Source organism: Somniosus microcephalus, unplaced genomic scaffold (assembly GCF_052327205.1).
Source record: "Somniosus microcephalus isolate GS21.2 unplaced genomic scaffold, FLI_Smic_1.0 unresolved_chr8, whole genome shotgun sequence".
Classification (NCBI taxonomy): domain Eukaryota; kingdom Metazoa; phylum Chordata; class Chondrichthyes; order Squaliformes; family Somniosidae; genus Somniosus; species Somniosus microcephalus.
The window spans coordinates 31,449,504-31,521,592 of record NW_028225186.1 but is presented as its reverse complement, the minus strand read 5'-3'; the positions used below and the strand labels follow the sequence as shown (position 1 = coordinate 31,521,592).

The 72,089-nt window shown below is 46.0% G+C and overlaps 11 non-coding genes across 11 annotated transcripts; all 11 read right to left on the bottom strand.

Moving 5' to 3' along the window:
• Window positions 1–24,697: 24,697 nt before the first annotated feature.
• Window positions 24,698–24,768, bottom strand: trnag-ccc (transfer RNA glycine (anticodon CCC)). The gene has a single exon. It is a non-coding gene; the product is annotated as a tRNA-Gly (tRNA).
• A 2,145-nt stretch (window positions 24,769–26,913) lies between these two features.
• Window positions 26,914–26,984, bottom strand: trnag-ucc (transfer RNA glycine (anticodon UCC)). The gene has a single exon. It is a non-coding gene; the product is annotated as a tRNA-Gly (tRNA).
• A 2,144-nt stretch (window positions 26,985–29,128) lies between these two features.
• trnag-ccc (transfer RNA glycine (anticodon CCC)) lies at window positions 29,129–29,199 on the bottom strand. The gene has a single exon. It is a non-coding gene; the product is annotated as a tRNA-Gly (tRNA).
• A 2,144-nt stretch (window positions 29,200–31,343) lies between these two features.
• On the bottom strand, window positions 31,344–31,414 carry trnag-ccc (transfer RNA glycine (anticodon CCC)). Its single transcript has one exon. It is a non-coding gene; the product is annotated as a tRNA-Gly (tRNA).
• A 2,141-nt stretch (window positions 31,415–33,555) lies between these two features.
• Window positions 33,556–33,626, bottom strand: trnag-ccc (transfer RNA glycine (anticodon CCC)). The gene has a single exon. It is a non-coding gene; the product is annotated as a tRNA-Gly (tRNA).
• A 2,143-nt stretch (window positions 33,627–35,769) lies between these two features.
• On the bottom strand, window positions 35,770–35,840 carry trnag-ccc (transfer RNA glycine (anticodon CCC)). Its single transcript has one exon. It is a non-coding gene; the product is annotated as a tRNA-Gly (tRNA).
• Window positions 35,841–36,956: 1,116 nt separating this feature from the next.
• On the bottom strand, window positions 36,957–37,028 carry trnae-uuc (transfer RNA glutamic acid (anticodon UUC)). Its single transcript has one exon. It is a non-coding gene; the product is annotated as a tRNA-Glu (tRNA).
• Window positions 37,029–37,983: 955 nt separating this feature from the next.
• On the bottom strand, window positions 37,984–38,054 carry trnag-ccc (transfer RNA glycine (anticodon CCC)). The gene has a single exon. It is a non-coding gene; the product is annotated as a tRNA-Gly (tRNA).
• Window positions 38,055–40,197: 2,143 nt separating this feature from the next.
• trnag-ucc (transfer RNA glycine (anticodon UCC)) lies at window positions 40,198–40,268 on the bottom strand. The gene has a single exon. It is a non-coding gene; the product is annotated as a tRNA-Gly (tRNA).
• A 4,343-nt stretch (window positions 40,269–44,611) lies between these two features.
• Window positions 44,612–44,682, bottom strand: trnag-ccc (transfer RNA glycine (anticodon CCC)). Its single transcript has one exon. It is a non-coding gene; the product is annotated as a tRNA-Gly (tRNA).
• A 1,116-nt stretch (window positions 44,683–45,798) lies between these two features.
• On the bottom strand, window positions 45,799–45,870 carry trnae-uuc (transfer RNA glutamic acid (anticodon UUC)). The gene has a single exon. It is a non-coding gene; the product is annotated as a tRNA-Glu (tRNA).
• Window positions 45,871–72,089: the final 26,219 nt, after the last annotated feature.

Genomic DNA, 72,089 nt, shown 5'->3' with positions numbered 1-72,089 from the left:
ATTGTGCACGCCCAGCTGCGATGGCCGAGTGGTTAAGGCGTTCAACTTGAAGTTCAATGTGATTTCTCCATGCAGGCTCGAGCTCTGCTCACTGTGAATCTGTCGCAAAATTTTAATTGTATTTCTTCGGCTCCCTGTGGAGATCACTGGCCACGAAACTAGCCCGAATTCCCTCCACTGCACTTTATTACACTGAGTAATCCAAAGCTGCTGTCCAATTGGAAACACTAATAATTTACCGGCATCAATTAGATATTGTGGATATTTTTGAAACTATTTGCAAAGATCAGTGAGAAATTTACGCATAAGAAAACACGTAAAAATTCCATTTAATGAAGAGCCCTGCAATGTTTGGAAGGAAAAGAGTGGAAACGCGGTTTGGTTTTCTAAAGTTGAACACAAATTAGAAAGTGTGTAAAATGAGCACCATAGGACTCGAACCTGCAATCTTCTGACGGCACGCAAAACTTACACCAAAGCCAGATATCTTATCCATTAGACCACACGGCCACGAAAATGCTTTGTAAACTAATCGTAATAAAGGGTGATTTAACTCCGTCACTGTGTTCATTTCAATAATAACAACAGAGAATGCTGGAAGCATTTAGTAGGTCAGGCAGCATCGAGTGAGAGAGACACAAAGTTAACGTTTCAGATCGAAGCCTTCCTCAGAACAGGAAAAGGTTAGAGGAGGGATGTTTTTAATCAGGGGTGGGAGGAGGTGAGGTAAGAACAAAGGGAATGCCTGTGACAGAATGGAAGGCAGGAGAGATTGACAGACAAAACGGATGATGGTACAAGGCAAAACGAGAGGTAATGGGACAAGTTAACGAACAAAAGGTGGCTCAAGATGAGGTGTGAATGATGATGGCAGAAACATTAACAACTGCCATGTGAGGAAAGATGAGAACAAATAAAGAAAAAAGAAATAGAGGGGCCAATTAATAGTCTAAAATTGTTGAACTCGGTGTTAAGTCCAGAAGGCTGTATAATGCCTCATAGAAAGATGAGGTGCTGTTCCTCGAGCTTACGTAGAGCTTCATTGTAACAATGTAACTGGCCAAGTAAGGAGAGATCAGAGAAGGAGTGGAGTGGAGAATTATAGTGACAGGCGCCCGGAAGCTCGGGGTCACACTTGTGGAATGAATGGAGGTGTTCCGCAAAGCAATCACCCAATCTGCGTTTAGTCTCACAATGTAAAAGCAGCGAATACAGTTTACTAAATTGTAAGAAGTACAAGTAAATCGCTGATTCACCTGGAAGGTGCCCTGGGTGATGGGAAGGAAGGAGGTAAAAGGGCAGGTGATGCATCGCCAGCACTTGCACGGGAAGATGTCAGGCGAGTGGGGAAGGGGTGTTGGGGTGATAGAGGAGTGGACCAGGGTGTCGTGGAGAGAGCCGTCCCTTCAAAATACTGAAAGTGGGGAGGGCAGATGTGTTTGGTGGTGGGATCATGTTGTAGGTGGCTGGATTGGCGCAGGCTGATCCGTTGAATGTGGAGACGGGTGGGGTGAAAGGTGAGGACAAGGGTGGAACCCTATCATGTTCCTGCGAGTGAGGGGAAGGGGTGAGAGCAGCAGTGCGGGAAATGGAACGGACACAGTCGAGGGTCATGTCAACCACGGTAGAGGGGGATCCTCAGTTGAGAAAAATGGAAGACTTGCCGGAAGCACTGATATGGAAGGTGGCATCGTCAGAACAGGTGCAATGGAGACTTGTTAAACTGGGAGAATGGAATATAATCCTTACAGCAAGCGGGGTGGGAGGAAGTGTAGTCCAGGTAGCTGTGGGAGTCAGTGGGCTTATAGTGGATGTTGGTAGAAAGCCTAGCCCCAGAAATGGGGGCAGAGAAGTCGAGGAAGGGAAGGGAAGAGTTGGAGATGGACCATGTGAAGGTGAGGGAAGGGTGGAAATTGGAAGCAAAGTGAAGGAAAATATCTAGTTTAGGGTGAGAGCAGGAAACGGCACCAATACAGTCATCGATGCACCGGAAAAGAGGTGAGGAAGGGGATCTGAGTAGGACTGGAACAAAGAATGTTCCACATATCCCACGAAAAGGCAGGCATAGCTACGGCCCATGCAACACCTTTAATTTGGAGGAAGTGAGTGGAATCAAAGAAGAAGTTGTACAATGTGAGGGCAAGTTCAGCCAGGCGGTCGAGGGCGGTGGTGGATGAGGACTGGTGAGGCCTCTGTTCAAGGAAGAAGTGGAGCGGCTTAAGGCCGTCCTGGTGGTGCATGGAGGCGTGGAGGGATTGGACGTCCATAGTGGAAAGGAGACGTTTGGGAACCGGAAACTGTTAAAGTGACCAGTCGAGAAAAAATAATCTAGCTATGAAGAAATCAGTTCTGTGGGGAAAGAACAGGCCCCAACAATTGGTCGGATAGGGCAGTCCTGTTTGTGGATCTTGGGAAGGAGGTAGAAGTGGGCAGTGCGGTGTTGAGGAAGTGAGAGGTTGGCGGCCATGGGGCAAGATCTCCAGAGGAGGTGAGGTCAGTGACAGTCTTGGAAACGATTGCTTGATGTTCAGTAGTGGGGACATGGTCCAGGCTTAAGGTAGGAGGAGGTGTCAGTGAGTTGCTGTTCAGCATCCACATGGTAGAGAACGGTTCACCAAACAACAACAGCACCACCTTTGTCAGTAGGTTTAATGAAAATGTTAGGATTGCATCGGAGAGAACGGACTGCGGCAAGTTCAGAGGGAGGTAGGTTGGAGTGGGTGAGGGGAGCAGGGAACTGGAGATGGCCGATGTCATTTCAGTTCCATTCTTTGCACTCCAAACCAACAGAGAGAGTAGGCAATGGTAATGCAGCAGATGTAATGTTTCTTGATTTTCATAAGGCCTTCGATAATGTACCCGATACTAGACTGATGAACAAGGTCAGAGAATGCTGACTCAGGGGATAAGTAGTTGAATGGATTGCTAGCTGGCTTCAGGACAGAAGGCAGAGAGTTGGAGTAAAGGGTAGCTTATTCACAGTGGCAGAAGGTTGGCGGTGGTGTTCCACAAGTATCAGAGCTGGAGCCACTGCTGTTCGCAATTTATATTAATCATTTAGATTAGTAATCTGAAACACAATTTATAAATTTGCGGATGACACCAAGTTGGGGGGCTAGTCAATGCTGAGGAGGACTGCAACAAGTTACAGGAGGACATTAATAAACTTGCAGAATCGGCATAGAATTGGTAAATGAAGTTCAACACAGATAAATGTGACGTATTTCATTATGGTAGGAAGAATAGGGAGGTCACTTATCACTTGGAGGGCACGAGTCTAGGTGGGGTAGACGAACAAAGGGGTCTCGAAGTACAAATACACAATAACTGAAAGTTGTTACACAGAATAAAAAGGCCATAAAAAAAGCAAACCAAGCACTCGGGTTTATTTCTAGAGGGATAGAATTGAAAAGTATGGAAATTATGCTAAACCAGTAGCAAACCTTGGTTAAAGTAAACCAAGCACTAGGGTTTATTTCTAGAGTGATAGAATTGAAAAGTAGGGAAATTATGCTCACCCAGTAACAAACCTTGGTTAGACCAAGGGTACAGAGAAGATTTACAAGGATGGTACCAGAAATGCGAAGGTATACATATCAGGAAAAGATTAACAGGCTGGGTCTCTTTTCTCTTGAAAAAAGAAGGCTGAGAAGTGACCTAATAGAGATATTTAAAAATATGAAACGTTTTTACAGGGTGAATACAGAGAGAATGTTTCCACTTGTATGGAAGAGCAGAACTAGAGGCCATCAATATAAGATAGTCAGCAACAAATTCAATTGGGAATTCAGCAGAAACATCTTTACCCAAAGGGTGCTGAGCATGTGGAGCGCGCTACCACAGGGAGGGGTTGAATAGTATAGATGCATTTAACGGGAGGCTAGATAAGCACATGAGGGAGAAGAGAATAGAAGGTTATGCTGATAGATTCAGATGAGGAAAGACGGGAGGAGGCTCGGGTGAAGCATAAACGTCGGCATGGACTGGTTGGACTGAACGTTCTGTTTCTGGCGGTATGTTAATAATGAGTGATTAAATCCCGGGGATTGTATTTATTTCAGTTCTATTCTTTGCACTCCAAACTAATCAGCGGCTGTGAACCGTTGACTGATTGAAATACGAGAAGTCCCGATGGATCTGGAATTGTTCATTTAATGTTGGAAATGCTCCGCAGGTCATAACTCAGGATTTTCGGCTTTGCTTCAAATTATTGCAGGACCCGTGTGAGTTTCCATCCACACATTTCAACAAATAACAAAATCAAGACAAACCCCTGTCTACCAAGAATCAAACAGCTCGCATGGAGATTGAAGCAGCGAGCATGGCGGTATTGGTACCACGCTCTAACCAACTGAGCTAACCAGCCTTCAATCATTTGGTTATCAGTTCATTTATGGTTGATTTTCCTCTTTGTCGGCTCATTCACTTTTTTCTCAGCAGGCTCTAAAAGAAAGACTTGCACTTATAGAATCTTTCATAGAATCATAGAATGGTTACCACACAGAAGGAGGCCATACGGCCCGACGAGCCCGTGCCGTGTCTCTAAAAGATAACTTCTGCTTGTCCCACTCCTCCACCCTTTCCCTGCAGCCCTCCAATGTTTTCCCTGTTGAAAGCCACTCTTGAATCTGCCTCCACCACCCTTTCAGGCAGTGCACTCCAGATACTAACCACAACATTTGTATTTCTTAATAGAAGCGGGGATGCTGCAGTAAAATGAAAAGCCAATTGCAGCAGATGCTGGATCTGGAATTGTTTATTAAATGCTGGAAACATCTGTGGACAGAGAAACGCAGGGTTAATCTTTCAGGTCCATGAGCTCTGGGCAGAACTAAGTCGGTAGCTTTGCGTCAAAATATTGCAAGTCCCGTGTGCGTTTACTTCCAAACTTTTTAAGCTGCTCAAAAAGAACAAGAAGAAACTAACTCAATACAAAAATGTCAATGGCCCGTACGGGGATCGAACCGTGACCTTCATGCTCAAACAACTGAGCTAATCGGCCATCAGGTTTGGCTTATGTGTCCGAAGATTTTATTTTCGAGAAACACTCTCTGGCATTTTTCTGCATTAATCTTTCTGCATACAACCTGCAGTTGTCGATCATACACTATCCGATCGGTAAATGCAGTAGATATGGCACTTTGTGCCACACATGAACACAGCCAAGACAAGTGCCAGTAAATCAGCTCCAACAAGCGAAAGTCTATGCACCACCCCTTGACATTCAACAGCATGACCATCACCGAATCCCCAACCACCATCATCAACAATAACAACTTGCATTTATATAGCGCCTTTTATGTAGTAAAACGTCCCAAGGCTCTGCACAGGAGTATTTTCGGAAAAAAAATTGACACCAATCCACATAAGGAGAAATTAGGGAAGGTGACCAAAAGCTTGGTCAAAGAGATAGGTTTTTAGAAGTGTCTTAAAGGAGGAAAGAGAGGCAGACAGGTTTCGGCAGGGAATTCCAAAGCTTAGGGCAACAGAAGGCACGACCACCAAAGGGTGAGCGATTATAATCAGGGATGCTCAAGAGGGCAGAATTAGAGGAGCGCAGATATCTCAGGCGGTTTTGGGGCTGAACGAGATTACAGAGATAGGGAGGGGCGAGGACATGGAGTGATATGAAAATAAGCATGAGAATTTTGAAATCGAGACACTGCTTAACCGGGAGTCAATTTAGGTCAGGGAGCACAGGTGAGATGTGTGAATGGGACTTGCTGCGAGTTAGGGAAAGGGAGAGCAGAGTTTTGGATCACCTCAAGTCTATGTAGGGTGGAATGTCGGAGGCCAGCCAGGAGTGCATTGGAATAGTCAAGTCTAGAAGTAACAAAGGCATGGATGAGGCTTTCAGCAGCAGATGAGCTGAGGCAAGGGCGGAGACGGGTGATGTTACGTAGATGGAAGTAGATGGTCTTTGTAATGCTGTGGATATATGATGGAAAGCTCATTTCAGGGTGAAATATGACATCAAGGTTGTGAACAGTGTGGTTCAGCCTCAGACAAATGATCGTGAGATGGATGTGGTTAGTGGCTACGTAATGCAGTTTGTGGAGGGGTCTGAAAACAATGGCGGAATACAATCGAAAACATCAACATCCTGGGGGTTACCAGTCAGATTAAGAGTGTGGTTTCAAGAGCAGGTCACAGGCTGGGTATACTGTGCCGAGTTTCTCATCTTCTGACTCCCCAAATCATTTCCTCCTTCTACAAGGGACAAGATAGGAGTGTGGTGGAATAATCTCCACTTGCCTGGATGCGTGCAGCTCCAACAACACTCAACAAGCTCGACACCATCCAGGACAAAGCAGCCCGCTTGATTGGCACCCCATCCACCGCCATAAACATTCAGTCACTCCACCACCAACAGACCGTGTCTGGAGTCTGTACCTTCTACAAGATGCATTGCAGCAACTCACCAAGGCTCCTTCAACAGCACCTCCCAAACCCACGACCTCTACCACAGCCTTATCTGCTGATGATACAAAGATAGGTGGGAAAGCAAGTTGTGAGGAGGGCACAAAAAGTCTTCAAAGGGATATAGATAGATTAAGTGAGTGGGTATAAATTTGCAGATGGAGTATAATGTGGGAAAATGTGATGTTATCCACTTTGGTAGAAAGAACAGCTAGCAAAATATTATTAAAATGGAGGGAGACTACAGAATGCTTCGGTTAAGAGGGATCTGAGTGTCCTCGTACATGAAACACAAAAAGTTAGCATGCAGTAATTTAGAAGGCAAATGGAATGTTGGCCTTTATTGCAAAGGCATGGAGTATAAAAGTCGGGAAGTTTTGCTCCAAATGTACAGTTGCGAACACACCTAGAGTATTGCATACATTTTTGTTCTCCTTATTTAAGGAGGGATATACTTGCATTGGAGACAGTTCAGAGAAGGTTCTCTAGGTTGATTCCTGGGATGAAGGGATTGTCTTATGAGGAAAGGTTGAGCAGGTTGGGCCTATACTCATTGGAGGTTTGAAGAATGAGAAGTGATCTTATGGAAACATATAGGATTCTGAGGGGGCTTGACAGGGTAGATGCTGAGAGGGTGTTTTCCCTCATGGGTGTATCTAGAATCAGGTGGCACAGTTTTAGAATAAGGGTTTGTCCATTTAAGACCGAGATGAGGAGGAATTTCTTCTCTCAGAGGATCGAGAATCTTTGGCATTATCTAACCCAGAGAGCTGTGCAGCCTGAATCATTGATTATATTAAAGGCTGAGCTAGACAGATTGTTGAACTACAGGAGAGTCAAGGATATGGGGCAACAGGCAGAAAATTCATGTTGAGGCCTGATCAGATCAGCAATGATCCTACTGAATGGCGGTGCAGGCTTGAGGGGACGAATCGACTGCTCCTGCTCCTATTTCTTATGTTGTTATGTTTTTATAAGGGCAGCATGGGAACACCATCACCTCCAAATTGCCCTCCAAGTTACACACAATCCCGACGTGAAAATATATCACCATAACTTCATCATCGCTGGGTCAAAACCCTGGAAGTCACTCCCTAACAGTACTATTGGAGTACCTTCACCACATTGACTGCAGCAGGCCAAGAGGGCTTCTCACTAACACATTCTCAAAGGGAATTAGGGATGGGCAATTAATGCTGGCCTTGCCAGCGATGCACAAATCCTAGGAACGAATTAAATTAAATTAAAATAGTCACGACTGGATGTGGCAGGATTTCAGAGAATTGTTCTGATCCGTTGGTTGTTGGATCGCTTAGCTCTGTATACACATGCTGTTTCCATAGTTTAGCATGTGTGTAGTCCTGTGTTGTAGCTTCATGAGGTTGGCACCTCATTTTTAGGTATGCCTGGTGCTGCTCATCACATGCACTTCTACACACCTCATTGAACCAGGGTTGGTCCTGTGTCTTGATGCTAATAGTAAAGGGAGGGATATGCTGGTCCATAAGGTTATAGATTGTGGTGGAACAAAATTCCAAAACTGAGGCCCGCTGTGCCGGCTGTGGTGGACATAAATGATCCCATGGCACTATTGGAAGTACAGCAGGGTGGTGAGGTTCACCCCGGTGTCCTGCAGCAAATATTTATCCGTAAATCAGCATCACTAAAACAGATTATTCTCGATTATATCATTGCGAGTTGCGGGAGCTTGATGTGCACAAATTGGCTGCTGCTGTTTTTCCTATATTACAACAGTGACTACAACTTCACTGGTTGTAAAGCGTTTTGAGACGTCCTGTTGAAAAGCGCTGTAGAAATCCGAGTCTTTCTTTTACAGCCTTCGAAGTCAACTGACAAAGACCAGAAGTCAACATAAATTGAATGTAACAACAAAAGAAGTGGAACAAAGCCAGTTACCGCAGTTCGTTAGAGCGTGGTGCTAATACCGCCAAGGTTGTGGAATCGATGCCCGTACCGGACATTTATTTTTTGCTGGCCAGGGTAGTTTTTTAATGTTGTTATTTGCAGAAAAGTTTAGAACTGCAATACTTTGAAGCAAAGCTGCAAAACCTTAGTTCTGCCGAGAGCTCAAGGACCTGCAAGGTTGAACCTGTGTTTCTCTGTCTGCAGATATCACCTGACCTGCACACTACTTCTGGTGGCGCGTGGATCCGAAGCTGCTCCTGATGTTATCAGAAGATTGTAGGGTCGACTCCTGCTGCGGTCGTTTTACAAACTTTTTAAATTGTGTTCAACTTTAGAAAACCAAATTGCGTTTCCACTCATTAGCTGAAGGTAATTTCCTTCCAAACACTGCAGGGCTCTTTATTAATTAGCATTTTGACGCTGTTCTGTGTGTGTATTGCTCACTAGTTCCCAACAAATCCACAATATCTAATTCATGCCGATAAATTATCAGTGTTTCAATTAGAACAACAGCTTTGCGCTAATCAGTGTAATAAATTGCAGAGGAGGGAATTCTGATCAGTTTCGGGGCCAGTGTTCTCCACAGGGAGCCGATTAAATAAAATAAAGAATTTGTGGCAATTGTTGCTGAAAGCACGTTTCGAACCAAGGTTTTGAGCCAGTGAAAATGACGGATCAGCAATATACTTCTAAGGCAGGATGGTCTGCGACTTGCAGGGGAACTTGGAGGTGGGGGCGCTCCCATGCGCCTGCTGCCCTTCTCCTTCTAGGGAAAAAGTTTGCGTATTTGGCAGGTGCTGCCGAAGATGCCTTTGTGAGTTGCTGCAGTGAATCTTGTCGATGGTACGTACTGCAGCCAAGGTACACCGCTGGTGGAGGGAGTGATTGTTTAAGGTGGTTGATGGGGTACCAATCAAGCGGGCTGCTTTGTGCTGGATGGTGACCAGCTTCTTGCGTATTGTTGGTGCAACGCTCATCCAGGCAAGTGGAGAGTATTCCATCACACTCCTTATTTGTGCCTTGTAGATGGCAGAAAGTCTTTGGAGAATCAGGAGATGAGACACCCGCCGCAGAATATCTAGCCTCTCACCTTCTCTTGTTGTCACAGTATTTATGGGGTTGGTCCCGTTATGTTTCTGGTCACTGGTAACCCCCCAGGATGTTGATGGTCGGGGATTCGGCGATGGCAATGTCGTTGAATGTTAAGGGGAGGTGGTTAGACTCTCGTTTGTTCGAAATAGTCATTGCCGGGCACTTCTGTGGAACGAATGTTACCTGCCACTTATCAGCACAAGCCTGAATGTTGTCCAGGTTTTTTGTATACGGGCATGGATTGCTTCATTATCTGAGGAGTTCTTAATGGCACTGAACACTGCAATCATCAGCGAATATCCCCACGTTTGACCTTATGCTGGAGGGAAGGTCATTGATGAAGCAGCTGAAGATGGTTCGACCAAGGACACTGCCCTGAGTAAATCCTGCAGCGATGTCCTGGGGCTGTGATGACTGACCTTCAGTCACCACAACCATCTTCCTTTGTGCTAGGTAAGACTCCAACCAATGGAGAGTTTCCACCCCACCCCCCGATTCCCATTGACTTCAGATTTACTAGGGCTCCTTGATACCACACTCAGTCAAATGCTGCCTTGATGCCAAGGGCAGTCACTTGCACTTCTCCTCTGGAATTCAGCTCCTTATTTCATGTTTGGACCAAGGCTGTAATGAAGTCGGGAACCGAGAGGTTTTGGCAGAACCCAAGCTGGGCATCCATTAGCAGGTTATTGGTGAGTAAGTGCCACTTGATAGCACTATCGATGACAACTTCCATCACTTTGCTGATGATTGAGCGTAGATTGATGGGGCGGTATTTGGCTGGATTGGATTTGTCCTGCTTCTTGTGGACAGGAAATACCTGGGCACTCTTCCACATTGTTGGTTCGATGCCAGTGTTGTAGCCTCACTAGAACCGCTTGGCTAGATGCGCAACAAGTTCTGGATCACAAGTCTCCAGCATGATAGCCGGGATGTTGTCAGGGCCCATAGACTTTGCTGTCGACAGTGTGCTCAGCCGTTTTTGATATCACGTGGCGTGAATCGAATTGGCTGAAGTCTGGCTTCTGTGGTGTTGGGTACCTTAGAAGGAGGCTGATATGGATCAGGACAGGTGATCCTCCCAGATTCATTTTTATTATTTTGTTTTAAAGCGGTTTGTTACAACTGAGTGGCATGCTCGGCCAGTTCAGAGGGCAGTTCAGAGTCAACCACATTGCTGTGGGTCTGGAGTCACTCATCGGCCAGACCAGGTAAGGACGGCAGATTTCTTTCCCTGAAAGACATTAGTGAACCAGATGGGTTGTTACGACAATCCGATAGTTTCATGGTTACCATTACTGATCCTGGCTTTTTTTTGGTGAGTTGCAATACAGAAGGAGGAGCCTCGTGTGGAGACCAGTTCGTGCAAATGGACTGTTTCTGTGGTGCAGACTCTATAATAATATGTAACACCCGTTTTAAACAGACATAGAATGATCTGAGTCTGACAGAAGATCCCTTTAAACAGACACAGAATGATCAGGGACTGCCAACACACCCTTTTAAAAAGTCACAGAATGATCCGGGACTGACAGCACATCCCTTTTGAATAGACACAGAATGATCCGGGACTGAAAGCAGAACCATTTTACACAGGCATCTAAAGCTGCCTGACTTGCAGAGTGCTTCCAGCATTTTATCTGTTTATATTTCAGATTTCCAACATCAACAATATTTTGCTTTTGTAATACAAGCGCCTTTAGTTGGCTCTGTGGTGCAATGGCAGTGCATTGAACTTATAATTCTCATGTGACTAGATGAAGTCATTCAAAGGCTGTGGGTTCGAATCCCACCAGAGTTGAATTTTGGGTCAGGGTTCTGTGTTTCCTCCACTGACGGTGCATTTGGCAGTAAATCAGTAATTCAGTGAAGGGAAACTCCCCCCCCCCAACACTTCCTTTACACAAGTGGCGCCAGTCCCACCCCACTTTCCCTCTGAGTCCTCTCAACCCCTGGATCTGTTACACAGGAACAGGAGGATTCAATTGAACCCCTCGAGTCTGTTACACAGCAGCAGGAGGAGGCCATTCAGTCCAATGGCTCTTTTACATAGAAACAGGAGAAGGCCATTCAGTCCTATGGCCCTTTAACATAGGAACAGGAGGAGGCATTTCAGTCCCATGGCCCTCTTACATAGGAACAGGAGGAGGCCATTCTTTCGCATGATCCTTTGACATAGGATCAGGATGACGCCATTCAGGTCCATGACACATTAATAAAGGAGCAGAGGCATGCCATTCAGTCCCAAGGCCCTTTTACACAGGAACAGGCAGAGGCCATTTAATCCCATGACACTTTTACATAGGAACAGAATGCCATTCTGTCCCATGAGCCTTTCGCACAGGAACAGGAGGAGGCCATTCAGCCCCTGTAGCCTGTTATACAGGAACAGGAGGAGGCCATTCAGCCCCTCGAGCCTGTTACACAGGGACAAGAGGAGGCCTTTAACGCCTCGAGCCTGTTGCATTGGACAGGAGGAAGCCGTTCAGCGATACAAGATCTGTAAAAGAACAGTAGAACTCCATTCAGCCCCTTGAACCTGTTACAGAGGATGACAAGGAGATAATTCAGAGCCACGATCCAGTTATACAGGAACAGGAGAAGGCAATTCATTCCAACAAGTCTGTTATACAGGAACAGGAGGAGACAATTCAGACCCACGAGCCTGTTTCACATGAACAGGAGGAGGCCATTCAGCCCCTCAATCCTGTTATACATGAATAGGAGGAGGCCATTCAGCCCCTCGATCCTGTTATGCATGCACAAGAGGAGGCCATACAGCCACTCGAGCCAGTTACATAAGAACAGGAGGAGGCCATTCAACCCCTCAAGCCTGTTACAATGGAACTGGAGGAGGCTATTCAGTTCTTCGAGTCTGTTATTCAGGAAGAGGAGGAGGACATTCATCCCCTTGAGCCTTTTACACAGGAACAGGAGGTGACCATTCAGCCACTCGGGTCTGTTATACAGGAAAAGGGGAAGTCCATTCAGCCACTCAAGCCTGTTACACAGTAACAGGATGAGGCGATTCAGCCACTAATGCCTGTTACACAGTGTCAGGAGGAGACCATTCACCCACTCGAGTCTGTTATCCAGGAACAGGAGGAGGCCATTCAGCCCCTCAAGCATGTTACACAGGAACAGGAGGAGGCCATTGAGCCACTCGAGTCTGTTATATAGGAAGAGGAGGAGGCGGTGAAAAACCCTCTCCGTCACGGAATTAAACCCCGGTCTCCAGCGTGAGAGGCAAGGATACTCACCACTATACTAAGAAAGAAGTGAGCGATGCAATGTCCGTCAGTGCTAGAATTGACCGAGGGACAAAGAGGCAGAAGGGAGAGAAAGAAGAATAAGAACAGAAGAAATAGGAGCAGGAGTGGACCTTTCGGCCCCTCGAGCCTGCCAATTCAATGAATAAGATCATGGCTGATCAGATCATTCACTCTACGCCAGATTCCCGCCAACTCCCCTTAACCCTTGACTCCCCTGTAGCTCAAATATATGTCTATCTCTGCCAGACCTACAGAGCGAGAGCCTCAGTTTGACGTCTTACAGAGTGGCCCGAGGGATAAGGGACTTCAGTTATGTTGATAGTGTGAAGAACTGGGATTGCTTTCCTCAGAAGGTTAAGAGGAAACTTAATAGAGGCTTGCAAGATTACAAGGGGATTTGTTAGAGGAAATGAGGAGAAACGCTTTCCAGTGGCAGGAGGGTCGGTAACCAGAGAACACCGATTGGAGATAACCAGCAAAAGAACCAGCATGAGGAGAATTGTCTTACGCAGCAAGGGGTAAGGACTAATGAATATCTTAATGCTCAGGATAAGTTATCACGGCCCAGGTACACTCTCATTCCAGTCTTGCACACGTTGCTAATGTGGCATTTTTCACACTGGCAATGAGTTGATTGATAGCCGTGCTGTGATCAGCTAAGTTTGTTCGGGAGATGCAGTCGGCAACAAAATACATGGATGACGGATAACAACCGTGACGGTTCTGACACTGTGAGGTACAGTTAAATGTATGCAAGTAAACATTTAAAGTATCTTGTTCCCAATGTCATTTCCTGCAAACATTGAAACAACAGGCATTTCACAGAAGGCAATGAAGTGTATAACATAACATTACATAAGAACTCGGAGCAGGAGTAGACCATACAGCCCCTCGGGCCTGCTCCACCATTCAATAGGATAATGGCTGATCCGAACCTAGACTCACGTCCAATTCCCTGCCCGCTCCCCATAACCCCTAATTCCCTTATCAGATAGCAAATTGTTTATCTCCTTTTTAAATGTATTTAATGTCGCAGCATCCACAGCTCTCTGAGGTAGCAAACGCCGTAGGTTTACTACCCTCTGAGTGAAGAAGTGCCTCCTCATCTCAGTTTTGTAATGGCAGCCCCTTATTCTAAGACTAGCTGGAGTGCCCGGCGGTGCCGAGGCTTTTTCGAGGACATGTTGTTGGAAGAGAGAGAGAGAGAGCGACTGGGGGGGGGGAAAGAGAGCGAGTGACTGTGGGGGGGGGAAGAGAGCGAGCGACTGTGGGGGGGGAAGAGAGCGAGCGACTGTGGGGGGGGAAGAGAGCAAGGGAGAGAGGGGGGGAAGAGAGCGAGGGAGAGAGGGGGGAGCGAGGGAGAGAGGGGGGTGAGGGAGAGGGGGGCGCGGGAGTGGGGGGCAAGGGAGAGGGGGGTGAGGGAGAGTGGGGGAGCGGGAGAGGGGGGGCGAGGGAGAGGGTGAGGGCGTGGGAGAGGGGCGGGCGAGGGGGAGTGAGGGAGGGGGGGTGAGGGAGAGGGGCAGCGAGGGAGGGGGGGCGAGGGAGTGGGGGGCGAGGGAGGGTGGGCGAGGGAGAAGGGGGCCAGGGAGAGGGGGGGCCCGAGGGAGAGGGGGACGCCGGGGGGGGGAGAGAGAGAGAGAGAGAGAGAGAAGGGGGGGAGAGAGTGAGAAGGGGGGGAGAGAGTGAGAAGGGGGGAGGAGGTGGAGGACGGAGAGTGGGAGGAGGGGAGGAGTGTTTTGAGGGGGTCAGCGAAAGACCAAAAAAATTTATTTTTCAAAAACGGGTGTTAAGAAGATGGGAGGCCATCTTGAAAGGTTTTTAATGTTTTTAAAAAGCTGCCATGGAGAAGGAACACGCAGTCTGTGAAACCAACAGAAATTTTTTTATTTTTTTTAAGCTGCTACGGAGAAGGAAACCAACAGAATTTTTTTTTTTTTAAAGCTGCCACGGAGAAGGAACGCGCAGTCTAAAACGAACAGAATTTTTAAAGTTTTTTTTTAAAAAGCTGCCACGGAGAAGGAACGTGCAGTCTGTGAAACCAACAGAAATTTTTTTAAAAATTTTATAAACGGGTTTTAAGAAGATGGGAGGCCATCTTGAAAGTTTTTTAGTGTTTTTAAAAAGCTGCCATGGAGAAGGAACGTGCAGTCTGTGAAACCAACAGAAATTTTTAATTTTTTTTTTTAAAAAGCTGCCACGGAGAAGGAATGCGCATTCTTGCTGAAAACACCAAAAGTTATTTTTATTAAAACGACTGTTAAGAAGATGGGACACCATCTTCATTGTGTTTCAACGTTTTAGACATTGTGTTTTTACGTTTTACACATTTAAAAAAAAAAATCGCTCCTAACAAAACAACAGAAATTTCACTCACTTCTTAATCCTGCAAGTGACTCACGTGTACTCAGGCCAGTGTCCGTCTCTTTGTTGATGAAAGAAGGCTAAGCTAATGTATTTATAGTCTGTGAAGGATTAGGCCCCACCCAGACAATAAACACACAGAAGGTGAGAATAAAGATGGCGGCCACTCACCACAGTTCAGAACGATAAGGCCCGCCACAGTAGCACTGATTGGTCGATTGTCATGTCACCGAAGCATAGGATTGGTCAATCGCCCTGTCACTCGACTCTAGGAGGGCCCGGCTTCACATGCGACGAACCCGCCCCCGCCACGCATTGGTTGGTCGACCATCGGGTTGGTCACTCTATGGTAATAAGTGGATAATGAGCGGAATGTTGAAGGTTTTTCGGATACCGCGGGCACAATTTTTGTCCGGCCGAAACGTAAATATGCTTACCATCGTTTTGGAACGGTGAGCTTTCTTTTGACGTAACGCACGCATAGGTACGCTCTGTAACTTTCGAGCGCATAGCCGGACAGACGCACACCCGAGGACAGACAGATGGACAGACAGAAGGACAGACAGAAGTACAGACAGAAGGACAGACAGACAGAAAGAACGGTCCGTTTATATATATAGATGATGTACCCTAGTTCTATTCTCACCCATCAGCGGAAACATCCTCCCCACATCCACCCGATCAAGCTACCTTTCAATCTTATATGTTTCGATAAGATCGCCACTCATTCTTCTGCATTCCAATGAGTAGAGGCCCAACCTACTCAACCTTTCCTCATAAGTCAACCCACTCATCTCCGGAATCAACGAAGTGAACCTTCTCTGAACTGCCTTGAGAGCAAGTATATCTTTTCTTAAATATGGAAACCAAAACTGTACGCAATATTCCAGGTGTGGCCTCACCAGTACCCTATATAACTGAAGCAAGACTTCGCTGCTTTTATACTCCATCCCCCTTGCAATAAAAGCCAAGATTCCATTGGCCTTCCTGATCACCTGCTGTACCTGCATACCAACATTCTCTGTTTCCTGTGCCAGGACCCCCAGATCCCTTTGTACTGTAGCACTTTACAATTGCTCTCCATTTAGATAATAACCTCCTCTTTGATTTTTTTCTGCCAAAGTGCATAACCTCACAATTTCCAACATTATATTCCATCTGGCAAATGTCTGCCCACTCACTTAGCCTGTCTATGTCCTTTTTGCAGGATTTTTATGTCCTCCTCACTCACTGCTTGCCCTCGCATCTTTGTATCATCGGCAAACTTGGATATGTTGCAACTGGTCCACTCCTCCAAATCGTTAATATAGATTGTAAAGAGTTGTGGTCCCAGGACTGATCCCCGCGGAACACCATTAGTTACTGATTGCCAACCTGAGAATGAAACATTTTCCCAACTCTCTGTTTTCTGTTCGATAGCCAATATTCGACCCATGCAGGATATAACCCCAAATCCCGTGGTATTTTATCATGTGCAGTAACCTTTTGTGTGGCACCTTGTCAAATGCCTTTTGGAATTCCAAATACACCACAACCACTGGTTCCCCTTTATCCACACTGTTTGTTACACCTGAAAGAATTCAAGCAAATTTGTCAAACATGACTTCCCCTTCATGAAACCATGCTGACTCTGTCCGATTAAATTATGCTTATCCAAATGTCCTGTTACTGCTTCCTTAATAATGGACTCCAACATTTTACCAACCACAGATGTTAGGCTAACTGCTCTATACTTTCCAGCCTTATGTCTACCTCCCTTTTAAATAAGGGCTTTACATTAGCAGTTTGCCAATCTGCTGGGACCTTTCCTGAATCCAGGGAGTTTTGGATATTACCACCAATGCATCCGCAATCCCTACCGCTGCTTCCCTAAAGACCCGAGGATGTAAACCATCATGTCCAGGGGATTTGTCCGCCTTAAGTCCCATTATCTTACCGAGTACCATCTCCTTAGTGACTTTAATCGTGTTTAGCTCCTCCACCCCTATAGCCCCCTGTTTGTCCAGTGTTGGGATAGTTTTAGTTTCCTCCACTGTAAAGATTGATACAAAATATTTGATCAGCGTTTCTGGCATCTCCATGTTCCCCAGCAGTAATTTCCCGGTCTTGTCCTCTAAGGGACCAACATTCACTTTAGCCACACTTTTTCTTTTTATATAACTGTAGAAACACTTGTAATCTATTATTTGCTAGTTTACTTTCATAATTTATCTTCCCTTTCTTAATTAATCTTTTAGTTATTCTTTGCTGGCTTTTAAATGCTTCCCAATCTTCTCTCCTCCCAGTAGATTTGGCCACTTTATATGCCCTAGTTTACAGTCGGATACTATCCTTTATTCCTTTCCTTTGCCATGGATGGCTGTCTTTTCTTTCATGCCCCTTTTTCCTCAGTGGAATATATTTTTCTTGAAAGTTGTGTAATATCTCCTTGAATGTACACCACTGCTCACGTACCGTCTTACACCTTTATCTATCTTCCCAGTCCACTTTAGTCAACTCTGCTTTCATACCATCGTAATCTCCTTTACTTAAGGTTAGTACGCTGGTTTGAGCTCCAAATGTCTCACCCTCCAACTGAATTTGGAATTCAACCATGTTATGGTCAGTCATTCCAAGGGGATCCTTTACTAGGACATTTTTTATTAATCCTGTCTCATTACACAAGACCAGATCTAAGATTGCCTGCCCCCTGGTTGGTTCAGTAACATACTGCTCAAGGAACCCGTCCCTAATACACTCTATGAAATCTTCCTCAAGGGTGCGCTGCCCAATTTCATTTGTCCAGTCATTATGAAAGTTAAAATCTCCCATGATTATAGCTGTTCCCTTATTCCAAGCCCAAACTATTTCCTGATTTATACTCCAACCAATAGAGTTCCCACTATTAGGAGGCCTATAGACTACGCCCACTAGTGACTTTTTCCCCTTATTATTCCTTATCGCCACCCAAACCGTTCCACTATCCTGAACATTTGACCGAATATAATTTCTCACTATTGCAGTGATTCCATCTTTATTAACACAGCCACCCAACCTCCCTTACCTTCCTGTCTCTCCTTCCTAATAGTCAAGTGCCCCTGGATGTTTAGTTCCCAGTCCTGGTCACCCTGCAGCCATGTCTCCGTAATGGCCAGCAGAAAATACCCATGTGTAATTATTTGTACCGTCAACTCGTCTATTTTATTACGAATGCTGCATGCATTCAGATAAAGAACGTTTAAATATGCTTTGTGACAATTAATTCCTGCTTTTACCCCCTTTACTACTTTACCTTTATTTTTATATATTCTGTCCCTTCCTGACACGATCTGGTTTTTAATTCCCCCACTGCTACCTTGGTTTTTAATTCCCCCACTCCTACCTTTCTCTATTGCCTTCTCCGTTGACATTTTTATTTTTCACTCTCTTGAAACCTCCCTCCCCCCACTAATTATTTTAAAGCCCTCTCTACAGCCCTAGTTTTTCGATTCGCCAGGATTCTAGTCCCAGCACTGGCCAAGTGAAGTCCGTCACAACGGAAAAGCTCTCTCCTGTCCCAGTACTGGTGCCAGTGCACTAAGAAGCAAAACCCATTTCTCCCACACCAGTCTTGTAGCCAGGCATTTAACTCTCTGATTTTATTTACCCAAGCCAAATTTGCTCGTGGCTCAGGTAGTAATCCAGAGATTATTACCCTTCTGGTTCTGCTTTTTAATTTGGCACCTAGCTGCTCATACTCCCTCAGAAGAACCTCTTTCCTTGTCCTATTTATGTCGTTGGTACCAACATGGACCACGACAACTGGATTCTCCCCCTCCCACTCCAAGTTTCTCTCCAGCCTAGAGGAGATGTCCTTAACCGTGGCACTGGGCAGCCAACACAGCCTATGGGACTCTCACTCTCGGCTGCAAAGAACCCTATCTATCCTCCTAATGATGCTACCCCCTACCACTGCAACATTTCTATTTACTCCCCCAACTTGATTGGCCCCTCGTTCCACGGTGCTGTGGCCAGGTTGCTCATCATCCCTGCAGTCCCCGTTCCCGTCCTCACAGGGAGTAAGAGCCTCGAACCTGTTGGACAAGAGCAAGGACTGTGGCTCGTCCAGCACTACCTCCTGCTTCCCCGTCCCTGCCGCAATAATAGTCACACCATCCTGCCCTGACCACGGACTACATCTGAATTGGTGTGACTACTTCCAGAAACACAGAGTCCAGGTAACTCTCCCCCTCCCTGATGTGTCGCAGTGTTTGAAGCTCGGTCTCCAGCTCATCAACACGGAGCCAGAGTTCCTCGAGCAGCCAGCACTTACTGCAAATGTGATCACTGTGAACATCAATGCTGTCCACCAGCTCCCACATATTGCAGCAGTAACACATCACCTGCTCTCCCATTCTATGTAATTAATTACATTTATTAATATTATTTTTAAATACCCTCTGCCCCGATTCTAGATGATGAATATCGCACCTCTATTTAATTGAACTTATCAACTTATAAAGGTTTCAAAGGGAAGGAAAAGTACTCACGAACCAGCCAATCACCTACCAGCTTTTCTGTGATGTCACTTTTGAATTCTGACGTCCCCTTGGTATGTTGCCTTTGGAGCCTTTTTAGGCTGCTTCGCCTCGCTGCTCTGACTCGACTCAACACCCACTGCTGCTACCAGCAGCCTCGACTGGGCCGTGCCTCGCTGCTCCGCCTCCACGATGTCTGCTAATCCTGAGACTGGCAGGAAAACAAGGCCAGAAACAAAACAGAAACAGCACCTCACACCCCAATTACCCTAACTCTCTCACTTACTCAAACTCTCACAGCACGCTCTGCTACTCGCACTGACCTTTTTATACTGTTTGTTTGTAACCAATTGAATCACCCCTGCTGATTGGTTAGAGAACTGGTTTTTACTGCCTGCCAATTAACTCTGACTGCACTGTTACCTTGCATTACTCTTCTTAAATCAACAGAATCTCAAATATTTAACTTTTCCCCTTTACGTAAACTGCTTAAGTAATCTTATCAAGATACTACTGGCAAATGCCACTAACAATTTGCACCACTCCAAATGATTCATAGAGAAATAACCATTAAAGAACTATGTCATTTACCCAAACTTTCACAGCACTCTCTGCTAATCACACTCATTTTGTACCTCTGTACCGAATGATGCGCTGCTGATTGTTGAGGCAACAGCAGCAGTGTGGAAAGTTGAAAGGTTCAGAGGTTCACGCAATTTTTCTCGCGGTTGCTTTGAATGCTGCTATTACAAACAGCCGAAAAATGCACTGTTCTCTGACTGCGAATGGAACCCGTGCCGCGGCGGTTTAAGTGCCGAATCCTAACCACTAGACCAGGAAGCGTCCTGCCAGCAAGCAGAACACTGCAGTCTTTCCTCCTTGCTGCTTTGAAATTCAGGTCACATTCATGCCAGGCAAACTTTTCGTACACGAAGACATTATTTAGGCGAGATCACAAAGGACATGTTCACGAAACCATAGCATCAAGTGCGGGGAGGCGTCCACCTGAAATCTATTTGCTTCTGTGCTTTTCTCAGAGACACACAGTCAGAGAAAACCCTTCGGGATATTGAATAATCAGGACTAAAATATCAAGGACAATATAGAGGAAATAGTAATGCAGTGCTTGAAGCAAAGACTCAAACACATACACGAACACAGATGTGTGCCCACTTTGTGTGGGTATGTCTCAGATATCCTTATGATTCATGGAGGCCTGCAGCATAGTGTGTGGCCATTCGGCCAATCGTGCCAGTGCTGTCTCCTTGAAAGTGCAGACGTGCTTTCTTCCGCTGTTATCTACATTTCCCTGTCCTCTCTCCTTCCGCAGTGCTCCGCACAAAAGACAAACAGAAAGAAAACACGAACGAAGAATTGATGCAGGAAGTTGTTATACAGTTCTCCACCGTTAAAAATTATTTTAGGTTCATTTTTATTCTGTTATTCTTTTCGAAGGAGCACTTTAATGTGCTGCCCAAAGGTTTAAAATTGAGATTAAGCCAGTTACACAGCAACAGGATGCCATTCAGCCCCTCAAACCAGTTGCACAGGAACAGGAGCAGAACATTCATAACCTTGACCCAGTTGCACAGATACAGCTAATATATTATTAATGCTTCATGTGATGTGTTTGCTATGAAATAAATTGTTAAAAAATTACGCTGCATTGACCAAGATTCGAACACGCGGTTCTGCTACGCTGGCAGGCGAGAAGTCTACTCCTGAACCACCAATGCACACAGGATCAGCCGATTCCATTTTCTGGTAGCTACAATTTAATTTTGACTTTTGTTAATACAAGCGAGGACACTGCGTTAACATAAAAAGCAAAATGCAGCAGATGCTGGATCTGGAATTGTTGATTAAATGCTGGAAACACTCCGACGGTCCTGGAATATCTGTGGACAGAGAAACACAGTGTTAATCTTTCAGGACCATGAGCTCTCGGCAGAGATAAAATTTTGCGGTTTTGTAGTTCCCGTGTGAGTTTCCATCCAAAGTTGTTAAGCTGCTCAAAAATTAGATAATTAAGAAAGTAACCTTCCCCAAAATAATAAATAGGTGCAGGATTGGGCCATTCGGCCCCTCGAGCCTAACCCGCCATTTAATAATTTCATGGCTGATGAGATCTCCAACACAACGCCACTTTGCCACCCGCTCCCCATAAAGCTTGACTCCCCTGTAGCTGAAATATATATCTATCTCCGCCAGACATACAGAGCCCGTTTGCCGTCTTACAGAGTGGCCCGAGGGATAAGCAACTTCAGTTATGTTGATAGTGTGGCGAAGCTGGGACTGCTTTCCTCTGAAGGTTAAGAGGAAATGTAATAGAGGTTTGCAAAATTACAAGGGGTTTTGATAGATGAAATAAAGGGAATCGCTTTCCAGTTGCAGGAGAGATGGTAAGCAGAGGGAGAATTGTCTTATGCAGCAAGTGTTAAGGCACAATAAATATCTGGATAAGTTATCACGGCCCAGGTATTCTCTCATTCCAGTCTTACACACGATGCTAATTTTTCACACTGGCAATAAGTTGACTGATAGCCGTGCTGTGATTAGCTAAGTTTGTTAGGGAGATGCAGTCGGGGAGATAAAACATGGAAGACGGATAATAACCGTGACTGTTCTGACACAGTTAAATGTGGGCATTTAAAGTGTCTTGTTCCCAATGTCATTTCCTGCTGACTTTGAAACAACAGGCAAGGCAGGAAGAGAATGTTGCACCTCTGTACCGAATGATGCGCTGCTGTCGGTTGAGGCAACAGCAGCGGTGTGAAATGTTGATGAGGTGCAAGCAGAACATTCATACCCTTGATCCAGTTGCACAGGTACAGCTAATATATTATTTATGCTCATGTGATGTGTTTGCTATGAAATGAATTGTTAAAAGTATTAACCCGCATTGGTCGGGAATCGAACCCGGGTCTCCAGGCGAGAATTCTATCGTTGAACCACCAATGCACACCAAGTTAACAGATCCCTTTTTCTGGTAGCTACAATTTATGCTTGACTTTTGTTAATACAAGCGGGGACACTGCGTTAACATATAAAGCAAAATGCAGCAGATATTGCATCTGGAATTGTTGATTAAATGCTGGAAACGCTTCGAAGGTCCTGGAAGATCTGTGGACAGAGATACACAGGGTTATCCTCTCTGGTGCATGAGCTGTCGGCAGAGCTAAGATTTTGCACTTTTCTAGGTCCCGTGGGAGTTTCCTTCCAACGTTGCTTAGCTGCTCAAAAATTACATAATTAAGAAACTAACCTTCTCCAAAAGAATAAATAGGAGCAGGATTGGGCCATTCGGCCCCTCGAGCCCCGCCATTTAATAAGTTCGTGGCTGATGAGATCTTCGACACAAAGGAACTTTGCCGCCCGTTCCCCATAACACTTAGCACCCCTGTAGCTGAAATATATGTCTATCAGACATACAGAACCCGTTTGACGTCTTACAGTGTAGCCCGAGGGACAAGCGACTTCAGTTATGTTGATAGTGTGGAGAAGCTGGGATTGCTTTCCTCTGGAGGCTAAGAGGAAATTTTATAGAGGCTTGCAAAATTACAATGGGTTTTGATAGAGGAAATAAAGACAAACGCTTTCCAATGGCGGGAGGGATGGTAACCAGAAGTAGAATTGTCTTATGCAGCGAATGTTAAGGCCTCATGAATATCAGGATAAGTTATCACGGCCCAGGTACTCTGTCATTCGAGTCTTGCACACGTTGCTAATGTGACATTTTCCACAATGGCAATGAGTTCACTGATAGCCGTGCTGTGATCAGCTAAGTTTGTTAGGGAGATGCAGTCGGCAAAATAAAACATGGAAGACGGATAACAACCGTGACTGTTCTGACATTGTGAGGTACACACAAATGTGGGCATTTAAGGTATCTTGTTCCCAATATAATTTCCTGCTGACTTTGAAACAGCAGGCATTTTACAGAAGCCAAGGAAGTGAATGTTGCAACTCGGTACCGAATGTTGCGCTGCTGACTGTTGAGGCATCAGCAGCGTGGAAAGTTGAAAGGGTGATGAGGTGCAAGCATTGTTTCGCGCGGATGCTTTGATTGCTGGCATTTCAAACAGCCAGAAAAAGCACTGGTTCCCTGACCGGGAATTGAACACGAGGCCGCGGCGGTGAAAGCGCCGAATCCTAACCACTAGACCACCAGGGAAGCTGCGGAAAGCACCCTGCCAGCAAGCAGAACAATGCAGTCTTTCCTCCTTGTTGCTTTGAAATTCAGGTCACTATCGCGCCAGGCAAACTTTTCGTACAAGATGTCATTTTTTAGGCGAGATCACAAACGACATGTTCAAGAAACCACAGCATCAATTGCGGGTAGGCGCCCACCTGAAATCTATTTGCTTCTGTGCTTTTCTCAGTGATACACAGTCAGAGAAAAGTCGTCGGGATATTGAATAATCAGCACCAAAATATCAAGGACAACACAGAGGAAATAGTAATGCACTGCTTGAGACAAAGACTCAAACACATACACGAACACAGGTGTGTGCTCACTTTGTGTGGGTATGTCTCAGATATCCATATGATTCATGGAAGCTTGCAGTACAGTATGAGGCCATTCGGCCAATCGTGCCAGTGCTGTCCCCTTGAAAGATCAGACGTGCTTTCTCCCGCTGTTATCTGCATTTCCCTGTCCTCTCTCGTTCCGCAGTGCCCCGCACTAAAGACAAACAGAAGGAGAACACTATGCTAACGAGGAATTGATGCAGGAGCTTTTTATACAGTTCCTCACCGTTTAAAATTATTTTAGGTTCAATTTTTCGCTGTTGACCTTTTCCAAGGAGCACGTTAAAGTGCTGCCCAAAGGTTTAAAATTGGGGATGTTAAAATTCCTCCCCGTCGGGGAATTTCACCCTGGTCTCCCGCGTGACAGGTGGGGTTACTCACAACTATACTAACGAGGAAGTGAGCAGTGTAATGTCTGTCAGAATAAGAATCGAGCCTGTTACACAGAGAACAGGATGCCATTCAGCCCCTAGAAAGCTGTTGCACAGGAACAGGAGCAGAACATTCATACCCTTGATCCAGTTGCACAGATACAGCTAATATATTATTTATGCTCAAGTGATGTGTTTGCTATGAAATGAATTGTTTAAAATGTTAACCTGCATTGGCCAGGAATCGAACCCGGGTCACCCGCGTGGGAGGCGAGAATTCTACCCCTGAACCACCAATGCACGCCTAGTTACCAAATTCCATTTTCTGGTAGCTACAATTTATTTTTGGCTTTTGTTAATACAAGCGGGGACACTGCGTTAACATAAAAAGCTAAATGCAGCAGATACTGCATCTGGAATTGTTGACTGAATGCTGGAAACACTTCGAAGGTCCTGGAAGATCTGTGGACAGAGAATTACAGGGTTAACCTCTCAGGTGCATGAGCTCACGGCAGAGCTAAGATTTTGCACTTTTCTAGGTGCCGTGGCAGTTTCCTTCCAACGTTGTTTAGCTGCTCAAAAATTACATAATTAAGAAACTAACCTTCCCCAAAAGAATAAATAGGAGCAGGATTGGGCCATTCGGCGCCTCGAGCCCCGCCATTTAATAATTTCGTGGCTGATGAGATCTTCGACACAACGCAACTTTTCCGCCCGCTCCCCATAACCCTTGACTCCCCGACATACAGAACTCGTTTGACGTCTTACAGTGTGGCCCGAGGGACAAGCGACTTCAGTTATGTTGATGGTGTGGACAAGCTGGAATTGCTTTCCTCTGGAGGCTAAGAGGAAATTTAATAAAGGCTTGCAAAATTACAATGGCTTTTGATAGAGGAAATAAAGACAACCGCTTTCCAATGGCAGGAGGGATGGTAACCAGAGGTAGAATTGTCTTATGCAGCGAATGTTAAGGCCTCATGAATATCAGGATAAGTTATCACGGCCCAGGTACTCTGTCATTCGAGTCTTGCACACGTTGCTAATGTGACATTTTCCACAATGGCAATGAGTTGACTGATAGCCGTGCTGTGATCAGCTAAGTTTGTTAGGGAGATGCAGTCGGCAAAATAAAACATGGAAGACGGATAACAACCGTGACTGTTCTGACATTGTGAGGTACACACAAATGTGGGCATTTAAGGTATCTTGTTCCCAATATAATTTCCTGCTGACTTTGAAACAGCAGGCATTTTACAGAAGCCAAGGAAGTGAATGTTGCAACTCCGGACCGAATGTTGCGCTGCTGACTGTTGAGGCATCAGCAGCGTGGAAAGTTGAAAGGGTGATGAGGTGCAAGCATTGTTTCGCGCGGATGCTTTGATTGCTGGCATTTCAAACAGCCAGAAAAAGCACTGGTTCCCTGACCGGGAATTGAACACCAGGCCGTGGCGGTGAAAGCGCCGAATCCTAACCACTAGACCACCAGGGAAGCTGCGGAAAGCATCCTGCCAGCAAGCAGAACAATGCAGTCTTTCCTCCTTGCTGCTTTGAAATTCAGGTCACTATCGCGCCAGGCAAACTTTTCGTACAAGATGTCATTTTTTAGGCGAGATCACAAACGACATGTTCAAGAAACCACAGCATCAATTGCGGGTAGGCGTCCACCTGAAATCTATTTGCTTCTGTGCTTTTCTCAGTGATACACAGTCAGAGAAAAGTCGTCGGGATATTGAATAATCAGCACCAAAATATCAAGGACAACACAGAGGAAATAGTAATGCACTGCTTGAGACAAAGACTCAAACACATACACGAACACAGGTGTGTGCTCACTTTGTGTGGGTATGTCTCAGATATCCATATGATTCATGGAAGCTTGCAGTACAGTATGAGGCCATTCGGCCAATCGTGCCAGTGCTGTCCCCTTGAAAGATCAGACGTGCTTTCTCCCGCTGTTATCTGCATTTCCCTGTCCTCTCTCGTTCCGCAGTGCCCCGCACTAAAGACAAACAGAAGGAGAACACTATGCTAACGAGGAATTGATGCAGGAGCTTTTTATACAGTTCCTCACCGTTTAAAATTATTTTAGGTTCAATTTTTCGCTGTTGATCTTTTCCAAGGAGCACGTTAAAGTGCTGCCCAAAGGTTTAAAATTGGGGATGTTAAAATTCCTCCCCGTCGGGGAATTTCACCCTGGTCTCCCGCGTGACAGGTGGGGTTACTCACAACTATACTAACGAGGAAGTGAGCAGTGTAATGTCTGTCAGAATAAGAATCGAGCCTGTTACACAGAGAACAGGATGCCATTCAGCCCCTAGAAAGCTGTTGCACAGGAACAGGAACAGAACATTCATACCCTTGATCCAGTTGCACAGATACAGCTAATATATTATTTATGCTCAAGTGATGTGTTTGCTATGAAATGAATTGTTTAAAATGTTAACCTGCATTGGCCGGGAATCGAACCCGGGTCACCCGCGCGGAAGGTGAGAATTCTACCCCTGAACCACCAATGCACGCCGAGTTAACAAATTCCATTTTCTGGGAGCTACTATTTATTTTTGGCTTTTGTTAATACAAGCGGGGACACTGCGTTAACATAAAAAGCTAAATGCAGCAGATACTGCATCTGGAATTGTTGACTGAATGCTGGAAACACTTCGAAGGTCCTGGAAGATCTGTGGACAGAGAATTACAGGGTTAACCTCTCAGGTGCATGAGCTCTCGGCAGAGCTAAGATTTTGCACTTTTCTAGGTGCCGTGGCAGTTTCCTTCCAACGTTGTTTAGCTGCTCAAAAATTACATAATTAAGAAACTAACCTTCCCCAAAAGAATAAATAGGAGCAGGATTGGGCCATTCGGCGCCTCGAGCCCCGCCATTTAATAATTTCGTGGCTGATGAGATCTTCGACACAACGCAACTTTTCCGCCCGCTCCCCATAACCCTTGACTCCCCGACATACAGAACTCGTTTGACGTCTTACAGTGTGGCCCGAGGGACAAGCGACTTCAGTTATGTTGATGGTGTGGACAAGCTGGAATTGCTTTCCTCTGGAGGCTAAGAGGAAATTTAATAAAGGCTTGCAAAATTACAATGGCTTTTGATAGAGGAAATAAAGACAACCGCTTTCCAATGGCAGGAGGGATGGTAACCAGAGGTAGAATTGTCTTATGCAGCGAATGTTAAGGCCCCATGAATATCAGGATAAGTTATCACGGCCCAGGTACTCTGTCATTCGAGTCTTGCACACGTAGCTAATGTGGCATTCTTCACACTGGCAATGAGTTGACTGATAGCCGTGCTGTGATCAGCTAACTTTGTTAGGGAGATGCAGTCGGCAAAATAATACATGGAAGGTGGATAATAACCGTGACTGTTCTGACACTGTGAGGTAAACATAAATGTGGGCATTTAAGGTGTCTTGTTCCCAATGTCATTTCCTGCTGACTTTGAAACAGCAGGCATTTTACAGAAGGCAAGGAAGTGAATGTTGCACCTCGGTACCGAATGTTGCGCTGCTGACTGTTGAGGCAACAGCAGCGTGGAAAGTTGAAAGGTTGATGAGGTGCAAGCATTGTTTCGCGCGGCTGCTTTGATTGCTAGCATTTCAAACAGCCAGAAAAAGCACTGGTTCTTCTGACCGGGAATCGAACCCGGGCCGCAGCGGTGAAAGCGCCGAATCCTAACCACTAGACCACCAGGGAAGCTGCGGAAAACATCCTGCCAGCAAGCAGAACAATGCAGTCTTTCCTCCTTGCTGCTTTGAAATTCAGGTCACTATCGCGCCAGGCAAACTTTTCGTACAAGATGTCATTTTTTAGGCGAGATCACAAACGACATGTTCAAGAAACCACAGCATCAATTGCGGGTAGGCGTCCACCTGAAATCTATTTGCTTCTGTGCTTTTCTCAGTGATACACAGTCAGAGAAAAGTCGTCGGGATATTGAATAATCAGCACCAAAATATCAAGGACAACACAAAGGAAATAGTAATGCACTGCTTGAGACAAAGGCTCAAACACATACACGAACACAGATGTGTGCTCACTTTGTGTGGGTATGTCTCAGATATCCATATGATTCATGGAAGCTTGCAGTACAGTATGAGGCCATTCGGCCAATCGTGCCAGTGCTGTCCCCTTGAAAGATCAGACGTGCTTTCTCCCGCTGTTATCTGCATTTCCCTGTCCTCTCTCGTTCCGCAGTGCCCCGCACTAAAGACAAACAGAAGGAGAATACTATGCTGACGAGGAATTGATGCAGGAGCTTTTTATACAGTTCCTCACCGTTTAAAATTATTTTAGGTTCAATTTTTCGCTGTTGATCTTTTCCAAGGAGCACGTTAAGGTGCTGCCCAAAGGTTTAAAATTGGGGATGTTAAAATTCCTCCCCGTCGGGGAATTTCACCCCGGTCTCCCGCGTGACAGGTGGGGATACTCACAACTATACTAACGAGGAAGTGAGCAATGTAATGTCTGTCAGATTAAGAATCGAGCCTGTTACACAGGAACAGGATGCCATTCAGCCTCTAGAAAGCTGTTGCACAGGAACAGGAGCAGAACATTCATACCCTTGATCCAGTTGCACAGATAAAGCTAATATATTATTTATGCTCAAGTGATGTGTTTGCAATGAAATGAATTGTTTAAAATGTTAACCTGCATTGGCCGGTAATCGAACCCGGGTCACCCGCGTGGGAGGCGAGAATTCTACCCCTGAACCACCAATGCACGCCGAGTTAACAAATTCCATTTTCTGGTAGCTACAATTTATTTTTGGCTTTTGTTAATACAAGCGGGGACACTGCGTTAACATAAAAAGCTAAATGCAGCAGATACTGCATCTGGAATTGTTGACTGAATGCTGGAAACACTTCGAAGGTCCTGGAAGATCTGTGGACAGAGAATTACAGGGTTAACCTCTCAGGTGCATGAGCTCACGGCAGAGCTAAGATTTTGCACTTTTCTAGGTGCCGTGGCAGTTTCCTTCCAACGTTGTTTAGCTGCTCAAAAATTACATAATTAAGAAACTAACCTTCCCCAAAAGAATAAATAGGAGCAGGATTGGGCCATTCGGCGCCTCGAGCCCCGCCATTTAATAATTTCGTGGCTGATGAGATCTTCGACACAACGCAACTTTTCCGCCCGCTCCCCATAACCCTTGACTCCCCGACATACAGAACTCGTTTGACGTCTTACAGTGTGGCCCGAGGGACAAGCGACTTCAGTTATGTTGATGGTGTGGACAAGCTGGAATTGCTTTCCTCTGGAGGCTAAGAGGAAATTTAATAAAGGCTTGCAAAATTACAATGGCTTTTGATAGAGGAAATAAAGACAACCGCTTTCCAATGGCAGGAGGGATGGTAACCAGAGGTAGAATTGTCTTATGCAGCGAATGTTAAGGCCTCATGAATATCAGGATAAGTTATCACGGCCCAGGTACTCTGTCATTCGAGTCTTGCACACGTAGCTAATGTGGCATTCTTCACACTGGCAATGAGTTGACTGATAGCCGTGCTGTGATCAGCTAACTTTGTTAGGGAGATGCAGTCGGCAAAATAATACATGGAAGGTGGATAATAACCGTGACTGTTCTGACACTGTGAGGTAAACATAAATGTGGGCATTTAAGGTGTCTTGTTCCCAATGTCATTTCCTGCTGACTTTGAAACAGCAGGCATTTTACAGAAGGCAAGGAAGTGAATGTTGCACCTCGGTACCGAATGTTGCGCTGCTGACTGTTGAGGCAACAGCAGCGTGGAAAGTTGAAAGGTTGATGAGGTGCAAGCATTGTTTCGCGCGGGTGCTTTGATTGCTGGCATTTCAAACAGCCAGAAAAAGCACTAGGTTCTCTGACCGGGAATCGAACCCGGGCCGCAGCGGTGAATGCGCCGAATCCTAACCACTAGACCACCAGGGAAGCTGCGGAAAGCATCCTGCCAGCAAGCAGAACAATGCAGTCTTTCCTCCTTGCTGCTTTGAAATTCAGGTCACTATCGCGCCAGGCAAACTTTTCGTACAAGATGTCATTTTTTAGGCGAGATCACAAACGACATGTTCAAGAAACCACAGCATCAATTGCGGGTAGGCGTCCACCTGAAATCTATTTGCTTCTGTGCTTTTCTCAGTGATACACAGTCAGAGAAAAGTCGTCGGGATATTGAATAATCAGCACCAAAATATCAAGGACAACACAGAGGAAATAGTAATGCACTGCTTGAGACAAAGACTCAAACACATACACGAACACAGATGTGTGCTCACTTTGTGTGGGTATGTCTCAGATATCCATATGATTCATGGAAGCTTGCAGTACAGTATGAGGCCATTCGGCCAATCGTGCCAGTGCTGTCCCCTTGAAAGATCAGAAGTGCTTTCTCCCGCTGTTATCTGCATTTCCCTGTCCTCTCTCGTTCCGCAGTGCCCCGCACAAAAGACAAACAGAAGGAGAACACTATGCTACCGAGGAATTAATGCAGGAGCTTTTTATACAGTTCCTCACCGTTTAAAATTATTTTAGGTTCAATTTTTCGCTGTTGATCTTTTCCAAGGAGCACGTTAAGGTGCTGCCCAAAGGTTTAAAATTGGGGATGTTAAAATTCCTCCCCGTCGGGGAATTTCACCCCGGTCTCCCGCGTGACAGGTGGGGATACTCACAACTATACGAACGAGGAAGTGAGCAATGTAATGTCTGTCAGAGTAAGAATCGAGCCTGTTACCCAGGAACAGGATACCATTCAGCCCCAAGAAAGCTGTTGCACAGGTACAGGAGCAGAACATTCATACCCTTGATCCAGTTGCACAGATACAGCTAATATATTATTTATGCTCAAGTGATGTGTTTGCTATGAAATGAATTGTTTAAAATGTCAACCTGCATTGGCCGGGAATCGAACCCGGGTCACCCGCGTGGGAGGCGAGAATTCTACCCCTGAACCACCAATGCACACCGAGTTAACAAATTCCATTTTCTGGTAGCTACAATTTATTTTTGGCTTTTGTTAATACAAGCGGGGACACTGCGTTAACATAAAAAGCTAAATGCAGCAGATACTGCATCTGGAATTGTTGACTAAATGCTGGAAACACTTCGAAGGTCCTGGAAGATCTGTGGACAGAGAATCACAGGGTTAACCTCTCAGTTGCATGAGCTCACGGCAGAGCTAAGATTTTGCACTTTTCTAGGTGCCGTGGCAGTTTCCTTCCAACGTTGTTTAGCTGCTCAAAAATTACATAATTAAGAAACTAACCTTCCCCAAAAGAATAAATAGGAGCAGGATTGGGCCATTCGGCCCCTCGAGCCCCGCCATTTAATAATTTCGTGGCTGATGAGATCTTCGACACAACGCAGCTTTTCCTCCCGCTCCCCATAACCCTTGACTCCCCGACATACAGAACTCGTTTGACGTCTTACAGTGTGGCCCGAGGGACAAGCGACTTCAGTTATGTTGATGGTGTGGACAAGCTGGAATTGCTTTCCTCTGGAGGCTAAGAGGAAATTTAATAAAGGCTTGCCAAATTACAATGGCTTTTGATAGAGGAAATAAAGACAACCGCTTTCCAATGGCAGGAGGGATGGTAACCAGAGGTAGAATTGTCTTATGCAGCGAATGTTAAGGCCTCATGAATATCAGGATAAGTTATCACGGCCCAGGTACTCTGTCATTCGAGTCTTGCACACGTAGCTAATGTTGCATTCTTCACACTGGCAATGAGTTGACTGATAGCCGTGCTGCGATCAGCTAACTTTGTTAGGGAGATGCAGTCGGCAAAATAATACATGGAAGGTGGATAATAACCGTGACTGTTCTGACACTGTGAGGTAAACATAAATGTGGGCATTTAAGGTGCCTTGTTCCCAATGTCATTTCCTGCTGACTTTGAAACAGCAGGCATTTTACAGAAGGCAAGGAAGTGAATGTTGCACCTCGGTACCGAATGTTGCGCTGCTCACTGTTGAGGCAACAGCAGCGTGGAAAGTTGAAAGGTTGATGAGGTGCAAGCATTGTTTCGCGCGGGTGCCTTGATTGCTGGCATTTCAAACAGCCCGAAAAAGCAGTGGTTCCCTGACCGGGAATCGAAACCGGGCCGCAGTGGTGAAAGCGACGAATCCTAACCACTAGACCACCAGTGAAGCTGCGGAAAGCATCCTGCCAGCAAGCAGAACAATGCAGTCTTTCCTCCTTGCTGCTTTGAAATTCAGGTCACTATCGCGCCAGGCAAACTTTTCGTACAAGATGTCATTTTTTAGGCGAGATCACAAACGACATGTTCAAGAAACCACAGCATCAATTGCGGGTAGGCGTCCACCTGAAATCTATTTGCTTCTGTGCTTTTCTCAGTGATACACAGTCAGAGAAAAGTCGTCGGGATATTGAATAATCAGCACCAAAATATCAAGAACAACACAGAGGAAATAGTAATGCACTGCTTGAGACAAAGACTCAAACACATACACGAACACAGATGTGTGCTCACTTTGTGTGGGTATGTCTCAGATATCCATATGATTCATGGAAGCTTGCAGTACAGTATGAGGCCATTCGGCCAATCGTGCCAGTGCTGTCCCCTTGAAAGATCAGACGTGCTTTCTCCCGCTGTTATCTGCATTTCCCTGTCCTCTCTCGTTCCGCAGTGCCCCGCACAAAAGACAAACAGAAGGAGAACACTATGCTAACGAGGAATTGATGCAGGAGTTTTTATACAGTTCCTCACCGTTTAAAATTATTTTAGGTTCAATTTTTCGCTGTTGATCTTTTCCAAGGAGCACGTTAAGGTGCTGCCCAAAGGTTTAAAATTGGGGATGTTTAAATTCCTCCCCGTCGGGGAATTTCACCCCGGTCTCCCGCGTGACAGGTGGGGATACTCACAATTATACTAACGAGGAAGTGAGCAATGTAATGTCTGTCAGAGTAAGAATCGAGCCTGTTACACACAGCAGGATGCCATTCAGCCCCTAGAAAGCTGTTGCACAGGTACAGGAGCAGAACATTCATACCCTTGATCCAGTTGCACAGATACAGCTAATATATTATTTATGCTCAAGTGATGTGTTTGCTATGAAATGAATTGTTTAAAATGTTAACCTGCATTGGCCGGGAATCGAACCCGGGTCACCCGCGTGGGAGGCGAGAATTCTACCCCTGAACCACCAATGCACGCCGAGTTAACAAATTCCATTTTCTGGTAGCTACAATTTATTTTTGGCTTTTGTTAATACAAGCGGGGACACTGCGTTAACATAAAAAGCTAAATGCAGCAGATACTGCATCTGGAATTGTTGACTGAATGCTGGAGACAATTCGAAGGTCCTGGAAGATCTGTGGACAGAGAATTACAGGGTTAACCTCTCAGGTGCATGAGCTCACGGCAGAGCTAAGATTTTGCACTTTTCTAGGTGCCGTGGCAGTTTCCTTCCAACGTTGTTTAGCTGCTCAAAAATTACATAATTAAGAAACTAACCTTCCCCAAAAGAATAAATAGGAGCAGGATTGGGCCATTCGGCCCCTCGAGCCCCGCCATTTAATAAGTTCGTGGCTGATGAGATCTTCGACACAACGCAACTTTTCCGCCCGCTCCCCATAACCCTTGACTCCCCGACATACAGAACTCGTTTGACGTCTTACAGTGTGGCCCGAGGGATAAGCGACTTCAGTTATGTTGATGGTGTGGACAAGCTGGAATTGCTTTCCTCTGGAGGCTAAGAGGAAATTTAATAAAGGCTTGCAAAATTACAATGGCTTTTGATGGAGGAAATAAAGACAACCGCTTTCCAATGGCAGGAGGGATGGTAACCAGAGGTAGAATTGCCTTATGCAGCGAATGTTAAGGCCTCATGAACATCAGGATAAGTTATCACAGCCCAGGTACTCTGTCATTCGAGTCTTGCACACGTAGCTAATGTGGCATTCTTCACACTGGCAATGAGTTGACTGATAGCCGTGCTGTGATCAGCTAACTTTGTTAGGGAGATGCAGTCGGCAAAATAATACATGGAAGGCGGATAATAACCGTGACTGTTCTGACACTGTGAGGTACACATAAATGTGGGCATTTAAGGTGTCTTGTTCCCAATGTCATTTCCTGCTGACTTTGCAACAGCAGGCATTTCACAGAAGGCAAGGAAGTGAATGTTGCACCTCGGTACCGAATGTTGCGCTGCTGACTGTTGAGGCAACAGCAGCGTGGAAAGTTGAAAGGTTGATGAGGTGCAAGCATTGTTTCGCGCGGGTGCTTTGATTGCTGGCATTTCAAACAGCCAGAAAAAGCAGTGGTTCCCTGACCGGGAATCGAACCCGGGCCGCAGCGGTGAAAGCGCCGAATCCTAACCACTAGACCACCAGGAAAGCTGCGGAAAGCATCCTGACAGCAAGCAGAACAATGCAGTCTTTCCTCCTTGCTGCTTTGAAATTCAGGTCACTATCGCGCCAGGCAAACCTTTCGTACAAGATGTCATTTTTTAGGCGAGATCACAAACGACATGTTCAAGAAACCACAGCATCAATTGCGGGTAGGCGTCCACCTGAAATTTATTTGCTTCTGTGCTTTTCTCAGTGATACACAGTCAGAGAAAAGTCGTCGGGATATTGAATAATCAGCACCAAAATATCAAGGACAACACAGAGGAAATAGTAATGCACTGCTTGAGACAAAGACTCAAACACATACACGAACACAGATGTGTGCTCACTTTGTGTGGGTATGTCTCAGATATCCATATGATTCATGGAAGCTTGCAGTACAGTATGAGGCCATTCGGCCAATCGTGCCAGTGCTGTCCCCTTGAAAGATCAGACGTGCTTTCTCCCGCTGTTATCTGCATTTCCCTGTCCTCTCTCGTTCCGCAGTGCCCCGCACAAAAGACAAACAGAAGGAGAACACTATGCTAACGAGGAATTGATGCAGGAGCTTTTTATACAGTTCCTCACCGTTTAAAATTATTTTAGGTTCAATTTTTCGCTGTTGATCTTTTCCAAGGAGCACGTTAAGGTGCTGCCCAAAGGTTTAAAATTGAGAATGTTAAAATTCCTCCCCGTCGGGGAATTTCACCCCGGTCTCCCGCGTGACAGGCGGGGATACTCACAACTATACTAACGAGGAAGTGAGCAATGTAATGTCTGTCAGAGTAAGAATCGAGCCTGTTACACAGGAACAGGATGCCATTCAGCCCCTAGAAAGCTGTTGCACAGGAACAGGAGCAGAACATTCATACCCTTGATCCAGTTGCACAGATACAGCTAATATATTATTTATGCTCAAGTGATGTGTTTGCTATGAAATGAATTGTTTATAATGTTAACCTGCATTGGCCGGGAATCGAACCCGGGTCACCCGCGTGGGAGGCGAGAATTCTACCCCTGAACCACCAATGCACGCCGAGTTAACAATTTCCATTTTCTGGTAGCTACAATTTATTTTTGGCTTTTGTTAATACAAGCGGGGACACTGCGTTAACATAAAAAGCTAAATGCAGCAGATACTGCATCTGGAATTGTTGACTGAATGCTGGAAACACTTCGAAGGTCCTGGAAGATCTGTGGACAGAGAATTACAGGGTTAACCTCTCAGGTGCATGAGCTCACGGCAGAGCTAAGATTTTGCACTTTTCTAGGTGCCGTGGCAGTTTCCTTCCAACGTTGTTTAGCTGCTCAAAAATTACATAATTAAGAAACTAACCTTCCCCAAAAGAATAAATAGGAGCAGGATTGGGCCATTCGGCCCTTCGAGCCCCGCCATTTAATAATTTCGTGGCTGATGAGATCTTCGACACAACGCAACTTTTCCGCCCGCTCCCCATAACCCTTGACTCCCCGACATACAGAACTCGTTTGACGTCTTACAGTGTGTCCCGAGGGACAAGCGACTTCAGTTATGTTGATGGTGTGAACAAGCTGGAATTGCTTTCCTCTGGAGGCTAAGAGGAAATTTAATAAAGGCTTGCCAAATTACAATGGCTTTTGATAGAGGAAATAAAGACAACCGCTTTCCAATGGCAGGAGGGATGGTAACCAGAGGTAGAATTGCCTTATGCAGCGAATGTTAAGGCCTCATGAATATCAGGATAAGTTATCACAGCCCAGGTACTCTGTCATTCGAGTCTTGCACACGTAGCTAATGTGGCATTCTTCACACTGGCAATGAGTTGACTGATAGCCGTGCTGTGATCAGCTAACTTTGTTAGGGAGATGCAGTCGGCAAAATAATACATGGAAGGCGGATAATAACCGTGACTGTTCTGACACTGTGAGGTACACATAAATGTGGGCATTTAAGGTGTCTTGTTCCCAATGTCATTTCCTGCTGACTTTGCAACAGCAGGCATTTCACAGAAGGCAAGGAAGTGAATGTTGCACCTCGGTACCGAATGTTGCGCTGCTGACTGTTGAGGCAACAGCAGCGTGGAAAGTTGAAAGGTTGATGAGGTGCAAGCATTGTTTCGCGCGGGTGCTTTGATTGCTGGCATTTCAAACAGCCAGAAAAAGCAGTGGTTCCCTGACCGGGAATCGAACCCGGGCCGCAGCGGTGAAAGCGCCGAATCCTAACCACTAGACCACCAGGGAAGCTGCGGAAAGCATCCTGCCAGCAAGCAGAACAATGCAGTCTTTCCTCCTTGCTGCTTTGAAATTCAGGTCACTATCGCGCCAGGCAAACTTTTCGTACAAGATGTCATTTTTTAGGCGAGATCACAAACGACATGTTCAAGAAACCACAGCATCAATTGCGGGTAGGCGTCCACCTGAAATCTATTTGCTTCTGTGCTTTTCTCAGTGATACACAGTCAGAGAAAAGTCGTCGGGATATTGAATAATCAGCACCAAAATATCAAGAACAACACAGAGGAAATAGTAATGCACTGCTTGAGACAAAGACTCAAACACATACACGAACACAGATGTGTGCTCACTTTGTGTGGGTATGTCTCAGATATCCATATGATTCATGGAAGCTTGCAGTACATTATGAGGCCATTCGGCCAATCGTGCCAGTGCTGTCCCCTTGAAAGATCAGACGTGCTTTCTCCCGCTGTTATCTGCATTTCCCTGTCCTCTCTCGTTCCGCAGTGCCCCGCACAAAAGACAAACAGAAGGAGAACACTATGCTAACGAGGAATTGATGCAGGAGCTTTTTATACAGTTCCTCACCGTTTAAAATTATTTTAGGTTCAATTTTTCGCTGTTGATCTTTTCCAAGGAGCACGTTAAGGTGCTGCCCAAAGGTTTAACATTGGGGATGTTAAAATTCCTCCCCGTCGGGGAATTTCACCCCGGTCTCCCGCGTGACAGGTGGGGATACTCACAACTATACTAACGAGGAAGTGAGCAATGTAATGTCTGTCAGAGTAAGAATCGAGCCTGTTACACAGGAACAGGATGCCATTCAGCCCCTAGAAAGCTGTTGCACAGGTACAGGAGCAGAACATTCATACCCTTGATCCAGTTGCACAGATACAGCTAATATATTATTTATGCTCAAGTGATGTGTTTGCTATGAAATGAATTGTTTAAAATGTTAACCTGCATTGGCCGGGAATCGAACCCGGGTCACCCGCGTGGGAGGCGAGAATTCTACCCCTGAACCACCAATGCACGCCGAGTTAACAAATTCCATTTTCTGGTAGCTACAATTTATTTTTGGCTTTTGTTAATACAAGCGGGGACACTGCGTTAACATAAAAAGCTAAATGCAGCAGATACTGCATCTGGAATTGTTGACTGAATGCTGGAAACACTTCGAAGGTCCTGGAAGATCTGTGGACAGAAAATTACAGGGTTAACCTCTCAGGTGCATGAGCTCACGGCAGAGCTAAGATTTTGCACTTTTCTAGGTGCCGTGGCAGTTTCCTTCCAACGTTGTTTAGCGGCTCAAAAATTACATAATTAAGAAACTAACCTTCCCCAAAAGAATAAATAGGAGCAGGATTGGGCCATTCGGCCCCTCGAGCCCCGCCATTTAATAAGTTCGTGGCTGATGAGATCTTCGACACAACGCAACTTTTCCGCCCGCTCCCCATAACCCTTGACTCCCCGACATACAGAACTCGTTCGACGTCTTACAGTGTGGCCCGAGGGACAAGCGACTTCAGTTATGTTGATCGTGTGGACAAGCTGGAATTGCTTTCCTCTGGAAGCTAAGAGGAAATTTAATAAAGGCTTGCAAAATTACAATGGCTTTTGATAGAGGAAATAAAGACAACCGCTTTCCAATGGCAGGAGGGATGGTAACCAGAGGTAGAATTGTATTATGCAGCGAATGTTAAGGCCTCATGAATATCAGGATAAGTTATCACGGCCCAGGTACTCTGTCATTCGAGTCTTGTACACGTAGCTAATGTGGCATTCTTCACACTGGCAATGAGTTGACTGATAGCCGTGCTGTGATCAGCTAACCTTGCTTGGGAGATGCAGTCGGCAAAATAATACATGGAAGGCGGATAATAACCGTGACTGTTCTGACACTGTGAGGTACACATAAATGTGGGCATTTAAGGTGTCTTGTTCCCAATGCCATTTCCTGCTGACTTTGAAACAGCAGGCATTTTACAGAAGGCAAGGAAGTGAATGTTGCACCTCGGTACCGAATGTTGCGCTGCTGACTGTTGAGGCAACAGCAGCGTGGAAAATTGAAAGGTTGATGAGGTGCAAGCATTGTTTCGCGCGGGTGCTTTGATTGCTGGCATTTCAAACAGCCAGAAAAAGCACTGGTTCCCTGACCGAGAATCAAACACGGGCCGCGTCGGTGAAAGCGCCGAATTCTAAACACTAGACCACCAGGGAAGCTGTGGAAAGCATACTGCCAGCAAGCAGAACAATGCAGCCTTTTCTCCTTGCTGCTTTGAAATTCAGGTCACTTTCGCGCCAGGCAAACTTTTCGTACAAGATGACATTTTTTAGGCGAGATCACAAACGAAATGTTCAAGAAACCACAGCATCAATTGCGGGTAGGCGTCCACCTGAAATCTATTTGCTTCTGTGCTTTTCTCAGTGATACACAGTCAGAGAAAAGTCGTCGGGATATTGAATAATCAGCACCAAAATATCAAGGACAACACAGAGGAAATAGTAATGCACTGCTTGAGACAAAGACTCAAACACATACACGAACACAGATGTGTGCTCACTTTGTGTGGGTATGTCTCAGATATCCATATGATTCATGGAAGCTTGCAGTACAGTATGAGGCCATTCGGCCAATCGTGCCAGTGCTGTCCCCTTGAAAGATCAGACGTGCTTTCTCCCGCTGTTATCTGCATTTCCCTGTCCTCTCTCGTTCCGCAGTGCCCCGCACTAAAGACAAACAGAAGGAGAATACTATGCTAACGAGGAATTGATGCAGGAGCTTTTTATACAGTTCCTCACCGTTTAAAATTATTTTAGGTTCAATTTTTCGCTGTTGATCTTTTCCAAGGAGCACGTTAAGGTGCTGCCCAAAGGTTTAAAATTGGGGATGTTAAAATTCCTCCCCGTCGGGGAATTTCACCCCGGTCTCCCGCGTGACAGGTGGGGATACTCACAACTATACTAACGAGGAAGTGAGCAATGTAATGTCTGTCAGATTAAGAATCGAGCCTGTTACACAGGAACAGGATGCCATTCAGCCTCTAGAAAGCTGTTGCACAGGAACAGGAGCAGAACATTCATACCCTTGATCCAGTTGCACAGATAAAGCTAATATATTATTTATGCTCAAGTGATGTGTTTGCAATGAAATGAATTGTTTAAAATGTTAACCTGCATTGGCCGGTAATCGAACCCGGGTCACCCGCGTGGAAGGTGAGAATTCTACCCCTGAACCACCAATGCACGCCGAGTTAACAAATTCCATTTTCTGGTAGCTACAATTTATTTTTGGCTTTTGTTAATACAAGCGGGGACACTGCGTTAACATAAAAAGCTAAATGCAGCAGATACTGCATCTGGAATTGTTGACTGAATGCTGGAAACACTTCGAAGGTCCTGGAAGATCTGTGGACAGAGAATTACAGGGTTAACCTCTCAGGTGCATGAGCTCACGGCAGAGCTAAGATTTTGCACTTTTCTAGGTGCCGTGGCAGTTTCCTTCCAACGTTGTTTAGCTGCTCAAAAATTACATAATTAAGAAACTAACCTTCCCCTAAAGAATAAATAGGAGCAGGATTGGGCCATTCGGCCCCTCGAGCCCCGCCATTTAATAATTTCGTGGCTGATGAGATCTTCGACACAACGCAACTTTTCCGCCCGCTCCCCATAACCCTTGACTCCCCGACATACAGTACTCGTTTGACGTCTTACAGTGTGGCCCGAGGGACAAGCGACTTCAGTTATGTTGATGGTGTGGACAAGCTGGAATTGCTTTCCTCTGGAGGCTAAGAGGAAATTTAATAAAGGCTTGCAAAATTACAATGGCTTTTGATAGAGGAAATAAAGACAACCGCTTTCCAATGGCAGGAGGGATGGTAACCAGAGGTAGAATTGTCTTATGCAGCGAATGTTAAGGCCTCATGAATATCAGGATAAGTTATCACGGCCCAGGTACTCTGTCATTCGAGTCTTGCACACGTAGCTAATGTGGCATTCTTCACACTGGCAATGAGTTGACTGATAGCCGTGCTGTGATCAGCTAACTTTGTTAGGGAGATGCAGTCGGCAAAATAATACATGGAAGGTGGATAATAACCGTGACTGTTCTGACACTGTGAGGTACACATAAATGTGGGCATTTAAGGTGTCTTGTTCCCAATGTCATTTCCTGCTGACTTTGAAACAGCAGGCATTTTACAGAAGGCAAGGAAGTGAATGTTGCACCTCGGTACCGAATGTTGCGCTGCTAACTGTTGAGGCAACAGCAGCGTGGAAAGTTGAAAGGTTGATGAGGTGCAAGCATTGTTTCGCGCGGGTGCTTTGATTGCTGGCATTTCAAACAGCCAGAAAAAGCACTGGTTCCCTGACCGGGAATCGAACCCGAGCCGCAGCGGTAAAAGCGCCGAATCCTAACCACTAGACCACCAGGGAAGCTGCGGAAAGCATCTTGCCAGCAAGCAGAACAATGCAGTCTTTCCTCCTTGCTGCTTTGAAATTCAGGTCACGATCGCGCCAGGCAAACTTTTCGTACAAGATGTCATTTTTTAGGCGAGATCACAAACGACATGTTCAAGAAACCACAGCATCAATTGCGGGTAGGCGTCCACCTGAAATCTATTTGCTTCTGTGCTTTTCTCAGTGATACACAGTCAGAGAAAAGTCGTCGGGATATTGAATAATCAGCACCAAAATATCAAGGACAACACAAAGGAAATAGTAATGCACTGCTTGAGACAAAGACGCAAACACATACACGAACACAGATGTGTGCTCACTTTGTGTGGGTATGTCTCAGATATCCATATGATTCATGGAAGCTTGCAGTACAGTATGAGGCCATTCGGCCAATCGTGCCAGTGCTGTCCCCTTGAAAGATCAGACGTGCTTTCTCCCGCTGTTATCTGCATTTCCCTGTCCTCTCTCGTTCCGCAGTGCCCCGCACTAAAGACAAACAGAAGGAGAATACTATGCTAACGAGGAATTGATGCAGGAGCTTTTTATACAGTTCCTCACCGTTTAAAATTATTTTAGGTTCAATTTTTCGCTGTTGATCTTTTCCAAGGAGCACGTTAAGGTGCTGCCCAAAGGTTTAAAATTGGGGATGTTAAAATTCCTCCCCGTCGGGGAATTTCACCCCGGTCTCCCGCGTGACAGGTGGGGATACTCACAACTATACTAACGAGGAAGTGAGCAATGTAATGTCTGTCAGAGTAAGAATCGAGCCTGTTACACAGGAACAGGATGCCATTCAGCCTCTAGAAAGCTGTTGCACAGGAACAGGAGCAGAACATTCATACCCTTGATCCAGTTGCACAGATAAAGCTAATATATTATTTATGCTCAAGTGATGTGTTTGCAATGAAATGAATTGTTTAAAATGTTAACCTGCATTGGCCGGTAATCGAACCCAGGTCACCCGCGTGGAAGGTGAGAATTCTACCCCTGAACCACCAATGCACGCCGAGTTAACAAATTCCATTTTCTGGTAGCTACAATTTATTTTTGGCTTTTGTTAATACAAGCGGGGACACTGCGTTAACATAAAAAGCTAAATGCAGCAGATACTGCATCTGGAATTGTTGACTAAATGCTGGAAACACTTCGAAGGTCCTGGAAGATCTGTGGACAGAGAATTACAGGGTTAACCTCTCAGGTGCATGAGCTCACGGCAGAGCTAAGATTTTGCACTTTTCTAGGTGCCGTGGCAGTTTCCTTCCAACGTTGTTTAGCTGCTCAAAAATTACATAATTAAGAAACTAACCTGCCCCAAAAGAATAAATAGGAGCAGGATTGGGCCATTCGGCGCCTCGAGCCCCGCCATTTAATAATTTCGTGGCTGATGAGATCTTCGACACAACGCAACTTTTCCGCCCGCTCCCCATAACCCTTGACTCCCCGACATACAGAACTCGTTTGACGTCTTACAGTGTGGCCCGAGGGACAAGCGACTTCAGTTATGTTGATGGTGTGGACAAGCTGGAATTGCTTTCCTCTGGAGGCTAAGAGGAAATTTAATAAAGGCTTGCAAAATTACAATGGCTTTTGATAGAGGAAATAAAGACAACCGCTTTCCAATGGCAGGAGGGATGGTAACCAGAGGTAGAATTGTCTTATGCAGCGAATGTTAAGGCCTCATGAATATCAGGATAAGTTATCACGGCCCAGGTACTCTGTCATTCGAGTCTTGCACACATAGCTAATGTGGCATTCTTCACACTGGCAATGAGTTGACTGATAGCCGTGCTGTGATCAGCTAACTTTGTTAGGGAGATGCAGTCGGCAAAATAATACATGGAAGGCGGATAATAACCGTGACTGTTCTGACACTGTGAGGTACACATAAATGTGGGCATTTAAGGTGTCTTGTTCCCAATGTCATTTCCTGCTGACTTTGAAACAGCAGGCATTTTACAGAAGGCAAGAAAGTGAATGTTGCACCTCGGTACCGAATGTTGCGCTGCTGACTGTTGAGGCAACAGCAGCGTGGAAAGTTGAAAGGTTGATGAGCTGCAAGCATTGTTTCGCGCGGGTGCTTTGATTGCTGGCATTTCAAACAGCCAGAAAAAGCATTGGTTCCCTGACCGGGAATTGAACCCGGGCCGCGGAAGTGAAAGCGCCGAATCCGAACCACTAGACCACCCGGGAAGCTGCGGAAAGCATCCTGCCAGCCAGCAGAACAATGCAGTCTTTCCTCCTTGCTGCTTTGAAATTCAGGTCACTATCGCGCCAGGCAAACTTTTCGTACAAGATGTCATTTTTTAGGCGAGATCACAAACGACATGTTCAGGAAACCACAGCATCAATTGCGGGTAGGCGTCCACCTGAAATCTATTTGCTTCTCTGCTTTTCTCAGTGATACACAGTCAGAGAAAAGTCGTCGGGATATTGAATAATCAGCACCAAAATATCAAGGACAACACAGAGGAAATAGTAATGCACTGCTTGAGACAAAGACTCAACACATACACGAACACAGATGTGTGCTCACTTTGTGTGGGCATGTCTCAGATATCCATATGATTCATGGAAGCTTGCAGTAGAGTGTGAGGCCATTCGGCTAATCGTGCCAGTGCTGTCCCCTTGAAAGATCAGACGTGCTTTCTCCCGCTGTTATCTGCATTTCCCTGTCCTCTCTCGTTCCGCAGTGCCCCGCACAAAAGACAAACAGAAGGAGAACACTATGCTAACGAGGAATTGATGCAGGAGCTTTTTATACAGTTCCTCACCGTTTAAAATTATTTTAGGTTCAATTTTTCGTTGTTGATCTTTTCCAAGGAGCACGTTAAGGTGCTGCCCAAAGGTTTAAAATTGGGGATGTTAAAATTCCTCCCCGTCGGGGAATTTCACCCCGGTCTCCCGCGTGACAGGTGGGGATACTCACAACTATACTAACGAGGAAGTGAGCAATGTAATGTCTGTCAGAGTAAGAATCGAGCCTGTTACACAGAGAACAGGATGCCATTCAGCCCCTGAAAGCTGTATGCACAGCAACAGGAGCAGAACATTCATACCCTTGATCCAGTTAATATATTATTTATGCTCAAGTGATGTGTTTGCTATGAAATGAATTGTTTAAAATGTTAACCTGCATTGGCCGGGAATCGAACCCGGGTCACCCGCGTGGGAGGCGAGAATTCTACCCCTGAACCACCAATGCAAGCCGAGTTAACAAATTCCATTTTCTGGTAGCTACAATTTATTTTTGGCTTTTGTTAATACAAGCGGGGACACTGCGTTAACATAAAAAGCTAAATGCAGCAGATACTGCATCTGGAATTGTTGACTAAATGCTGGAAACACTTCGAAGGTCCTGGAAGATCTGTGGACAGAGAATTACAGGGTTAACCTCTCAGGTGCATGAGCTCACGGCAGAGCTAAGATTTTGCACTTTTCTCGGTGCCGTGGGAGTTTCCTTCCAACGTTGTTTAGCTGCTCAAAAATTACATAATTAAGAAACTAACCTTCCCCAAAAGAATAAATAGGAGCAGGATTGGGCCATTCGGCCCCTCGAGCCCCGCCATTTAATAATTTCGTGGCTGATGAGATCTTCGACACAACGCAACTTTTCCGCCCGCTCCCCATAACCCTTGACTCCCCGACATACAGAACTCGTTTGACGTCTTACAGTGTGGCCCGAGGGACAAGCGACTTCAGTTATGTTGCTGGTGTGGACAGGCTGGAATTGCTTTCCTCTGGAGGCTAAGAGGAAATTTAATAAAGGCTTGCAAAATTACAATGGCTTTTGACAGAGGAAATAAAGACAACCGCTTTCCAATGGCAGGAGGGATGGTAACCAGAGGTAGAATTGTCTTATGCAGCGAATGTTAAGGCCTCATGAATATCAGGATAAGTTATCACGGCCCAGGTACTCTGTCATTCGAGTCTTGCACACGTAGCTAATGTGGCATTCTTCAAACTGGCAATGAGTTGACTGATAGCCGTGCTGTGATCAGCTAACTTTGTTAGGGAGATGCAGTCGGCAAAATAATACATTGAAGGCGGATAATAACCGTGACTGTTCTGACACTGTGAGGTACACATAAATGTGGGCATTTAAGGTGTCTTGTTCCCAATGTCATTTCCTGCTGACTTTGAAACAGCAGGCATTTTTCAGAAGGCAAGGAAGTGAATGTTGCACCTCGGTACCGAATGTTGCGCTGCTGACTGTTGAGGCAACAGCAGCGTGGAAAGTTGAAAGGTTGATGAGGTGCAAGCGTTGTTTCGCGCGGGTGCTTTGATTGCTGGCATTTCAAAAAGCCAGAAAATGCAATGGTTCCCTGACCGGGAATCGAACCCAGGCCACGGCGGTGAAAGCGCCGAATCCTAACCACTAGACCACCAGGGAAGCTGCGGAAAGCATCCTGCCAGCAAGCAGAACAGGGCAGTCGGGAGAGCAGGAGGCCAGTAACTGGTGAGTTTAAAAGCTCACCTTTCGCGGGCTTTTTCTTTCACAGCTGGGGCAGTCGGGAGAGCAGGAGGCCAGTAACTGGTGAGTTTAAAAGCTCACCTTTCGCGGGCTTTTTCTTTCACAGCTGGTGCAGTCGGGAGAGCAGGAGGCCAGTAACTCTTATATAGGTGGAGCTGTTGCTAAACCCGAAACACTACAGTGTAGTGTCTCCCACCCTTCCACCTCCTCTAACCTTTTAGGGGTTAGGGGAAGTTGAAAAGGTAGGTTCAATTTATTTTATTTCAGGAGCCTAACCTAGGTGGAAAAGGTTCCAGGACAGGAGGCGGCAGTGAAAATACAACACCAGAAAACAGGTAGGTGACTGGTTGGTGAGTACTTTCACAAACTTATTCTAAGTAGAATTCAATAATTAAGCTAAATCGGAGTAAATAAAAGGGTATTGTAAGGGTTAAGTCATGGAAGGGCAGCTCGGACCAGTGTCATGCTCCTCCTGTGCCATGTGGGAAATCAGGGACACTGTCCCTGACAACTATGTGTGCAGGAAGTGTGTCCAGCTGCAGCTCCTAGCGGACCGCATGGCGGCGCTGGAGCTGCGAATAGACTCACTCTGGAGCATACGCGATGCTGAGGATGTTGTGGATAGCACATTCAGTGAGTTGGTCACACCGCAGGTAAAGGCTAGCTCAGACAGTAAATGGGTGACCAAAAGGCAGGGTAAAGGCAGGAAGGTAGTGCAGGAGTCACCTGCGGTCATCTCCCTCCAAAACAGGTTTACCGTTTTGGGTACTGTTGGGGGAGATGACTTATCAGGGGAAGGCACCAGCAGCCAGGTTCAGGGCACCATGACTGGCTCTGCTGCACAGAAGGGCGGGAAAAAGAGGGATAGGGCTATAGTGATAGGGGATTCAATTGTAAGGGGGATAGATAGGAGTTTCTGTGGCCGAGACCGAGACTCCAAGATGGTATGTTGCCTCCCTGGTGCAAGGGTCAAGGATGTCTCGGAGCGGGTGCAGAGCATTCTGAAGGGGGAGGGGGATCAGCCAGTTGTCGTGGTACATGTAGGTACCAACGATGTAGGTAAAAAGAGGGAGGAGGTCCTACAAGCTGAATTTAGGGAGTTAGGAGCTAAATTGAAAAGTAGGACCTCAAAGGTAGTAATCTCTGGATTGCTACCAGTGTCACGAGCTAATAAGTTTAGAGAGAGTAAGATAGATAAGCTAAATACGTGGCTTGAGCAGTGGTGCAAGGGAGAGGGATTTAAATTCTTGAGGCATTGGAACCAGTTCTTGGGGAGGAGTGACCTGTACCAAGGGGACGGTCTACACCTGAACTGTGAGGGAGCCGATGTCCTCGGGGTAATATTTTCTTGGGCGGTTCGGGAGGATTTAAACTAATTTGGCAGGGGGATGGGAACCTAGGTAGTGGAAAAGAGGGAAGTCATATGAAGTCAGAAATAGATGGTAGAAAGGTGAGAAGCAATAAGCAAAGGAGAGAAACACAAAGGGCCAAACTAATTCATAATGAGAGTGTGAAAAAAGCAAGCCTGAAGGCTTTGTATCTTAATGCTAGAAGCATTAGGAACAAGGTGGATGAATTAGTTGTGGAAATAGAGGTAAACAAGTATGATTTGATTGGGATTACAGAAACGTGGCTGCAGGGTGGGCAAGGCTGGGAACTTAACATCCAGGGATATACAATATTTAGGAAGGATCGGCAAAAAGGTAGGGGAGGTGGGGTAGCATTGCTGGTAAAGGAGGGGATTAATGCAATGGAAAGGAAGGATATTAACTCGGATGAAACGGAATCTGTATGGGTAGAAATGAGAAATAGCAAGGGGAGGAAAACGTTAGTGGGTGTGATATATAGGCCTCCAAATAGTAATATGGAGGTGAGGGAAGGCATAAAAAGGGAAATTAGAGAAGCGTGCGATAAGAGCACAGCTGTCATCATGGGTGACTTTAATTTACATATTGATTGGACTACCCAAATTAGTAAAAATTCTGAGGAGGAGGAATTCCTGGAATGTTTTCGGGACGGTTATCTGGACCAATATGTCGAGGAGCCGACTCGAGATCAGGCCATTTTAGACTGGGTATTGTGCAATGAGAAGGGACTTATCAGCAATCTTCTTGTACGAGGCCCCTTGGGTCAGAGCGATCATAATAGGATCGAGCTCTCAGTCGAGATGGAGAGTGAGGAAATTGAATCAGAGACTAAGGTCCAGAACTTAAATAAAGGGAATTACGAGGGTATGAGACGGGAATTGGGTAAGATTGATTGGGTGGTGTTTCTGGGGGGATTGACAGTGGATAGACAATGGCAAGCATTCAAAGATAGAATGGAAGAATTCCAGAACATGTTTATACCGGTTTGGCATAAAAATAAACCTAAAAAGGTGACTCAACCGTGGATAACGAGGGAAATTAGGGACAGCATAAAATAAAAAAAAAGGGCATATCAACTGGCAAAAAAAAGCACCAGACCGGAAGATTGGGGGCAGTACAGGATACAGCAAAAGAGGACAAAGGGATTAATCAGGAAGGGGAAAATAGAATACGAAAGTAAACTTGCAGCAAACATAAAGACAGACTGCAAAAGCTTTTATCGGTATATCAGGAGGAAAAGACTGGTAAAATCCCAAGTCGGTCCCTTGCAGTCCGATTCGGGAGAATATATAATGGAGAATAAGGAAATGGCAGACCAATTCAACTCATTCTTTGGTTCTGTATTCACAAAGGAGGACACAAATAACCTCCCAGGAATATCGGCAAACATAGGGACTAATGAGAGGGAGGAGCTGACAGAAATTAGTATCTCTAGGGATATGGTGTTGGGTAAGTTGAGGGGACTGAAGGCCGACAAATCCCCGGGGCCTGATAAACTACATCCTAGGGTACTTAAGGAGGTGGCCCTGGAGATAGCAGATGCTCTAAGGATCATCTTCCGGAACTCCATTGACTCGGGAACAGTACCCGTGGATTGGAGGGTAGCTAATGTTACCCCAATATTTAAAAAGGGGGGTAGAGAGAAAGCAGGGAATTATAGACCAGTAAGCCTTACATCGGTTGTGGGCAAAATGCTAGAGTCCATTATTAAGGATAAAATAGCGGAGCACTTGACAAATGGGGAAAGGATCGGACAGAGTCAACATGGATTTACAAAGGGTAAATCGTGTTTGACTAATCTGCTGGAATTTTTTGAGGAAGTAACTGGTAAAATAGATGGGGGAGAGCCAGTGGATGTGGTGTACCTTGACTTCCAGAAAGCCTTCGATAAGGTTCCACACAAAAGATTATCATGCAAAATTAAGGCTCAAGGGATTGGGGGCAAAGTATTAACGTGGATAGAGAACTGGCTGGCGGATAGAAAACAGAGAGTTGGAATAAACGGCTCGTTTTCGGAGTGGCAGGCAGTGACCAGCGGGGTGCCGCAAGGATCTGTCCTGGGACCCCAGCTGTTCACAATATATATAAATGATCTGGATCAGGGAATTGGATGCAATATTTCCAAATTCGCTGATGACACTAAACTAGGAGGAGGGGTGGGCTCTGATGAGGATGTCAGGAGGCTACAGTGCGATTTGGACAGGTTGGGGGAATGGGCGGATACGTGGCAGATGCACTATAATGTGGATAAATGCGAGGTTATCCACTTTGGGGGTAAAAACAGGAGGGTAGATTATTATCTAAATGGCAATAGATTGGGAGATGGGGAAGTGCAGAGGGACCTGGGTGTTCTTGTGCACCAGTCACTGAAGGAGAGCATGCAGGTGCAACAGGCGATTAAGAAGGCAAATGGTATGTTGGCCTTCATATCAAGGGGGTTCGAGTATAGGAATAGGGACACCTTACTACAGCTGTACAAGGTGCTGGTGAGACCGCATCTGGAGTATTGTGCACAGTTTTGGTCGCCCCATCTGCGGAAGGATGTTCTTGCCATGGAAAGAGTGCAACGGCGATTCACCAGGCTGATACCTGGAATGGCGGGAATGACCTACGAAGAGAGATTAAATAGTTTGGGCTTGTACTCACTGGAGTTTAGAAGATTGAGAGGGGATCTCATCGAAACATATAAAATTATGGCAGGCCTGGACAGGCTGAATTCAGAGAGAATGTTTCCAATGGCCGGGGAGCACAGAACCAGGGGCCACAGTCTAAAAATAGCGGGCAAATCATTTAAAACAGAGATGAGGAAGAATTTCTTCACTCAAAGAGTGGTGAGCCTGTGGAATTCCCTGCCACAGAGGGCTGTGAAGGCTAATTCAATAAATATTTTCAAGAGAGAATTGGATATATTTCTGAAGGCTACGGGGATTAAGGGTTACGGAGAAAAGGCGGGGACGGGGTACTGAACTGGGAAGATCAGCTATGATCTCAGACGAAGATCAGCCATGATCTCATTGAATGGCGGAGCAGGCTCGAAGGGCCGAATGGCCTACTCCTGTTCCTATCTCTATGTTTCTATGTTTCTATGTTTCTAACAATGCAGTCTTTCCTCCTTGCTGCTTTGAAATTCAGGTCACTTTCGCGCCAGGGAAACTTTTCGTACAAGATGTCATTTTTTAGGCGAGATCACAAACGACATGTTCAAGAAACCACAGCATCAATTGCGGGTAGGCGTCCACCTGAAATCTATTTGCTTCTGTGCTTTTCTCAGTGATACACAGTCAGAGAAAAGCCGTCGGGATATTGAATAATCAGCACCAAAATATCAAGGACAACACAGAGGAAATAATAATGCACTGCTTGAGACAAAGACTCAAACACATACACGAACACAGATGTGTGCTCACTTTGTGTGGGTATGTCTCAGATATCCATATGATTCATGGAAGCTTGCAGTACAGTGTGAGGCCATTCGGCCAATCGTGCCAGTGCTGTCCCCTTGAAAGATCAGACTTGCTTTCTCCCGCTGTTATCTGCATTTCCCTGTCCTCTCTCGTTCCGCAGTGCCCCGCACAAAAGACAACCAGAAGGAGAACACTATGCTAACGAGGAATTGATGCAGGAGGCCTTTATACAGTTCCTCACCGTTTAAAATTATTTTAGATTCAATTTTTCGCTGTTGATCTTTTCCAAGGAGCACGTTAAGGTGCTGCCCAGAGGTTTAAAATTGGGGATGTTAAAATTCCGCCCCGTCGGGGAATTTCACCCCGGTCTCCCACGTGACAGGTGGGGATACTCACAACTATACTAACGAGGAAGTGAGCAATGTAATGTCTGTCAGAGTAAGAATCGAGCCTGTTACACAGGAGCAGGATGCCATTCAGCCTCTGAAAGCTGTTGCACAGGAACAGGAGCAGAACATTCTTACCCTTGATCCAGTTGCACAGATACAGCTAATATATTATTTATGCTCAAGTGATGTGTTTGCTTTGAAAATTACATAATTAAGAAACTAACCTTCCCCAAAAGAATAAATAGGAGCAGGATTGTGCCATTCGACCCCTCGAGCCCCGCCATTTAATAAGTTCGTGGCTGATGAGATCTTCGACACAACGCAACTTTGCCGCCCACTCCCCATAACCCTTGACTCCCCTGTAGCTGAAATATATGTCTATCAGACATACAGAACCCGTTTGACGGCTTAGAGTGTGGCCCGATGGACAACCGACTTCAGTTATGTTGATTGTGTGGAGAAGCTGGGATTGCTTTCCCCTGGAGGCTAAGAGGAAATTTAATAGAGGCTTGCAATATTACAGTGGGTTTTGACAGAGGAAATAAAGACAAACCCTTTCCAATGGCAGAAATAATGGTAACCAGAGGTAGAATTGTCTTATGCAGCGAATGTTAAGGCCTCATCAATATCAGGATAAGTTATCACGGCCCAGGTACTCTGTCATTCGAGTCTTGCACACGTTGCTAATGTGGCATTTTTCACACTGGCAATGAGTTGACTGATAGCCGTGCTGTGATCAGCTAAGTTTGTTAGGGAGATGAATTCGGCAAAATAATACATGGAAGGCGTATAATAACCGTGAATGTTCTGACACTGTGAGGTACACATCAATGTGGGCATTTCAAGTGTCTTGTTCCCAATGTCATTTCCTGCTGACTTTGAAACAGCAGGCATTTTACAGAAGGCAAGGCAAGTGAATGTTGCACCTCGGTACCGAATGATGCGCTGCTGACTGTTGAGGCAACAGCAGCGGTGTGGAAAGTTAAAAAGTTGATGCATTGTTTCGCGCGGGGGCTTTGATTGCTGGCATTTTAAACTGCCAGAAAACGCACTATTTTCCTGACCGGGTAATCGAATTCGGGTCGCGGTGGTGAAAGCGCCGAATCCGAACCACTATACCACCAGGGAAACTGCGAAAAGCGTCCTGCCAGCAAGCAGATCAATGCAGTCTTTCCTCCTTGCTTCTTTGAAATTCAGGTCACTTCCACGCCAGGCAAACTTTTCGTACAAGATGACATTTTTTAGGCGGGATCACAAAGGACATGTTCAGGAACCCACAGCATCAAGTGCGGGTAGGCGTCCACCTGAAATCTATTTGCTTCTGACCCACTGACCACAAGCTGACCGATCACAAAGAAAGTGACCAAATGATCACAATCTGAAAGAACACACAGAAACTGACCCATTGACTAAAACCTGATGGAACAAACACTGAAACTCTCACACTGACCACAAACTGACCTAAGACACCGAAAGTGACCCATTGACCACAACCTGGACAAACACACAGAAAGTGACCAACTGAACAAATCATGACTGAAGAAACAGAAACTGACCCACTGACAACAACTTAACCGAACACACAGAAACTGTACCACTGATCAAACATTGATGGAACTGACAGAAAATGATCCACTGACCACAAACTGACCTAAAACAAAGAAACAAACCCACTGACCACAAACTGACCGAGCACACAAAGACTGGCACAATGAGCTCAACCTGAACAAACTCACAGAAACTGACCCACCGGACACAACATGACCGAACTCACAGAATCTGACAAAATGACAACAACCTTACTGAGCACACAGAACTGACCCACTGACCAAAACTTGAACAAACACAAAGAAACTGAACCACTGAAGACAACCAGACGTAACACACATAAATTGGCTCACTTACCACAACCTGACCGAACACAAAGTAACTGACACACTGACCACAACCTGATCGAACATACTGATTCTGATACACTAACCACAACGTGACTGAACACACATAAACTGACATACTGAACAAAAAGTGACCGAACACACAGAAACGAACCCACTGACCACAACCAGACCGAAAGCACAGAAACTGACCCACTGACCACAACCTGGCTGATCAAACATAAACTGACACAGTGACCAAGTCCTGACTGAACACACAGACACTGACCCACTGACCACAACCTGACAAAACACACAGAAACTGGCCCACTAACCACAACATGACCAAACGCACAGAAAGAAAACCACTGACCACAACATGTCCGATCACACATAAACTGACCCACTGACCACAAATTGACCGAACACACAGAAACTGACCCACTGACCACAACCTGACAGACCACACAGCAACTGACACACTGACGGCAACCTGTACGATCACACAGAAACTGACCCACTAACCACCACCTTTCCAAACAAACAGAAACTGATCCACTGACCACATACTGACCAAAGTCAACCAAACTGAACCACTGATCACAGCCTGCCCAAAACTCAGAAACTGACCTTCTGATGATAACCTGGCCGGACATGCAGAAACTGGCCAACTGAACACAAACTGACCGAACACACAGAAACTGACCAACGGACCAGAACCTGATCAAAAACACAGAAACTGACACTCTGACCACAGCCTTACCAAACACAAAGAAACTGACCCACTGACCACAACCTGACTGAACACACAAAAACTGTCCCACTGACCACAACCTGACCAAAGACACTGAAACTGACACACTGACCACAAATTGAACGAGCACACAGAAATTGAGCAACTGACCACATCCTGACCAATCACATAGAAACTGACCCACTGACCACAATCTGACTGAACACACAGAAACTGACCCACTGAGCAGAACCTGACTGAACACACAGAAACTGACCCACTGACAACACATGACAGAACAAATAGAAACTGGCCCATTGACCACAACCTGACCGAACTGAACCAGACTGAGCCACTGACCACAACCTGACAAAACATGCAGAAACTGACCTTCTGGCCATGACCTGAGCGAAGACACAGAAACTGACCGACTGACCACAACATGACCAAACACAAAGTACCTGACCCACTGTCAACAACCTGGCTGAACACACAGAAACTGACCCACTGACCACAACCTGACAGAAAACACGGAACCTGACACAATGAACACAACCTGAACGAGCACACAGAAACTGACACACTGAACAAATACTGAACGAACACAGTGAAACTGACCCACTGAGCACAACCTGAGAGAGCACGCATTAACTGAGCAACTGGCCACAAACTGACCAATCACACACAAACTGACCCACTGACCACAAACTGATCGAACAAACAGAAACTGGCCCACTGACCACATACTGACCGAACTCAACCAGACTGAGTAACTGACCACAACCTGACCGAACATGCAGAGTATCACACACTGACATATCCAGACCGAAATCACAGGATATGATCCACTGACCACAACCTGACCGAACAGACAAAAACTGACCCATTGACCACAACCTGACCGAACAATCACTGAAACTGACCCACTGACCAAAACATGAGAGAGCACACAGAAACTGACCTTCCAACCACAACCTGAGTGAACACAAAGCAACCGACCCATTGACCACAACCTGACCAACTGAACAAATCCTGACAACTTGGCTGAACACACAGAAATTGATCCACGGACCACACACTGACAGAACTGACAGAAAATTATCCACTGACCACAACCTGACCGAACACCCATAAACAAACCCACTGGGCACAAACTGACCGAGCACACAGAAACTGACCCACTGACCACAACCTGACCAAACACACAGAATCTGACAAACTGATGACAACCTGACCGAACAAACAGAAACTGACACATTGACCACAACCTGACCGAAAAAACACTGAAACTGACCCACTGACCATAACATGACCAAGCACACAGAAACTGACCTACCTCCCACAAGCTGATCGAACACACAGAAACCGACCCATTCACCGAAACCTGGCCAAACACACAGCAATTGACCAAATGAACAAATCCTGACAGGACACACAGAAAATGAACATTGGACAACAACTTGACGGAACAGACAGAAACTGACCCACTGACCACACAATGACGGAACCCGCAGAAATTGATCCGCTGACCACAAACTGACTGAACACACAGAAACTGACTAACTGACCATATTTGGACCAAACACACAGAAATTGACACACTGACCACAATTTGTCCGAACAGAGAAACACTGACCCATTGACCACAATCTGACCCAATACACTCACAGTGACCAAATGACCACAACCTGACCGAGTACACCAAAACTGAACCACTGATACAACCTGACGGTGCACAGGGAAACTGACTCACTGACCAGAACATGACCGAACACACAGAAACTGACCCATTGACCACAACCTGACCGAAAAAACACTGAAACTGACCAACTGATCAAAACACGATAGAGCACACAAAAACTGACCTTCAAACCACAACCTGAGCGAACACAGAGTAACCGACCCATTGATCACAACCTCTACAAACACACAGAAACTGACCAACTGATAAAATCCTGACAACTTGACTGAACACACAGAAACTGATCCACGGACCACACACTGACGAAACTGACAGAAATATATCCACTGACCACAACCTGACCGAACACACATAAACAAACCCACTGGGCAAAACCTGACCGAGAACACAGAAACAGACCCACTGACCACAACCTGACCAAACACACAGAATGTGACAAACTGACGACAACCTGACCGAACAAACAGAAACTGACACATTGACCACAACCTGACCGAAAAAACACTGAAACTGAACCACTGACCATAACATGACCAAGCACACAAAAACTGACCTTCCTAGCACAACCTGACCGAACACAAAAACCGACCCATTGACCGCAACCTGGCCAAACACACAGCAACTGACCAAATGAACAAATCCTGACAGAAAACACAGAAACTGAACATCTGACAACAACTTGACGGAACAGACAGAAACTGACCTACTGACCACACAATGACGGAACCCACAGAAACTGATCCGCTGACCACAAATTGACTGAACACACAGAAACTGACCAACTGACCATATTCGGACCAAACACATGGAAATTGACACACTAAAAACAACTTGTCCGAACAGACAAACACTGGCCCATTGACCACAATCTGACCCAATACACTCAAAGTGACCAAGTGACCACAACCTCACCGAGTACACCAAAACTGAACCACTGACAACAACCTGACGGTGCACAGAGAAACTGATGCACTGACCAGACCCTGACCGAACACACAGAAAGTGACCAAATGACCACAACCTGAGCAAACACACAGATAATGATTCACTGACCACAACCTGACAGAACACACAGAAACTGACTTACTGATCACCGCCTCTCCGAACACACAGAACCTGACCCACTGACCACCACCTGTCCAAGCACACAGTAAGTGACCCACTGATAACACTTTGACCACACACACAGAAACTTACGCATGGAACACATCCTGACCGATCAGACAGAAACTGAAACACTGACCAAATCCTGACTCACAATACAGAAACTGACCCATTGACCACAGCCTGTCCCAACACAGAGAAACTAACCCACTGACAACAACCTGACTGAACACACCGAAACTGACAAAATAACCACAATCTGAGTGAACAAACAGAAACTGACCCATTGACCACAACCTGACCGAACACACAGAAACTGATACAATGACCAACTCCTGACTGAGCACACAGAAACTGACACACTGACCACAACTTGAATGAACACACAGGAATTGACCCACTGGCGACAACCTGACCAAACACGCAGAAAGTGACCCATAGACCAGCACCTGTCAAAACACACAGATACTGACCCACTGACAACAACCTGGCTGAAGACACAGAAACTCACTCATGAACACAACCTGGCCGAACACACACAAACTGACCAATGACCACAAACTGACCGAATAAACAGAAACTGACCCACTAACCACAACCTGATGGAACACAGATAAACTGGCCCACATACCACAGCCAGACTGAGCACACAGAAACTGTCCCACTGACCAGAACCTGACAGAACACATAGAATCTGACCCACTGTACAAATCCTGGCCGAACACACAGAAACTGACCCACTGACAACGTTTTGACGATACACACAGAAACTGACCCACTGACCAGATCCTCTCCGAACAGACAGAAATTGACCCATTGAACACAACCTGACCGAGTACATAGGAACTGACACACTGAGCAAATCCTGACCGAACACACAGAAACTGGGACACTAACAAAAACTTGACTGAACACACAGAAACTGACCCACTGACCACAAACTGAAGGAATCGACAGAAATTGTTCCACTGACCACAACCTGACTGAACACACAGAAACTGACCCACTTAACACATTCTGAACGGACTCACAGAATATGACCCACTGACAAAAATCTGACCGAGCACACAGTAACTGACCCAGTAACCACAACCTGACCAAACACACACAAACTCACCCATTGACCACAACCTTACCGAACACACAGATCCTGACTCACTGACCACAACCTGACCAAACACACAGAAACGGACCCACTGACCACAACCTGATCGACCACACAGAAACTGAGCAACTGACCACAAACTGACCGAACACACAGAAACTGACACACTGACCACAACTTGAATGAACACACAGGAATTGACCCACTGACGACAACCTGACCAAACATGCAAAAAGTGACCCGTAGACCGGCACCTGTCAATACACACAGAAACTGACCCACTGACAAAAACCTGGCTGAAGACACAGAAACTGACTCATGAACACAACCTGGCCGAAACACACAAACTGACCAATGACCACAAACTGACCGAACACACAGAAACTGATCCGCTAACTCCAACCTGATGGAACACAGAGAAACTGGGCCACATACCACAGCCAGACTGAGCACACAGAAACTGTCCCACTGACCAGAACCTGGCAGAACACATAGAATCTGACCCACTGAACAAATCCTGGCCGAACACACAGAAACTGACCCACTGACAACATTCTGAAGATACACACAGAAACGGACCCACTGACCACAACCTGACCGAACACACAGAAACTGACACACTGCCCACAACCTGACCGAAAACACAGAAACTGTCAACCTGACCTCACCCTGACTGAACACGCAAAAACTGACACAGTGACCAAGTCCTGACTGAACATACAGAAAATGACCCACTGACCACATCCTGACAAAAGACACATAAACTAACACAATGACCACAACCTGAACAAACACACAGAAAGGGACCCACTGACGACAATCTTATCTAGCACGCCAAAACTGACCCACTGAACACATCCTGACCTAACACATAGAAACTGACCCACTGACCACAACTGACCGATCACACAGAAACTGCCACGCTGACCACTACCTTAACGAACACACAGAAACTGACGCAGTGAACAAATCCTGACTGAACACACATAAGCTGACCCACTGACTACATCTTGGCCAAACACACAGAAACAGACCCACTGACCAAATCCTGACCGAACACACAGAAGCTGACCCACTGACCACAACCGGACCGAGCATACATAACCGGACCCTCAGACCACAAACTGACCGAACACACAGAAGCTGACCCACTGAACACAACCTGATCGATCACGCAGGAAACGACCCACTGACCACAACCTGACCGAATGCACTGATAATGTCACACTGAGCACAAACTGACCGAACACACAGAAACTGACCCATGGAACACAACGTGACTGAACAAACACTGAAACTGACCCACTGACCACAAACTGAATGAACAAAAACTGTAAATAACCCACTGACCACAACCTGACCGAGCTCACAGAAAAGGTCCTTCCTACCAAAACCTGACCCAACACAACGAAAGTTACCCATTGACGCCAACCTGGCCGAAAACACAGAAACTGACCAACTGAACACATCCTGACCGAACACACAGAAACTGAACCACAGAAACAACTTTACCAAACAAACAGAAACTGACCCACTGACCACACACTGATGGAACCCACAGAAACGTATCCACTGACCATAAACTGACTGAACACACTGAAACTGACTAACTGACCACAACCTGACCGAGCAAACAAAAATTGACCCACTGGCGACAACCTGACCGAACACACAGAAACTTCCCCATTGACCACAACATGAACGAACACACAGAAACTAACCCACTGAAATTAACATGAATGCACACACAGGAACTGACCCACTGAACACAACCTGACTGTACACAACAAAACTGAACCATTGACCACAACCTGGCCAAACACTCAGAAAGTGGCCAGCTGAACAAATACGGACCGAACACACAGAAACTGACCAAATGACAATAACTTGAACGAGCATACAGAAACTGTCCGACTGACCACACACTGATGGAACCCACAGAAACTGATCCACTGACAACATCATGACTGAACAGGCAGAAACTGACCCACTGTTCACCTACTGGCCGAAAACACAGAAACTGACCCACTGATCACCACCTTTCCGAACACACATAAACTGACCCACGGTCCACATACTTACTGAGAACCAGAAATTGACCCACGGACTAAATCCTGGCCAAACACACAGAAACTGACCCACATAACTCAAAATGCCCAAGCACACAGACACTGACCCGTTGACCACAACCTGACTGAACAAACACTGAATCTCACACACTGACCACTATCTCACCGAGCACACTGAAACTGACCCATTGGCCACAACCTGGCCAAACACACAGAAAGTGATCAACTGAACAAATCCTGACCGAACACACATGACCTGGAACACTGACAATTACATGACTGAACACACAGAATCTGTCCCACTGACCACAAACGGAAGGAATCGACAGAAATTGATCCACTGACCACAACCTGACTGAACACACAGAAACTGACCCACTGAACACCTCCTGAACGAACTCATAGAATCTGACACACTGACCAAAACCTGACCGAGCACACAGTAACTGACCCACTGACCACAACCTTACCAAACACACACAAACTCACCCACTGACCACAACCTGATGAAACACACAGAAAATGACACACTGCCAACAACCTGACCGAACATGCAGAAACTGTCACACTGATCTTAACCTGACTGAACACACAAAAATTGACTCAGTGACCTAGACCTGAGTGAACACATAGAAAATGACGACTGACCACAACCTGACAAAACACACAGACACTGGCACAATGACCACAACCTGAACAAACACACAGAAAGAAACCCACTGACCACAACCTGATCTAGCACACAGAAACGGACCCACTGAACAGATCCTGACCAACCACAAAGAAACTGATCCACTGATCACAACTGACCGATCACACAGAAACTGGCACACTGACCACAACCTGAACGAACACACAGAAACTTACCCACTGACCACAACCTGACCGAAGACTCAGAAATTGACCCACTGACCAAATCCTTACCGAACACACATAAACTTAACCACTGACTACAACCAGTCCGAGCAAACAGAATCGGACCCACTGAACACAAGCTGACCGATCACACAGAAGCTGACCCACTGACATAACCTGACCGAAAGCACTGATAATGTCCCACTGAGCACAATCTGACCGAACACAAATAAACTGACCCATGGACCACAACCTGACTGAACAAACACTGAAACTGACCCACTGACCACAACCTGAATGAAAAAAACTGAAACTGACTCACTGACCAGAACCTGTCCGAGCTCACAGAAAAGGGACTTCATACCAAAACCTGACCCAACACACCGAAACTGACCCATTGACCACAACCTGGCCAAACACAGATAAACTGACAAACTGAACAAATCCTGACCGAACACACAGACACTGAACCACTGAAGCAACTTGACCGAACGAACAAAAACTGACCCACTGACTACACACTGATGGAACCCACAGAAACTTGAACACTGACCATAAACTTACTGAAAACACTGAATCTGACTTACTGATCACCACCTGACAGAGCAACCAAAAATTGACCCTCTGGCGAAAACCTGACCGAACACACAGAAACTGACACAGAGACCAACACCTGTCCTAACACACAGAAACTGACCCATTGACCACAACCTGGCTGTTTTTTGTATTCTACTGTTTAGTATTTAGCATTGTAGTTTTATTATTAATAGTTTAGTTGTTTTTAAAAAAATATTCTACTATTTAAACGACCTGTATGGTTCATGAGGGTAGCCGCTGTTTTACGAACTCATCCACAATTTCCACTTTATTAATTATTTTATTGTTATTATTAAACAATTCTGTCAGTACTGTTTCTTCACTTATCTGCTACGACAGTCAATCACTTCTGGATATAAGATCGTCCGGAGATATAGGACTTACCCCCGATTTTTCGAACTGTGATTCTGCTGCTACTACCATCAACCCTCCCACCTGCTTACCTGACTTCATTCCTGTGATCAGGACGCGACGACGGTGCAAGCGGGGCAGACGAGCAGGTGCATTCGTGAAGCTGATGCGACGTGAACACCACCCCCCCCTCCGATTATTCTCCTGGCGGATGTGCAGTCACTGGACAATAAGCTGGACGAAGGAGGGAGGCTCACCTTACAGCGAGACATTAAGAACTGCAATGTCTTGATTTTTACTGAGACTTGGCTTGATCCATCGACACCAGCTTCGGCCATTCAACCAGAGGGATTCAACATTCACCGGCTAGACCAAACAAAAGACTCGGGGAGGAATAGAGGGGGTGGAGTATGCTTTATGATCAACAATTCTTGGTGTTCCAACGTGGAACTACTTACATCTTCTTGTTCACCCGATCTTGAACACCTGATGATCAAATGCCAACCATTCTACCTCCCGAGAGAGTTCTCATCCATGATAATTACAGTGGTGTATATTCCACCACTAGGCCAACGCAAATAGGGTACTAAACGAGCTGTATGGGATCATTAGCAGGCTTGAAAGTTCCCATCCGGAGGCTGCATTCATCGTGGCTGGCGATTTCAACAAAGCCAAGCTGAGGAAAGTACTGCCGAAATACCATCAGCATATCACCTGCCCAACTCGAGCCAAGAACACACTAGATCACATTTACACTCCATTCCGGGCTGGATACAAGGCCCTCCCCCGCCCTCCCTTCGGCAAATCAAATCACAACTCCATCCTGCTGCTACCCACCTATAGGCAGAAACTGAAACAGGAAAAGCCTGTGATGAGATCTCTACAACGCTGGTCGTATCAATCAGACGCTATGTTACAAGACTGCTTTGATTCCACTGACTGGGATATGTTCCGGAATGCCTTGGACAATGACATCAACACATATACAGATTCAGTCATTAGTTTCATAAACAAGTGCATAGACGACGTTGTTCCGAGGATTGTTGTACGAACATTTCCCTACCAGAAACCATGGGTAAATGGCAATATCCGTGCTATGCTAAAAGCACGGTCCATCGCATTCAACTCTGGGGACATGGACGAGTACAAGAAATCAAGGTACGACCTCAGAAAAACCATGCAAAAAGACAATACACGGACAAAGTGGAGTCACACTATCACAGCACAGATTCGCGTAGGATGTGGAGTGGACTACAATCTATTACAGACTACAAAGGGAAACCCAACTGTGTCATGCCCAGCAATGCCTCTCTCCCAGATGAGCTTAACACTTTTTACGCCCGGTTTCAGGCCAACAACAACTGGCCTGTTACAAGGGCGCCCGCGGCTCAGGACGACCGGTTCTTGTCAAACTCCGTGGCTGACGTGAGCAAGACCTTTGAGAGAGTGAACACCCATAAAGCACCCGGTCCAGATGGAATCCCTGGGCGTGTCCTTAGAGCAGGCGCTGACCAGCTGGCAGCCGTGTTTAAGGATGTATTCAACCATTCACTGTACCAGTCTGTAGTCCCCACAACTTCAAGATGACATCGGTTATTCCAGTCCCCATAAAATCAAAAGTAACCTGTTTAAACGACTACCGCCCCATAGCACTCACTTCTGTCATCATGAACTGCTTTGAGAGGCTTGTCAAAACCCACATCAACTCGTTACTACCTGACACACTGGACCCACTCCAATTTGCCTACCGCCCAAACAGATCTAGCGATGATGCCATCGCCACTGTACTGCACACTGCCTTATCACCGCTGGATAAGAGGAACACCTATGTGTGAATGTTGTTCATTGATTATATTTCAGCATTCAATACAATTATCCCCTCCAATCTTGTCAATAAGCTCAGTGAGCTAGAACTTAACACCTCCCTATGCAACTGGATCCTGGACTTCCTGACAGGAAGGCACCAGGTGGTGAAAATAGGCAGAAACAACTCCCCCACAATGATCCTGAACACGGAACTCCCCAGGGTTGTGTGCTCAGTCCCCTTCTGTACTCCCTGTTTACTCACGATGGCGTAGCCACACACAACTTCAACTCCATCATCAAGTTTGCTGATGCCACTACCGTTGTAGACCTGTGTAAGAAGTCACACAACACCAGGTTATAGTCCAACAGCTTCATTTGAAATCACAAGCTTTCAGAGCGCTGCTCCTTCTTCAGGTGAAGTGGAGAAATGCATAAAGACACAGCTTATATAGTCAGAGAATCATGTCAGATGTTTACAGGTAACCTTTCCAACTGCCATTTATCGCACCTCGGCAGAGAGATAATCACAGCAGTCAAAGGTGTGAATGGTGTCCAAACAGGTCAGTTAGGGAAACATTACATCAAAGAACAATGAGGTGGGGTCACAAGGGGTCAAATATTGCAGATGCTGGGGTCTGTATGAAAAACAAAAAAACAGACAAAAAACATTTTTTTTTTGGCTGGAAATCACAGCAGGTCCGGCCGCATCTGTGCAGAGAGAACAAGCCAATGTCGACTCGAGTCTGGATGACCCTGCATCAGGTGGGGTTACATGTAGCGTGACATGAACCCAAGATCTCGGTTGAGGCCGTCCTCATGAGTGCGGAACTTGGCTATCAGTTTCTGCTCGACGATTTTGCGTTGTCGTGTGTCTCGAAGGCCACCTTGGAGAATGCTTACCCGAAGATCGGAGGCTGAATGTCCTTGACTGCTGAAGTGTTCCCCGACTGGGAGGGAACACTCCTGCCTGGTGATTGTTGCACGGTGTCCGTTCATCCGTTGTCACAGTGTCTGCATGGTCTCGCCGATGTACCATGCTCCGGGGCATCCTTTCCTGCAACGTATGAGGAAGACAACGTTGGCCGAGTCACATGAGTATGTACCATGTACCTGGTGGGTGGTGTCCTCACGTGTGATGATGGTATCTGTGTTGATGATCTGGCATGTCTTGCAGAGGTTGCTGTGGCAGGGTTGTGTGGTGTCGTGGTCGCTTTTCTCCTGAAAGCTGGGTAATTTGCTGCGAACGATGGTCTGTTTGAGGTTAGGCGGCTGTTTGAAAGCGAGTAGTGGAGGCGTGGGGATGGCCTTAGCGAGGTGTTCGTCGTCATCGATGACATGCTGAAGGCTGCAAAAAACATGGCGTAGTTTCTCCGCTCCGGGGAAGTACTGGACGACGAAGGGTACTCTGTTCGTTGTGTCCCGTGTTTGTCTTCTGAGGAGGTCTATGCGATTTTTCGCTGTGGCCCGTCGGAACTGTCGATCGACGAGTCGAGCGTCATATCCCGTTCTTACAAGGGCGTCTTTCAGTGTCTGTAGGTGTCCATCGCGTTCCTCCTCGTCTGAGCAGATCCTGTGTATTCGCAGGGCTTGTCCATAGGGGATGGCTTCTTTAACGTGGTTAGGGTGGAAGCTGGAGAAGTGAAGCATCGTGAGGTTGTCCGTGGGCTTGCGGTAGAGTGAAGTGCTGAGGTGTCCGTCTTTGATGGAGATTCGTGTGTCCAGGAATGAGACTAATTCTGAGGAGTAGTCCATAGTGAGTTTGATGGTGGGATGGAACTTGTTGATGTTATCGTGTAGTCTTTTCAGTGATTCTTCGCCGTGGGTTCATAGGAAGAAAATGTCGTCGATGTATCTGGTGTATAGCGTTGGTTGGAGATCCTGTGCAGCGAAGAAGTCTTGCTCGAACTTGTGCATGAAGAAGTTTGCGTATTGGGGTGCGAATTTGGTCCCCATGGCTGTTCCGTGTGTTTGGGTAAAGAACTGGTTGTCGAAGGTGAAGACATTGTGGTCCAGTTGAACCAGGAACACTCGTCGCCACGATGGACGTCTCGGCACTCTACACCAGTATCCCCCACGATGATGGCATCGCTGCGACAGCCTCAGTACTCAACACCAACAACAGCCAATCTCCAGACGCCATCCTACAACTCATCCGCTTCATCCTTGACCACAATGTCTTCACCTTCGACAACCAGTTCTTTACCCAAACACACGGAACAGCCATGGGGACCAAATTCGCACCCCAATACGCAAACATCTTCATGCACAAGTTCGAGCAAGACTTCTTCGCTGCACAGGATCTCCAACCAACGCTATACACCAGATACATCGACGACATTTTCTTCCTATGGACCCACGGCGAAGAATCACTGAAAAGACTACACGATAACATCAACAAGTTCCATCCCACCATCAAACTCACTATGGACTACTCCTCAGAATTAGTCTCATTCCTGGACACACGAATCTCCATCAAACACGGACACCTCAGCACTTCACTCTACCGCAAGCCCACGGACAACCTCACGATGCTTCACTTCTCCAGCTTCCACCCTAACCACGTTAAAGAAGCCATCCCCTATGGACAAGCCTTGCGAATACACAGGATCTGCTCAGACGAGGAGGAACGCGATGGACACCTACAGACACTGAAAGACGCCCTTGTAAGAACGGGATATGACGCTCGACTAGTCGATCGACAGTTCCGACGGGCCACAGCGAAAAATCGCATAGACCTCCTCAGAAGACAAACACGGGACACAACCAACAGAGTACCCTTCGTCGTCCAGTACTTCCCCGGAGCGGAGAAACTACGCCATGTTCTTCGCAGCCTTCAACATGTCATCGATGACGACGAACACTTCGCTAAGGCCATCCCCACGCCTCCACTACTCGCTTTCAAACAGCCGCCTAACCTCAAACAGACCATCGTTCGCAGCATATTACCCAGCTTTCAGGAGAACAGCGACCACGACACCACACAACCCTGCCACAGCAACCTCTGCAAGACATGCCAGATCATCAACACAGATACCATCATCACACGTGAGGACACCACCCACCAGGTACATGGTACATACTCATGTGACTCGGCCAACGTTGTCTACCTCATACGTTGCAGGAAAGGATGCCCCGGAGCATGGTACATCGGCGAGACCATGCAGACACTGCGACAACGGATGAACGGACACCGCGCAACAATCACCAGGCAGGAGTGTTCCCTCCCAGTCGGGGAACACTTCAGCAGTCAAGGACATTCAACCTCCGATCTTCGGGTAAGCATTCTCCAAGGTAGCCTTCGAGACACACGACAACGCAAAATCGTCGAGCAGAAACTGATAGCCAAGTTCCGCACTCATGAGGACGGCCTCAACCGAGATCTTGGGTTCATGTCACGCTACATGTAACCCCACCTGATGCAGGGTCATCCAGACTCGAGTCGACATTGGCTTGTTCTCTCGACACAGATGCGGCCGGACCTGCTGTGATTTCCAGCCAAAAAAAAAAAATGTTTTTTGTCTGTTTTTTTGTTTTTCATACAGACCCCAGCATCTGCAATATTTGACCCCTTGTGACCCCACCTCATTCTTTTTGATGTAATGTTTCCCTGACTGACCTGTTTGGACACCATTCACACCTTTGACTGCTGTGATTATCTCTCTGCCGAGGTGCGATAAATGGCAGTTGGAAAGGTTACCTGTAAACATCTGACATGATTCTCTGACTATATAAGCTGTGTCTTTATGCATTTCTCCACTTCACCTGAAGAAGGAGCAGCGCTCCGAAAGCTTGTGATTTCAAATAAAGCTGTTGGACTATAACCTGGTGTTGTGTGACTTCTTACATTTGTCCAGCCCAGTCCAACTCCGGCATCTCCACACCATTGTAGACCTGATCACAGATGGAGACGAGACAGGCTGCAGGGAGGAGGTAAGAGCCCTAGGGGAATGGTGCATGTAGAGCAAACTCTCCCTCAACATCAGCAAAACAAAGGAGATTATCGTGGATTATAACAAGCGGCAGGGGGAGGGACACACCCCAATCTACATCGAAGGGGCTGAGGTGGAGAGGGTCAGCAGCTTCAAATTCCTGGGTGTATTCATTATGGAGGACTTAAGGTGGTCCCATCACATCGACGTTGTAACCAAGAAGGCATGCCAACGCCTGTTCTTCCTCAGGAGACGGAAGAAATTTGGAATGGCCCCCCAGATTCTCACCAACTTCTACCGGTGCACCATCGAGAGTATCCTGTCTGGCTTGCATCACTACCTGGTATGGCAACTGCACTGCCACAGACCGCGAGGCTCTACAGATGGTAGTGAAAGCTGCACAACACACTATAGGAATTAAACTACCCGCTGTGCAGGATATCTACCCGAGAGGTGCCGGGGGAAGGCCTTGAGAATCATTAAAAACGTGAGTTACCCCAGCCACAACCTCTTCGTCCTGCTCCCGTCTGGTAAGAGATACTGAAGCATACGGTCTCGTACCAACAGGTTTCGAAACAGCTTCTACCCACAGGCCATAAGATACATGAACGATTAATTTATTATTATTTATTACTGTTGTTTTATTTATTATTACTGTCTTTCTATTAGTATTTCTATTAGTATTTTTATCATTGTATGCCATATTTATTCCAATGTTGAGAGAACTCGTAAAAATCAACATTTCATTGTGCAGTACACAAGTCTGCTGCATATATGACAAATAAAATTGAATTGAATTGAATTGAATTGAGCACACGGAAACTGACACAATGAAAACACACCTGACCGAATACACACATACTGACCCGCTGACCTCAAACTGACCAAACACACAGGAACTGACCCAGTGACAACAACCTCATGGAACACACAGAAACTGGCCCATCGAACACAACCTGATCGAGCACACAGAAACTGACCCACTGACCAAAACCTGACCGAGCTCACAGATACTGCACCACTGACCAAATCCTGACCAAACACACAGAAACTGACCCACTGACAACAGTATGACGAAACAAACAGAAACTGACCCACTGACCAGATCCTTTCCGAACAGACAAAAACTGACCCACTGATCACAACCTGACCGAACACAAAAAAAATGACTCAATGACCTCAACCTGACCGAACACACATAAACTGGCCCACTGATCATAACCTTACCAAACACAAAGAAACTGACCCACTGACCACAACCTGACCGAACACAATAAAAATGACCCATTGACCAAAACCTGGCCAAAAACACATAAAGTGGCCAGCTGAACAAATACGAAACGAACACACAGAAACTTACCCATTGACCACAAGCTGGTCAAAAACACAAAAGTGGTCAACTGAACAACCACTGAACAAACCCTGACTGAACACAAAGAAACTGACCCACTGACAACAGTATGACGAAACAAACAGAAACTGACCCACTGACCAGATCCTTTCAGAACAGACAGAAACTGACACACTGATCACAACCTGACCGAGCACACAGAAACTGACAAACTGAACACAAACTGACCAAACAAACAGAAACTGACCGATTGACCACAACCTGTCCGAACACACAGAAACTGACCGACTGACCATAAAATGCCTGAACACACAGAAACTGAGCAATTGGCCACATGCTGACCGAACACACAGTAACTGACAAAGTGACCATAAAATGATTCAACACACAGAAACTGACGCAGTGAACAAAACCTGACTGAACACAACAAAACTGACCCATTGACCCCAACCTGAAGAAACACACAGAAACTGACCCACTGACCACAACCTGATGGAACACACAGAAACTGGCCCCCTGGCCACAACCTGACCGAGAACAACAAAACTGACCCATTGACCACAACCTGGCCAAACGCACAGAGAAAGTGGCCAACTGAACAAATACGGACCAAAAACACAGAAGCTCACCCAATGACAATAACTTGACCGAACACACAGAAACTGACACACTGACCACACACTGATGGAACCCACAAAAACTGATCCACTGACTTCAACCTGACTGAACAGACAGAAACTAACCCAATGATGACCTCCTGCCCGAACACACATAAACTGTCCCAATGACAACCACCTGCCCGAGCACACAGAAAATGACCCACGGTCCACATTCTTACTGAGCACACAGAAACTGACCCACGGACCAAATCCTGACCAAACACACAGAAACTAACCCACAGAACACAAAATATCCGAGCACACAGAAACTGATCCATTGACCACAACCTGACCGATCAAACACTGAAAGTGACACACTAACCAATATCTGACCGAGAACACCGAAACTGAACCATTGACCACAACCTGGCAAAAACACAGAAAGTGACCAACTGAAGAAATCCTGACCAAACACACAGAAACTGGAACACTGACAAAAACATGACTGAATACTCAGAAACAATCCCACTGACCACAAACTGAAGGAATCGACAGAAATTGATCCAGTGAACACAACCTGAATGAACACACATAAACTGACCCACTGAACACATCCTGAATGAACTCACAGAATCTGATCCAATGAACAAAACCTGACCGAGCACACAGTAACTGACCCACTGAACACAACCTGATCAAACACACACAAACTTACCCACTGACCACAACCTGACCAAACATACAGAAACTGACCTACTGACCACAAACTGACCAAACACACAGAAACTGACACACTGCCCACAACCTGACCGAACACACAGAAACTGTCACACTGACTCAACCTGAATGAACACACAAAAACTGGCACAGTGACCTAGTCCTGACTGAAAACACAGAAAATGACCCACTGACCACATCCTGACAAAACACACAGACACTGACACAGTGTCCTCAACCTTAGCAATCACACAGAAAGGGACCCAGTGACAACAACCTAACCTAGCACACAGAAACTGACCCACTGACCACATCCTGACCAAACACACAGAAACTGACCCACTGACAACAACATGTACGAAAACACAGAAACTGACACACTGACCAAATCCTGATCGAACACATATAAGCTGACCCACTGACTACAGCTTGACCAAACACACAGAAACTGACCCACAGACCACCAACTGTCTGAGCACACAGAAACTGACTCACTGTCCACAAACTTTGTGAGCACACAGAAACTGACCCAGGGAACAAATCATGACCAAACACACAGAAACGGACCTACAGAACACAACCTGCCCGAGCACAAAGAAAGTGACCCATTGTCAACAACCTCACAGAACATACACTGAAACTGACACACTGATCCCAATCTGACCGAGCACACCGAAACTGAGCCAGTGACCAGAACCTGACAGGACACATAGAATCTGACCCACTGACCAAATCCTGAACGAACACACAGAAACTGACCCAATGCCAACACTCTGATGAAACACACAGTAAGTGACACACTGAACAAGTCCTGACCGAACGCACAGAAACTGAACCACTGACAACAACATGATCGAACACACAGATTCCGTCCCACTGACCAAACACTGATCGAACCGACAGTAACTGATCCACTAAACAAAACCTTACTGATCAAACAGGAACTGACACACTGAACATATCCTGAATGAACACACAGAAACTGACACACTGACCACAACCAGACCGTGCACATAACGACCGCCACAATGACCACAAAATGAAGGAACTCACAGAAACTGAGCCATTGACCACAACCTGACCGAACACACAGAAACAGACACAATGACAACAAATGGAACTAATTCACAGAAACTGACCCACTGACCACAACCTGCCTGAACACACAGAAACTGAACCATCGACCACAACCTGACTCACCACACAGGATCAGACACACTGATCAAATCCTGACCGATCACACAGAAACTGTCCCACTGACCACAACCTGACCAAAAACACCAAAACTGACACAATAACCATAACATGTATGAACACACAGAAAATGACCCACTGACTCAAAACTGACCAAAAACACAGAAACTGACACAATGATCACAACCTGAATGAACACACAAAAAATGACCCTCAGACCATCACCTGTCCAAACACACAGAAAATGACCCACTGACCACAAACTGGCTGAACACACAGCAACTGATACACTGAACACAACCTGACCGAACACATGCAAACTGACCCACTGACCATAATCTGACAGAACACACAGAAACTGACCCACTGACAACAACCTGAAGGAACACACAGAAAGTGACCCAATGACCACAACCTGACCGAACACACAGAAACTGAACCACTGAACAAAACCTGAGTGAACACATAGAAACTGACCCACTGACAACAGTATGACGAATGAAACAGAAACTGACCCATTGACATAATCCTGCCAGAACAGACAGAAACTGAACCACTGATCACAACCTGACCGAGCACACAGAAACTGACAAAATGAAAACAAGCTGAACGAACGCACAGAAACTCACCCATTGCACACAACCTGAACGAACACACAGAAACTGACCCATTGACCACATCCTTGCCGAACACACAGAAACTGACAAACTGACCATAACATGACTGAACACACAGAAACTGACCCAGTGAACAAAACCTGACCGAACACAGCAAATCTAACCCATTGACCACAACCTGAAGAAACACACAGAAACTGACCCACTGACCTCAACCTGATGGAACACACAGAAACTGACCGCCTGAGCACAACCTGACCGAACACAACTAAACTGACCCATTGACCACAACCTGATCAAACACACAGAAAGTGGCCAACTGAACAAATACGGACCGCAAACACAGAAACTGGCCCAATGACAATATCTTGACCG